Source organism: Silene latifolia, chromosome 11 (assembly GCF_048544455.1).
Source record: "Silene latifolia isolate original U9 population chromosome 11, ASM4854445v1, whole genome shotgun sequence".
In the NCBI taxonomy this organism is placed as follows: Eukaryota; Viridiplantae; Streptophyta; class Magnoliopsida; order Caryophyllales; family Caryophyllaceae; genus Silene; species Silene latifolia.
The window spans coordinates 8,587,001-8,647,948 of record NC_133536.1 but is presented as its reverse complement, the minus strand read 5'-3'; the positions used below and the strand labels follow the sequence as shown (position 1 = coordinate 8,647,948).

Below are 60,948 nucleotides of genomic sequence, written 5' to 3'. Positions count from 1 at the left end.
CGAATTCTCGCAAACCCAAATAACACGAACCCGATCCAATTGACCCGTTTGTCAGATCTAGTTATTCGTACTCCATATGAAGTATAACTTATAAGTGCTACAAAGTACGAAGTATTACATTAGTTAAGCAATCGGTTTATTATCAGAACATCAGATATTGTAAAACCGTTTAATAAGAGATATTCTTCCCGTCCGTAAGATAGTTCACATCACTATTGAAAGAAACATTGTAACACGTTGGGCCTTAGGGAGCTGTTACTTGTAACGCTATATGCTGTCACTATTCACTTATAATTGGTTTGGATTAAACAATAATTCACTCTATAATCTTACTCTACCCATAATTTTCCATGAAAATTTAGACTTTTAGAGTCTATTAGTTAGAATCGGGTTCAATTATAGAAAAATTGGGTCATTTTGATTAGAGTACGTGGTCCACAACAAGTCCGCTAACAAACATATTTGAGTTATTTTCACTTAATAAGACCATTCATTACATGTAAAAATCTTTTGTTTTTTAGTTTGGTTATGTGAGACACTATATTCCGTCAATTATCTTCTATTGTACGAGTACAGAATTACGATTTACTGAAGTCATTGATTCTTGCTAGTTCACATTTTTCAGCAAATCGAATAAACTATTTTTCTTATGATAGATTCGATTTATTGGTTTTTGTCAAATTTAAGTTACATTGCTCATCACTAACTCCATAAATCTCACTATTTTTAGTGAGTTTTTATGTTTTTTTTTATCGGTAATTGTAGGAGGACTCGATAGTTTTTCTCCAGGTAATAGTGTAATACTCGTTGTCATACCTTATAAATAGGGGGTGGAGCCACCTGGTTGCTGATGTGACTCATATTTGAGCACATTTAGTCCCCGAATTAACTTTGTTCATATGTTTTCTAACACTTCGTTGGGTCATTTCTTATCTTTAGTTTCCCATTTTACATATTATTTGAGGTTTTGTGTCCTTGGTAGGAGATGATGACTAACCTTGCATTTATGAGGCGAAATGGAGCTAAATGGATTGCATCTAATGACCAAGAATCAAAGAGAAGACCGACACTAGATGCCTAAGTAGATAAATAAAGTGAAATGGGCAATGATGAAATGATCCTTGCATCCCCAACACGATCCTTGCGGATTGTTGATGAGCCAAACATGGGAACTACTTTGCCCAAGGATCCGAGCGTCCCAGAACACTAGGATCCGAGCGGCTTTATCCCAGGACGAGCGGACTGGAAAGCAATGATCCGGGCGTCCCAAGCCTGATCCGAGCGGATCCTCACACAGAACAACCTGTGCTCCAGCATGAGACGAGCGGATCGAGGCAGGACTAGCAAGGAGGATCCTCGCATTTCCCTTGGGAGTAGCATTTCCTCAAGTTTTCTTAGGGTCTTAATAGTCATTTAAGCCCTTAGTAACCCTAATCCTTGTACCTAATCTTTAGTATAAAAACCCCTTTGTACTACCTAGATTAGCATCACTTCTTAATCCATTCTTAATACTCTCTTAAATTAGTCTTAATTTAGTTGTAATATCATTCTCAATATTAATCACATCTTAATCTTTCCTTATTTCTCTATTGTTCTTCCTTTTATTTGGGTAATTAGAAGATTATTTGGATTTATTTGGAGGATTGACAACCTTCCATCAATCATCAAGTACTTCTATTATTCTTTGCTTTATTGTTTGGATCATCTCCATAGATATAATTCCTTTTTAATCTTGTTTAATTATTGTTAATCATTTTCATCATGTTTTGCTTTGTTAGTATGATTGACAACCATATTAGCATGCTAAACTTGATCATTAGTGAGTAGTTCCTTTAGCTAGGGTTAATGGGGGATCAGGGGAAATAAACATGGGGATTGATCTATGCTTAACCTAATATGTTTTCATAATTAAATTGCTTGCTTGTTGTGAAATTAACCTATGCACATTTTATGTTTGATGAAATGCGAGCCTATGAATCCTTACATTTTTTGATCATCTCTTATCTTTTCAATGAGCATTGTAAGACATAAATCAACTCGAGCCTCATTAGACCATGTATAGAGTTGAATAGGAAAGATTAAGTCGACTTGTAGGTGTTGTACAATCTAATCGATTCGGCTCCGGGACCCAAACCTTCTTAGGGATTGTAAGATATACACTAACTCGATCCCATCACAACAATAAGTGCTTACTATCTAATTGAGAACATGTTTGCATGATCTACTCCCATGAATCCCCTATGAACCCATGACACTCTAGTGCCTTTAATTAATTGTTTACAAACCCCTTTAATTGTTTTACTTTATTTTTATTCATCTTATTGATTAGTTTAGTTTACCTCTCATCTCAACCCAAATTGTGACACCCTTAGACATAGCTACTTGCAATTGAAAATCCTACATCAATATCCGTCCCTTGAGATTTGACCTTTACTTACCTCTTTACTAAGAGTAGTTTGCCCCAAGAAAAAAAAAACAAGTAAAAAAGTCGATTTTCTACTACCCCAAATAAAATTAATGAAGGAGCAATTAAAACTAAATGCTAAGACCATGCCCAAGCAAGGTCACCAACCGAGTCGTGACCTTGTTGGGTCATGCTAATGACGTAATTAACGAGTAAATCAATGTTGTTATTGGTGACCTTGAGTTACTCAAGGCCAATTGGTGCACTTGAGTTGAGAAGAGGTTGAAGGTTGGTGACCTTCCACATGTCGCATTTCTATTGGCTTACACAAAATGAAAGGATAACCCAAAGAAAGAGGACGAAAGATTTAATATTATAAATAAAACCGTCAATTTTAATTCAATTTTTTTTAAATGTACACTTTCCAAAATTAATTTACTTAACATATTTGAGTAGTTTTTATTTTATTAAAATGACAAAAATAACTTAATTATAGTAAATAATAATTGTAAAAGTAAGTGGAAAAACGGTTGTAAAAGTAAGAGAGAAGTTTTGGCGGGGTAGTTTGTGGTAAATGATTGTAAATGTTGAAATGGAAAAATGATTGGGTTGATGATCTAGATTGTGACCTTCTGCTTGGGAAGGTGAAAGTGAGTTAAGATTAATAAGGTGTGATTAAGAGGAAAAAATTTGGTGATCCAGTTAGTGTGACGTTCTGCTTAGAGATAGTCTAAATAAGAGCATGAAAACAGATTTATTCTATTGGTAGGAATTGTTGTTGTTTAATCAATACATCATGGGTTCAATTCTCACCTTTTTTTTTGTGGTTTATTTACCTTTTCAATGGTCTCATTAAATTCAATAAGTTCTCTTATTAATATTTGTGTTTAATAAGTAACATTTCCTTATATTAATTTATTATTCTACTAGAGATTTTTTTTTGCCTTAATAATGATATTTTGTGGTTGACGCCGCATAATGCCCAAATCAAAATTATTTGTCGGAAATAAAACAAAGATAAGTTATTGAGTATAAAATTTTAAGTCATTACATATATAAAAATGGTTAAATTACAAAGAAGAATCAAATAGTTTACGAAGAATAAAATTATGACAAATTGAATATAGGGAAAAATTTCAAGCCATTACATATCGTTTATTTGATTGTCGATCATTAATTTGAAATTTGAGTTATTATACGTTGCATAATACGTTATTTCAATTTTCTATTTTTTTTTTAATTCGACTCAAAACGATATTCACTACCCCAAATATAAATTCCTGGCTTCGCCCCTGCGGAGTTATAAAATAGGAATGAACATCTCGAGAAAATAAACCCGAGTTTTTCTAACATTGCGTAATTTTTATAATAGGCATCTCTATCATATATTTGGCAAAGATATACATTGTTCCTCTAAGTCCTCGTCACAATCTTATTATATGCCACTTCAACGAGGCACTAATAAGCAATATATTAAGAAATTACATTTCACAATTAAACTCAAGACTAAATCAATGGAGAGATAGTGAATTCTATGCCATTAGAAATATCTTCTAGGGAAAGGTCGGCCATAAAACTTGGCATGACTTGAGAGCTTTAACCTGCGGTAAAATTTTATCAACAAGTCTTTTTTTTTGGCGTTTTTTACAGAATACCGTTCAAACCTACTTTTGTTTTAACATTTTTAATTTAGTTGTGACTATCATTCTTAAACAAGCGTTTGAAAATTTTTATATATATTCCGTATAATTAATAAATAGTTTAAAAATACAAAATGAGTCTTACTAGTTACTATTTTGATAAAACTTTTTAGGAGTTTTTGTTTTTCATCTTAAGTATAAGTACCTCCTAAATATAAAAAACTGAGATAAATGTTTTATATATAATAAAACTTACATTTGACCAAACAAACCTGACCTAAAACGGCTAACTCGAGATCAAAGACTGATCTGAATTATAGAACCCGCAATTGGCTCGAAATCTGAATTGACCGACCCCAACTTGACCATAACTTTGTTGACACATAAATGAGTCAATCCGATATGAACTCAATCCGAAACTACCTCACTCGAAATTTAAGTGGTCATAAATAGCTCGTACAAGATGTCCAAACCCAATTAATTCAAAGTTAACCCGAAATTCAAAATGACCTTGACTAAACCTAAAGTGATCCGAGTTAAATCCTTGCCGACTTACCCAATTAACATGCCTAGAAATATCAAGGAAATTGAAAAGAGAAGGCTATATGCACAGATTTTCAAAACACATCGAATAATGTCAGGTAAATAGGTAATGAATGACTGAGTATTCACTATGTTATCTCTGTCGTACAGAAGTCATTTACTATGTCTACATCAAGTAGACCGTTAGGTCACATACACATTCATTTTGTTCGTTACTTTTTCACCAATTTGATATCAAGTAAATAAAGTCTTTACATTTTGTACGTTTTTCTAACCACTAGAACACTTGTATTATTGTACGAAGTATCCCATTATGGGATACTAGAGGTCTAGACCATAGGAATGTCACTTAGCAGCCTTTGGCGGGTCTCGTCCTACGCACCTTCCAGTTGGGGCGGATGCGGGTAATAATTTGATGAGCGGAAGCTGTCGGTAGAGCGGGTGACCGGGTGTGGATACCAAAAGTGTAGCGTATCGTGAAACAGTTCCGGATATCACATGACACATGCCCCGTACCATCTCTCTTGCATCTCTTCGCCCCGCTTATACATCCTCGGCCCATCCATTAATACATTTATACATTCTTATACTCCCTTTGATCCACAACAATGGTAACACTTGTTTTATCACACTTATCAAGACACGTTTTGGAACGTGAATATCTTTAGTTATACATTAAAAATCATAAAAATTTGATATTTTCATCCCCAAGCAAGGTCACGAGGGAGGTCGTGACCTTGTTTGGTCGCCTTAACCAACAATTAAGCACAAGATTAGCGTGACCTCTTTGCAAATTATCGTGACCTTTTGGTGAAAGAGGTCAATTTGTGACCTTTTTGGTTGCTCTTGACCCTATTGGGTCAATTGGTGACCCAATAGGTGTCACATTATCATTGGTTGTAAACAAAACAAAAATGGTTGGAAGGTGGAAAACGATTGGGTTGATGACCTAGGTCGCAACCTTCTGCTTGAGAGGGTGAAAATGAGTCAATGTTAATAAGGTGAGATTAAAAGAAAAATCGGGTCGCGACCTAATTAACGCGACCACGGCTTGGGGATGGTTTTAAACTCCAGTACTCTACCACTTTGCTTTTTCACGTTTGCCAAAGGCTGTTTTACGCGGCAAATATTGTTAACTACGTATTTGCAAAAATTATAAAATATATTTTAAATGTGCTCGTAAAAACAAATCAAACAATATCTCACATGAATATATTTTCACTTGTGTATTGAGAGAAAATTGAAACTGAATGTTCACTAGTGAATAGTGTAGAAAATGGAAAGTGCTAGAGTGAAGTTGAATGGAGGAAGTAGCATTAATGACCCTAAATCAAACAAAATCTCAAATAACTATATTTTGTCTTCACAAAAACTCCGGAGAGGCGGTCTCTCACATGATGGGGTGAGGGACCCACTGAATTTTTTTTCCCTATTATGTCCTCCCACTAAATTAGTGGAAGGCGGTATCTCATGAGACCTACTGGATAGATTAAGAGTATTATCAAAGATTTCATACGAACATGAATAGTATCAAAAAGTAAGTGTTACCATTGATGTGGATCGAAGAGAATATATAACTAATGTTAGCACCCGGTTTCGCTCGAGTTACCTAGCTAAATTCATTACTAGAATTTAGTTGAGGACTGATTTTCATCGTCGAAGTTTTCATTCTAAAAGACGATAATGCCCTTTGCATATTACTCTCATTTATCTCTCTAAAATTTTTTCTCTCTAATTCCACAAAAAACCAACTACATTTCGATCTCCCATATGCATTAAGCCAATAAAATATGTTAAAAATTAACGCACATCGGCTAGAAAACTTAGATAATTTTTAAAAATCGGCAAATAAACGTATTGAACACAGTTTTTTTAAAAATAAAAAATAAACTAGCCACAGACTAAATGTTGAGATTCAACAACCGACCATGGACCAAACATGGAGACTCAACGTTCGACTATGGACAAATGTTGAATCCCAATGTGTGACCATGGTACCACGTTGAGATCCAACGTTTGGCCATGGTCAATTTTTTTTTTCGAAAAATAAAAATAAAAAATACACCATGGCCAAACGTTGAAACTCAACGTGGCACCATGGTTACACGTTGAATTTCGACATTTGCCTATAGTAGCCACGTTGATATTCAACGTTTCACCATGACATCCACATTTAGTTCCAACATTGCTCTATGACGAGCCAACCCAAAAATCCTTCGACAAACACAATCGAAAACGAAATATATCAATTCAATTAAATAACCAAATTCGAGTCATATAATCGATTAACAACAACATTAAGGGAAAAAATACAATTATAAACAATTTAATTTCATAGTTTCACTTCAATTACAATACAAATTTAACAAAAAAAAAAAAACGTAACTTATTCATTTGTCGGCAGTGGCGGCGGCGGTCAGGTGGTGTTGGTGGCGACTAGGTGGTGGCGGTGGCGGCATGACAAGGATGGTGGCGTGCGGCCTTGGCAATGGTGGTGGAAGAAGTGTGGTAATTTTTGGTGTTTTTTTATTAGAGAGAATTGTAGTTTGTTAGTGAGATGGTAGGGATAACGACGTCTTTTTTACTAAAAACGTCGACGATATTTACAAACCCGGATTTAGTTTGTAAGAAACATAATTGTGTTGTTTATCTAATTTATACTTTTATCATTTAAAAATATGATTAATGTAAAATTTATCAACCAAAATATGAAATTTGTATTTAATATCTAAAATTCTACTTTTAAAAACTGGGTCTTTTAAGAAGGGAGGTAATTTGGCGGGTTAACGGGTACCCACAAGCAGAACGGATTTAATACTTGTGGAGTCGTCGTGCACGTCTTGTTGCAGGGTGTGGATATGCATTTTAGTTCGGGGATGTGAGATGAAATACCCTTTTTCCGCAGTCCACACTCACTCTTCCCCTGTGACTAGGGCAGAGTACGGATCGGGTATCCGATCCAAAGTGCTAGTTCGGATCGGATATTCATAGTAAAAATCCTGAAATTAGATATCCAATATCCAAACCAAATGTTTCGGATATCCAATGTTCGTGTATCCAAAATAATCGGATCAGATGCGGATATCCATCGGATATCTATACTTTTGAATTTACTTTAAAATTAAGTTTGAAACACGATTATATTCAGTCTTACATGATGATTTTCTTTAGTATTCATACTCCAATGTTCTCGACATAAAATTTAAGTACCACTTAGTTATTTCTCTAATATTTTAAACTGTTCCGGGTGTAATTCCAGAGCAGTTATTTGTTACCACCCGTGCTTGTAGAATGACGTCTTTGGTTGAATCCTCCTCGCGGTCTCCTGAAACGATGAACAAACTGAGGGCTCGGCTTTGGACCGAGCGAACTCACTCCGACGCTCAAGTCAGTAAACTTAAAGGGATAAGTTGTTGTTACTTGGCGAAGTATATATTGTAGAGAGATAAGGAAGATATTACCAGATGAATAGTGATTCTTAGGTTAAATTGTGGATCCCCTCCTCAATGAGAGTTGAGGAGTATTTATAGACTTTCACCTTTTGTCACGTAGTGGCCAAGTGGCTAGCAGGTGGAAAGACTGATCTACCCTCGGCCGAGGGACCCATGGCAGGCCGGCGGGCCCTGTTGACTCGCCGCCGAGGGGTCTTGGATATGAGTTCGCGGATATGTGCCCCGGCTGGCTAGTTGTCCCAAATAGAGGCACAAGAGACAGCCGACAGTGCGTCGGTTAGGCTGTCTAAGTCGTTGACTTGCTTGTGGATATCTTTGACCTTGCTCAATATGTTGACTCGGTCAGCGGGTGCAGAATATGCCCCATCAATTTGCCCCCAGCGTAGTCTATGCCGTGGTATGGGCTCCGATGTATGTTGAGCGTATATTCTGCGTAAGTAAAAAATTTTCTTTCTCGGCTTCTTCTACCTCGGCTTGGTTCTGCTTAGGCCATACCATATCCCCCCTCCACATGGATGTGTAAAGGGCATCCGATGTGGAAAAGAGAGTGACGCTGGCCGAGACCAGGGTTGAGAGTGCCGGTTGTTTTCGATTGCCCCCGGCCGGTGCTACCTAGCTTGGTTAATCATGTGGCCGGCGGAGAACAGATACTTAGGAATTTGTTGAGGAAGATGAATAGGCAGAGAGATATGAAGGGGCGTGTTGAAGACGCTTGGTCACTGTTGCATTGATTGACGTTCAACTGTTGCAACGATTGACATTCCGTGGCTGCATATCTGACACGTGTTTGTTCGCTGATTGGCTGACGTTTTATGGGCTGTGCCCTGATTGGTCCTTCTTCATGGGCTTTCCCCTATAAATAGGGCAGTTAGTCCCTGAAATTGGCCACCAATTTCATTTTCTCTAAAATTTTCTTCTCTCTGAACTTTCAAGGGCTTCTTTCTCTTCTAATCTTCAAAGTCGTTACTTCGGCTAGTGCTTTTCTTCAAGGTAAACAAACAAATTCTTCTCAATCTCTTATTTTGTTAAGTAATTGTTGCTACCATGTCTTCTGCTGATACCGGACCTAGTAACCGTGCGCCGGGGGGTTCCCAGTTGCGTCTTGATGAGGAGGAGATACTAGACGCCATCCCGATAAGGTCTGGGGGGCCTAGGTCTCCTTCTCCCGAAGTTGATCCAAAAGCTTTGGAGGGTTGGGAGGATGATGATGATGTTGATGATGACGATGATGATGCTGAAAGGGCTCGTCCTAAAGAGGGGAGGCAAGACATCATGGATCACGCGACCCTTGTAAGGTCCGCCCGACCGTGCTTGGACCCATAAGTTCGCCACTGCTTCGGCGTGAAACACTTTTCGAGGGCCACTTCTACTTCGGCAGGGGGTACAAAATTGTTATCCCCGAGGAGGGTCAGGCCGTCTGTTGCCCTCCCCGGTTGCATCGGCGTATACATCCGCACCCGAGTACGGGCTCCGGTTTCCGCTGAATGATTACGTTATGACCATCATTAGAGCCATGAACGTCGCCGTGGCCCAGCTGCACCCGTTGGCTATTAGAACCATAGTCGGCTTTGTCTGGCTCTGTCTCTTCAAGGGGGAGGTCCCAACGGTTAATTTATTCCGTCGGCTTCACCACCTTCGGCCGTCATTTCCTGGCCGCGTCGGATGGTACAGCGTGCAAATAGAGCCGGGTTACGTCTCCGTTGATAAGCTTTCCTCCCGCAAGGACTGGAAAGATCGGTGGGTGTATGTTGAGGTGCGGATGACTATCCGCTGCCCGGTCCTTCCAAAGACTAAGTTAATTTGCGGTGCGAGACTAAGGCGGAGCATGACAAATGGGTCACCCGAGTAAGCTTAAGATGGACGCCAAGAAGGTCCCTCTTAATGCGGATGAGAAGTCGCGATGAGGCTTTTTGAGGCGGACAAGAGTGGGGTGCCGAAAAGATGGATTCCCCCAACGCAGATCATTCTTCAGGATGAGCTGCTCTGTCATGTCGGCCTCATACCGGCCCTAGCACAGGGTGAGTGGGGTCGGTGTGAGGCCCATCTCTGCTCTCAATGTTTCTGTTTTTTTTGAATTTTGATTTATTTCTTCTATTTAACTCTTGCTTTGTTTCCTTTGCAGACCACTTTGGACCGGACCTGTCTGAGGATATCCTCCGGAGAATGGGGCTTGCCAAGGACAAGACCGTTGCTGATTTGCATCCTAAGGCTCTAGCCCGTGATCGCAGAACGTCGCCGAATGATCTCATGGATCGGCGGAACAAAGGCTTGAATGTGGAGGCGGGCCAGGCGAAGGTTGCTAGTAACATGCCGCGCCGAACGCGGAAAACAAAGTCTTCGGCAGCGACGGCGACGACATCAGTTCCACCTCCCATCCCTTCAGTCCAGAAGGAGACGGTGGTGATCGTTGATGTCACCAATGGGGGGGGGGGGACTCCGATGCGGAGGGATCTCCCCTTGTCCGTAAGAGGATGGAGCCTGCCCCTGCCGCTACTGCTTCTACTGCTGCCGGCAAGGAAATGCATCCTCCGACCAAGAAGGCCAAGCATGGTACAGATCTATCCTGTGGCTCAGACTTAGCCGGTTCATTAGGCGTTCCTGATGACAGGCTCTCCGGTATGTCCATGTATGTTGACACGGATGCTTTAATTGAATTTTTTGTAGATCAACCGCTGCCGTCTACCGGTCACACTATTGAACGGCGTGCCGAGAAGAAAACTGCGCAGGCAAGTGGTCAAGATGCCACCGTTGTCACCTCCTACCCTCAGCCTACCCCCTTACAGATTAAGTCGGAGGGCCTAAGTTTGGCCAGGTCGCTGTCGAAGTGGGTTGATACGGCCGGTGCTCTTATTGTGGAGCAAGAGAAGGCCATTGCTGAAGCTGCCCCACAGCTCGAGCGGCTCAGGATCGAACTCGACGCTGCGAACAAGGAAGCCGAGAGGGCCAAGGCTGAGGCTGAGGAGGCAGTCCGTGCTGAGAGAAAACTCAGGGAGGACGCTGAAAAGGAGGTCCTTCTTGCCGAGAGAGCCAAGGCCGAGGCCGCGGCGGCTGAAGCGCTAAGTTGCTTTGGAGGGGTGACCTTGTTCAAGCACGCCGACCTTTACCGTACGCAGAGGGGACGAATGGAGGGGCATGTTTCGAGCCCGGGGAAGGTGGTTCAGAACAAGGATGCTATCATCACCCAAAGGGAGGAGGACATTGAGACGCTCCAAACCGTTATCCTCCCTAACATGTGCGCCCAATACCGGGACCTGGCCGAAGAAGCTGCCAGGGAAGTGATTGGGGAGCTCTTCCCTCTTGATGGCTCCTTTCCGTGGGACAAATTTGACGAGCTGTTTGATGACAAGCTCGAAGCTAAGGAGAAAGCCGCGGAGGAGAAGGCCAAGGAGGAGGTAAGGGTGAAGAAGGAGGAAGAGGCGGCCGCGGAGAAGACAGCCCTTGCTGAGAAGACTAAGGCGGCCAAGGAGGAAGCCGAGAGGATGAAGGCGGCTGAGGCTGCTGAGGCTGAGGCTGCCAAGAAAGCTGAGGCTGAGGCTGCTGAAGCTGAGATTGCCAAGACAGCTTCTGGGTCGCCCATCAAAGATGATGCTGCTAACGCTGCTGATGGCAAGCAGCAACAGGCATAGGGAGACGGGCGGTCGTCACCAGGCTCACCCGGCGTCTCGGATAGCTTCAGCTGTTCGGGAGCCAATTATTAAGCCTTTCCTCCCTGCCATCTTTTGATGCTTTAAACGATATGTCTGTAACCTTTTGCTTTCCTTTTCCTTGCTTTTGTAAAACTTTGGTAGGTTGCGTTTTGGCTTATCCCTATGGGGACGGCCGTCGTCTGTATTCTCCTCACTTGTAACCTGTTTTATCATTTTTAATAAAAGTTTGCTTATTTTGCCTCTGGCTTGGCCGGGGTCTTTTCTTGTCTTCGTCTGAGTTGTCTTCTTACGCTATTAATTGAGCGCTTCTTTTGTTTCTGCCTCGGCCTGGCCGAGGCAGTTTAGAGTGCGTATCTCAACTGTGTTTAACGTTTCTAAGGCATGTTGACCGCTTTCGCGAGTATCAACTACGCTGGTAGTGACTGTCGTGACGTTTGCTTCCTGATAATGACTGACGTGGCGTCTACCTCTTGGAGTGACTGCCGTGGCGTCTACCTCTTGGGGTGACTGTCGTGGCGTCTACTTCTTGGGGTGGCTGCCGTGGCGTCTACTTCTTGATAGCGACTGCCGTGGCGTCTATTTCTTGATAGTGACTGCCGTGGCGTCTACCTCTTGGAGTGACTGCCGTGGCGTCTACCTCTTGGGGTGACTGCCGTGGCGTCTACCTCTTGGGGTGATTGCCGTGGCGTCTACTTCTTGGAGTGACTGCCGTGGCGTCTGCTTCTTGATAGTGACTGCCGTGGCGTCTACCTCTTGGAGTGACTGCCGTGGCGTCTACCTCTTGGGGTGACTGCCGTGGCGTCTACTTCTTGGGGTGATCGCCGTGGCGTCTGCTTCTTGATAGTGACTATGGGGGGGAAATGAACACTTTGATGGAAAACTTGGACGATTCTTCATTAGATATAAACATGCGTCGGGGTGCCCACAGTTGTCTTGGGCACCTCCGCCGCTATACAAAGTATTTCCCGAGATTGTCAGTGTTCCAATGGCTCATCAAAGGCACACCCTCCATGTCTGTCAGCCGGTATGTACCCGGCCTCATTTCTTCAACCACTTTGTAGGGACCTTCCCAGTTAGCCGTCAGTTGCATCCATGAGGTCGCCCTCCTGTTGTAAGGATGGGCTTTTCCCCTTTTCTGACTTCTTTACCACTTTGAAGGATTGCATGTTGCACCCTCTGGCAGATATCTGGATGTTGACCACCTCGTCCTTCTCGTCCTTGGAGACGAGCTTATGCGCCTCCCCCCAGTCCGAGACATACATCAGTGTCAGGGCCCGGATGGACATCACTGCGTCGGCCTCGCTCAGAGTGACTCGGCCTATGAGAACATTGTAGGCGGACGAGCCGTCAATGACCACGAACTCAGCTATGACATTCTTAGCCGCATTCCCCTCGCCGAACATCACTGGCAGTCTGATTGACCCCAGGGGTACCAGGCCGGCCCCGGAAAAGCTGTACAGTGGATTGGTGCAGGGGCTCAAGTCCTTGACTTTCAGACCGAGGTTGAGAAAGCACTCCCTGAACATGATGTTCGTGTAGGCGCCTGTGTCAATCAGGCACCTCTTGACCAGGTGGTTGGATATGTCCAAGTGGACTAAAAGTGGGTCGCTGTGAGGGGCGATGACTCCCTCGTAGTCCTTCTTTCCAATAGTCATGTCGGGGATGTTGGAAACGGGGATCGCTGTTTTGGGCACAAAGTTGATGGCCTGATACAGCTCGTTCAGGTGCCGTTTGTGCCCATGAGCGGACCCACCGTTCTCGTTGCCCCCGATGACAACATGGATTACTCCTATTCGTTCGAAGACAGATTTCTTATTCGAGCCGCCGGCATCAGTCTTTTGGCCTTTGGCGACATATTTGCCGAGGCTCCCCTTCCGGATCAGCTCTTCGATGGCATTCTTCGATGCCGATTTGTCGATTAAGTGGCGGTGTGGCCATGGTACTCACGATCGGCTCGTGTCACCGTCCCCCTTCGGCTTGGGGGCCTTTCCCACTTCGGCCCTCGTTCTTGCTCGGGCGAAGACCTCGGCGGCGATACGACCGGGGGGTGTGATCATTGAACCGTTTCTGGTAGTACGATCCTGAACTCCCCCCGGCGCCCGCCGAGTTCTGTTTCCTGGCAGATCTGTCAGACCGTGACCTATTATTGTCACGGCGTCCTTCGTCCGGGTTGTCCCCGGCGCTCTTTCTCTCTCGAGTGCCCGGCCTCGCTGGGCCTACCCAGTTTTGTGGTAGTCCTCCACCTTAATGGCTTGATCGGCCATCTTCCTGGCGGAGTCTAGGTGCAAGCCGCCGCACTTGATGAGCTCATTTTTTAAGTCTCCTCTCGGAGGCCTTTCATCGCCGAAGGCCGCCGTTCATTGCTCACTCACGAATCTGCCGAACCTTGGCGTCGAACCTCTTCACATAACTCCGGAGAGACTCGCCTCCCTCCCCGTCGATAGTCGGGAGGTCCGATGTCTCAACGGCCCTCCTCTTATTGCAAGAATATCGGGCTAAAAATATGTCCCTTAGGTCGGCGTAACAAAGATACCGACCCATCGGGTAGCCCCTTGTACCAACTTTGTGCCATCCCATGCAGAGTCGTAGGGAAGACTCGGCACCAAACCTCATCAGTCGCTCCCACACCGACATGTGAGACTCGAAAGCCTCGGCGTGGTCGGTTGGGTCGCCTTCTCCTTTGTAAGATATGGGTGGCAATTTTAGCTTGGGCGGCACCGGACCTCTAGGACGTAGGCGCCGAGGGGTTTGTCGACCACGTGTCGAATGACACGCGGCGATCGGCTCCTCATATCCCCGGTCCGCTCCTCTCCCCGTGGCGGGAAGGGCTTCTTCTCCGACTCGGTGAGTCGGGCTTCTTCTCCGACTCGGTGAGTCGGACTTCTTCTCCGACTCGGTGAGTCGGACTTCTTTCACTTCTCAGGGGCGGGCCTCGTCGGTGCTGCGGCGACACGGTCCTCCCGCGAGTGCGGGAAGGACTCAGGTCTACCACTAGCACTCACGGCTCCCCGCGTCTTGACAGGGCCGCCTTCTTCCGGTGCTCGTTCAAGTCTCTTGGAGTCACATTCTGGGCCCTGGTCTCCTGGACGGGTTCCGCCGCTCTTGTCGGTGTGACGGTGTGAGCCGTACTACCAATTAGGTCCGGGAGTAGCTTCGGTTTTCTTTGCATCAACCACATGTCCCATGATGGTGACCTGGTCGGCGAACGTGGCGTATCCGGTATTATTGGCATCCCGTACTCCGGTTGAATTACCCGGCCGGTGGAGGGCTGCGCAACTCCAGAATTGTGGACGGTATCATCTTGGTAGAATTCGGTTTCGTCGATCACGAATACCTCTTGTTGTTTCGACATCTTCTTAGCTTCTTGGGTGGGTTTTTGTTTTTGTGTTTTTTTTTTGTTTGGGAATGAATGTGACTAGCTTCTAGTATCTCTCCCCACAGACGGCGCCAATTGTTCCGGGTGTAATTCCAGAGCAGTTATTTGTTACCAACCGTGCTTGTAGAATGACGTCTTTGGTTGAATCCTCCTCGCGGTCTCCTGAAACGATGAACAAACTGAGGGCTCGGCTTTGGACCGAGCGAATTCACTCCGACGCTCAAGTCAGTAAACTTAAAGGGATAAGTTGTTGTTACTTGGCGAAGTATATATTGTAGAGAGATAAGGAAGATATTACCAGATGAATAGTGATTCTTAGGTTAAATTGTGGATCCCCTCCTCAATGAGAGTTGAGGAGTATTTATAGACTTTCACCTTTTGTCACGTAGTGGCCAAGTGGCCAAGTGGCTAGCAGGTGGAAAGACTGTTCTACCCTCGGCCGAGGGACCCATGGCAGGCCGGCGGGCCCTGTTGACTCGCCGCCGAGAGGTCTTGGATATGAGTTCGCGGATATGTGCCCCTACGGTTGTTGTCCCACCGAGGCACAAGAGACAGGCCGACAGGCTGCGTCGGTTAGGTTGTCTAAGCCGTTGACTTGCTGTGGGTATCTTTGACCTTGCTCAATATGTTGACTCGGTCAGCGGGTGCAGAATATGCCCCATCATAAACATTAATTAAGTTGTGTATCAAATAAAATTTTATTTTCTCAAAATTATACTAGAAAAAAATAGTTTTGGATCGGATCGGATATCCAAATGTTTTAATTCTAATATCCATATCCAAACCAAAACCAAAGATTTCGGATCAGATATCCAAACCAAACTTAACTTTCGGATCAGATATCCAAAAATTCGGATCGGATATCGGATCAATTTGGATAATCGGATTTTTTGCTCAGCCCTACCTGTGACATGAAAAAAAAAGAACACACTTCTGATGTATTACATCGGACTTTTTAAGTAGTAATTGACTGTACGTACATTTTTTATAAGTTTTTAAAATTTATAAGTTATACTTTAGTTTTTCGACGTTAAAACTCAAAATTAGCTGAAATTACATTTATAGTTCTAAATTATATTTTAATTTTTATAGCTTAATATTTACATGAACGAGTTCAAAAAAAATTATATTGAAACTTATAATTTTTAAATAAAATTCACCACCCTTTATTATCAAATTAAGAAACTACTCACAACTAATCGTATAATCTACTTATAATCTAAAGTGACATCCCTACTAGTCTGCTACGGCATATCCTATATATCCTATACTATAAATACAAGGATCCTATAAGGACACGTGTTTAAAGTTATTTAATTTACATGTCCTTTTCATTTTCCTTGATATTAATTTTATGTTCTTTACTTTTGTCCTTTTTTGTGATCTCATGCATGAGCGTCAAGTCCATGAGAAAAAAATGGAAAATGGAAAAAGGAAAATGTCACTTTTTTATTTTATTTTTCTAATATTACCGTTGAAGACTTTAGACTAAATCTAAAACGTGTGCTCAAGTTAATAAGTTGGCAAAAATCAATTGAATTTGTCATGCTTGCTTCAAAACTTTTACTGGCAAAATTCAACCAAAATTTGGTGGAATTTCCTCGTTATTTTACGTTAACTGTGTTTTTTTAACTAATTTAATTTGAACTAATATGATTTGGTGGGAGAAGAACTAATAGACTTGACTTTATTGGTGTACTGTCATGTACGCGTACGTACATGTAAATAATTACCGTGTCCGAAATGCATGCTATTTTTATATAGTACAGTACATATATATTAGACCGTCTCTCATTAAAATAATATGAAATATATGTAAAACATAATAGAAACAAAAAAAAAAAAAAAAATGAAATACTTCATTAAAAAGAAATGCTGGTTATATGGGAGGTCTTACAATAAGTTCATCGTCTCCTATAAAAACTAGTGATTTCTGAAGATGCATCGACTATTGAACTGTAGTACTGTGCACTATAAAGGGAGAGCCGGAGATGGGATTCAAATCGTAGACCTATTTTCACAATATCTCAATCTTAATCACTAGACTCGCAGCCTCTGTCATGTTTATGTGCAACCAATCGGTTTTGTTACACACTTACACCTGATTAATGTTGAACCTATCGAGACCGGTCCCGTAATACCAAGAGAGCGATAGGAAAAGAAGCAAACACTTTCAAATGTGCTGGCAAATGTTTAGGTGCATGGTTGATGCTTCAACCTTGTGACCCTCAACTAAAATCCTTAAATTCAAGTCCTTTTCTAAGGGCTACTGGACTTGGCTTTACTTCAAGTCTTCAATAGCATTCACTTGTCTCTCGCCCCTTCACTAGAGTTCCGTTTTCCCCTAGTTTGGGGCGTAGCCGGTCCCGACCTAGCACCATCAACGGTTAAAAGCGACAGGGAGGACATATGACGAAAGTAATCTGTTTTTATAGTTTAACAAGAAAATTGAAAATACATCTCCCTGAGGTCAGGGGTTCGATCCCTGCCCCATGAGAATGGAGCAAACTCTTTGGTCAGCTGTTTACCTCTTCGTGAGAGCACCCGCGACGAGTGGATTATACACTGTTGTCGATGGTGGACACCCCGGTTTACACCAAAAACACATCTCCTGAATCATGTGTGTTTTTATGGTCTTTCAATAGCTTTTTTAGTATAGCTATAGCAGTACTTTTAGAGAAAACTTTTCGTCTGAGATCACATGTAAATAGTGTACCTCTAACCCGCGTACCTCAGCATTTGCGGGAGCTCTTTCAAAAGGTACTCCATTCAATGTTTGTTCCCGTTATATCAACAAGAACCATATTAATGTCGGGGAAAAGACGATAAAATGACAGCTTAAGATATTTATTCGGTAACCTGAGTCATCACATTCTGTTCCAACTATAGAAGGTATTATCAACGACTGAACAATTTACAAGGCAATATGTGATAAAATTAGCGACTAAAGGAGGCTTGTTCACTATTCGTAGTCCATATCCAGTTTAGTCAGAAAGAAATGACCAAATGCGGTCATGGTGATCTTAGAAACCGTAATCAATCAGGAATCATACTTCATAATACTTCAGAGTAACCTAGATTTTATACCAGTGTGACTATGAATGTCGATAAATTCTTGTATGAGGCCGTCCCACTGAGTTGAGGTCCTAATATGAATGAGTACACCATATAGAGTGGTCTCACATTGAGACGGTCTCGTAGGTATGTGCCTAAGTGGCTGCAGTGACTTCCTCAAGAGGAAGATCCTCGATTTCATCAACCCCCATTTCATTTCGGAAGAGGAGTTTAAGATGAGGAAGAACCTGAGGGAGAACAGGCAAGTCAGCAAGGTTAATGCTCATCATGTCGAATCCTATACAAGTGTTGTGCATGTGTGCATCTCCGAACACAGGAATCTTGGGGTATCTTTGGCTGAAATGTGTAAGAATTATGCGATACACACCCGCCGCCTCTCCCACATCTATCGCCTCCTGTGTCGTGCTATGATTTCTAGCCACTGCTTCATCTGCCAAGCCATCCTCAAAGGTTGCCTGCATAACCAGACTAGTTACTTCCATACACCCGGAAAAAAAAAAAAAGAATTAACAGATGAAAAAGCTAGAATAATTCGGAGTCGGGATAGCAGAGAGGGAACCAGTTTTTTCATTGACTAAGCTGCCCAAAATGATTCACTCACTCAGTGACTGTCCACAAAATCTCATTATAGACGGCAACTATCCGTCTATAACTAAAGACGGGCCAAGTAACATACCACATTACGCATAAGACAAACAACAACTTGCATGGTGGGGCCCAAAAATGTCACCACTTTAAGGGTATTTGACCCGTTTCTTGCTATAGACGGATATATCCGTCTATAGCAAGACTTGCTGCGACTGTCTACTCGATTGAATGAGCACCCAGCCCTACCCAAACTAATTGATACCCAAATGACCTAATAATAACACATCCGTAAAAGATCTAAACCTAAAATGATCCAACCTCTGCACTGTAAGACATGATTGGTCCGTTTACCAAGCCTAACTGAGCAAAATCACACTTTTTTAGTATGATGTCACACATCTGAAATGTACTACAATCGTGGACATGGCACGAGAAGACGAGAAGTAAAATTATGTTAACCAAAATAGACAAGATGAATAAAAAAACTTGTAACAGTTTACCTCATGGATCAGAACAGTGGCTCCTCGAGATTCTTCTATGAGTTGTGGACAGGGCCTTGTGTCCCCAGAGTATACAATCTTCCACCCTGGTATCATCTCACCAGTTTTATTGGATCTCTGAGCTGCCTTTAGAGAAACTCCATATGCTTGTGGACAGTGAACCACAGGAAAGCTAATCAGGATCTCTAAACTCGCTTCCTGCAAAATGTTTTTCAAGCTGCTCAACATCTTAAAGATGACAGCATTACCAACTGGGCTACCCGGCTTTTGCCAGTAGCTTTGCATTGGGGTTCCTTTAGTGAACAGTGTGGAATCAACAGGACTCTTTGAATTTGACGATGAAGGTTCATCAGAAATCGAGTTAGATTTCTCAAAAGAATCCCAAGAAGCACGCGTTGTGAACTTGCAGTCCAGAAATTGCATATCTAGCTCCTCAAGTCTCTGGTATGCATTTAAAAACCTCATTAGCTGCCCTGGCCCAACTACTAACAAAGGTTCATGAGGAACATCCTTCAGTAAATCACGTCGTAGAGCGAGTATTCTAGCTAGACCTGTATGATGGTCAGCATGAATATGAGAAATCCATATACACCTTAAATTTCTCACAGCATCATCGGCACCTTCTACCCCAAATCTGTTCAAGGGAGAAAGACAGCATTAATTAGCCAAATTTACACAATTATGGACCTAGGACTTTGCTATGGCGTCCGATACAGGTAGATATCCAAGTGTCCAGCTTGGCATGACTCAAACTCTTTTGACCTATGTTACTCCGACACTTCACTTAACTGCCGTGTCGCGTGTAAGACGTGTGTCGGTGTCCGACACGACGCGACACTTCGACACTTCAATTTAGACCACAAAACAGAAAAATTCACCCCAAATAGCCGTGTCCGACACGCCGACACGTGTCGGCGTGTCTGAGTAACACAGCTTTTGACACAAGGACTCTGCCCTCAATTTTAAATACCTACAATTTTGAAAGTGAAACGAAGAAATTGTCTAAACATCATACTCAATTCCTCGTACATAGTGTACTTCTCTACTTTTGACATGTAGGCCTCACTTTTTGGCTCTTGTAGCAGTTATAGGAGAAGGGTCGATGGTAACAGTCGGGTAAGCGTTTCATACCCATATTCTTCAGCGTCGTGTTGGACACTAGTATAGCCGAAAAGGTAAAGAAACGAAGTAAGATAGAGTATCATAGGAAAAGGAGCACGAATAACATTACCGTCTTTTTAGTTGACCTAGAGTGCCTTCACCACAATCAAAAAGCAAACTCCCCTTTGAGAAAAGATTGATGAATATAGAGGTCACATTTCTATACTTGGAGGGCTGGGATGAGCCAGTACCTAGCAGGACTATCTCCATATCTTCTCTAGTTACGTTTTCTAAACAACTTGGAAGCCCTAGCTCATCCAACCACGGCTCCTCCATCATATCCTGTGATGACACATCATTTTGAGCTTCTCCAGGATGATCCCATAACTGTCTAACTTGCTGCACAGCTTCTACAATTTCTGGAATTTCCACACGTAACTCATCAACAATTTCCGCAGGTCCAGTTGCAAGGGGAACTGAAGATCTATCCAAACCGAGGTTCGCATGTGGACGCAAATTGAACTGTACCACATTACATTATATAACGTTTAAATGATCTAGAAAACGAAGATAGAACCTCATAGTCAGCACAATACATAAATAGAAATCATGAATCTTGGTAAAATTCTGTAAGCATAAAACCAGAATAAATAAGTGTAACAGAAGGGCAGCACAATAATCCGAGTTAAGTTAATCAAATCATAGAAGATGAAGTTTACGCAGGAGAGTTGACATAGATAACACTCAAAACAGCACAATGATGATTTCATCTATGAACATTTTGCCTATTACAAATGTAAATATCATTTTCATACCTTAAGGAGATTCTCGGCAGAAATGGTAGCTTGAGGTTCCTGAAAGAAAGATAATTCAATGAGTACAGTACCATTTTAAACTCTTCATCATTGCCACCAATCATGTTCACAAGGAAGATAGGAAAATCCAAGTGACGAAAATTGCATAATGTGACACAAACCTCGTTTGAAGACTTGGAGTGTAATGAATTATTCTCAATCTGAGGCGGCCAAAACCCTGAAGCAGGAAAAAATTGAGGACACAAGTAATTTAGCCTCGCTGCAATCCTGGCACTTGATTTTAGAACAGGGATTTCAACATTTTTCCTACAGAAGAAAAGGAAAAATAAATTTTTTAGATGGCTTTTCTAAACAGTTGCTCAGCACACAGTTTTCAGTTTAGATAGGTCAAAGTCTCTATTTGTCAGCTTTTGAATTTGATGGAATAAAGCAGAATAGCTCACTAAACTCGTTATGCTACTTGTTTCGTGAACTTGTGGAGTGTCGATGCATTTTATGACACCATCTTCATTATGGTCAGCTGGAAAAACCATGTGCCTGATTCAACACATGGATATGGTCATATGCTGTTTACCCCGAATCTACCCTTACCCCACCACAGAAAGAAGCCATCGAGGATCTGGGGTAATGCTGTGGTTACTTGCTCATAGCACATGGTAACAGAAAGCAAAAAATCAGGGGAAGGGCCATAGACAAACTGCAACTCACTCTTCATGGCCAGCCATAATGTGCTGCACTTGCCCGAATCTCTTCATCCATTTTTGATAATCAGGGCTATTTGAAACAGATGACGGACTTAAATGTATTACACAATTCACTGCCTTAGCAGTTTCGGACATACTGCCAGAGAAATCTGTGTAGTACACATTGAGTGAATCCGCAGATAACAAACTTTGTAAATGTAAAGTTGTAGGACAGTCGACAAGAAGAACTATAGGCCCTGGAATAGGAGGGTCCATCACATCCCTAGGATGTACCTGCGATAAAATGAATTCTTAAGGGACAACACACAAAAAAAAAAAAAAAAAAAAAAAAAGGAAATTTATCAATTATACCATAATATCACGATCATCCGATTTCACTGATATATTATTTTGCAAATCCCTATACTTCGGACCAGCTCTCAGTCCAAGAGCCTTAGCTTTTTCAGGATGGAACCTCCCTTGAATTTTAGGTAACTCACACACATAGATGACAGAGATATCACCAGGCTTTAGAGGTGGCCCAAGCTCACCATTGCCAGTATCAGATGCTGGTCCAATATTCTCCTTCGGGTTCAAGAGAATGGCTGATATCTTGACTACTTCATCATCAATAAGGTCAAAGGGTCCTGAAAACTTCTTAGAATCAAGTGCAGCTAACCCGTCAAGTTGTAGTGTGGGACCGAAACTTTTTGTGTGAACCATGGCAGCACTTGGAATGAATGCCCTCATTGCATTGACCAAGTAGTTAAGGTCTGAAGGCCCCCACATGTTTACCTATATGTCATCAAAAATATATCCTATATTTAGAGTTTAAAAGAGGCAATTGAACAACAACGCCGAGATGCATGGAAAATACTTACGCACATTCCTTCATCCCCTATTCCAGCCATTGTCAACAACAAACCTGTGTGCAATATAAAGTGAAAACCATCTTTTGAGCCTCTGTACAGTCCTTCATGTAAATGTCTGAATAGTTCGGCTAACATTGATGGATAATGAATAGTAGGAAATGTCAATACCTGGGAGACCTCCTGCGGTTTCTGAGCAGACTCGAGAAAGGAATATGTGATCTATCTGTAAAGAATACACAGAATTAAACACCATAATATTCTGCATGAAACAGATATCCATGGGTCTCATTTTTCCTGAACAACCACCTCCCTCCAAACACTACCCATTCAAAACCATCCTGAAATGGATAGTGTTCCGTAATAGAATAATCGATACTACGTGTATGGTAAAATTTAATTGCAACAATCGTCCAATTTAAGAGTGACCATACACTTTAGCATTCACAACTTCAAAGAATAAAGTGGAAGTGACAAATGTGTGTACCTTTGATAGCTTAATCTTATGCTCTGTGCAATAGCGTTGCAAACCCTGGAACAATACAAATATCAAGAAATATAATTATTTTTACATTTTCGGGATGATCAAATAGCAACAGCCCAACTTACTGCATTTCTAACGCTTCATAACAAGATTAACAACTATATATAAATGATACTGGAAGAGGATGTATTATTTTTAAACTGTGAGGCAGCATTGTATAGTTATGTATATCAAACATATCTTGCATTTTACGAAGTATTATGCACAAGCCATACCTCTCCGGCATTAAAAATGAATCTCTGCTTGTCAAAGAAAAGCAATACAGATGGGCATGTATCTTGAGTATCCATTCCAGTACCCAGAATCTGTAAAGTTACAAACTTTATGAATTAACATTGCCCTTTCATAATCAACATCCAATGTTCGAAAACATAACAATTCAAGTGCTTCATTCAACACTTCAACTCTAACTCAAAGCTATCCTTGATCACTAACCAACCCAATCACTTACCAAATGCAATCTCTCAAGCAGAAACCAAAAAGTTTAAAACTCGTATCTAACTTTTGCGGAGCTAAGGCGACTAGCAAGGGCACTCGCCCCAAACAATCAAAAATTTGGAACTTTTTGTTAAAACTTTCAATCTTCTTTCGAATTTACCTTATTTCATTAAAAAGTTCCCTCAAAAATTCCTGCACCCATAACTAACAAATCCTGATTCCGCTACTAGTATCTAAGCCTAACATCCAAGCCAAAACATATATCAACAACAACAACATCATTACCCTAGTACATCAATGACTCCCGCAAATTGCAGTGTAAGGGGGGTCGGATGTACACGGTCTTGCCCTTTTGTTAGCAACTCAAAGAGACTGTTTCCGAATTACCCAAAACATATATCAAAAGCTCCAAAATTTATAGCCAAATAGTTAGTCTCCACAACCACACAAACTCATAACCACAATCATTTAACGAAACAAGGAAAACTGCGAAATCGGTTACCAAAAATCCGTTTTACACAGATTCTTGTACAAGGCGGCCTTATCCAACACAAAACATTCAAACCAAAACAAACCCAAATGACAAAAAACCAAAAAATTCAGATTATAACTACCTGAACATAAGAAATGGTATTAACAGGATTAAGCTTTCTAGTTTTCAACTGAAGATTCTTAGGTTTATCAGACTTATCTTTACCCTCAGCCCTTCGTTTATTAAACCCACTTTGCTCCATTTCAGACCCTTTTTCTGTATTAATTTTATCAGCTAAAGAACTGTTACCCCTGTTGTTTTTAGTATTAATAAAGGGTTTTGCAGCTGCAGAATGCAAGTTTTTTCTGTTGGGTTTTGACAGGGAAGAGAAAACAGTTGATAGATAGAAATGTTTGATTGGTTTGGAGAAGAAAGGTGTGAATTTTGGAGGAGAATTGTTAATTAGGAGGCGTAGACTTGTTATTTGGGACATTGTTTTTGTGACCAAGCAAGTTATAGTATGCGAGGGTTTAAGGGATGATGCTCAAATAGCTGAAGCTCTTCTTCATGGCCAAATCGTAAAACCCCCAAATTGGCCAATTGTTGATTGATGTTGGTTGTTGTTATGGTGGAACGGGTCAATCGGATCAGGCTTGAGTTGAGTCGGATTAAGTTCGGTCAGTTGAGTATGCAAGATTTCGGCCGAGTTGGACGGGCTTGGGTAAGTTTTTAGTGTATGGATATCAAATTAGTTAAGGATAATGGTTGGTACGAGATAATAAACATTCTGGTCGGATATGGTCAATTCGGACTGGGTAGAACGGCTTGACAAAACAGACCCGACCCGAATCTGACTCGCACCCGAATTTGACCTGAGACCCGAATTGATCTGACCTTATTCACCCGACCCGAATGTTTATTATCTCATAGTGATCATTATTCCAAAATAACCCATTCGAAAATGACCCAGATTCGAAATAATTCGACCCGACCAAAATTATTCCAAACCAGAACAAGCCGAACCCAATTTGACCGTCTCGACCCCGACATGATTGACCCGGTTGCCAAGTCTAGGGTTGGGGTCAAATCCAAGTCATATGTTCGGTGCAGATCAAGTATCCAAATCAGGTCATTTTTTTAGTGTATTGTTAATAAGTGATTTCAAGATAATGATCGATACGCAATAATAAAATCGAATCGGAAATTTGAGTTGCATGTCAAATTCAAATCATCTATTTGGTGAGGATCAAATGAGCACAAATTACTAATCCAGCCTTACTCAAAAAGCTGGATTAGTGATTTGTGTTCACTTGATCCTTACCGATCAGATTACTCGAATTTGACATGCAACCCAAATCACTAGTCCAGCCTTAAAGGTGCAATCCCCTAAAAAAAAGCTAAGGTGCAACCTACCTTACCAACCAATTACAACAACAAAAGATTCCACCCTCAAGAATCCACCAGATACTTGTTTCATCATCAATTCATTTATCTCACACACTTTTTCCAGTTTTTCCCCAATTCTCTGGAACTTTTACAATCAATTTCATGGACTCACAAACCCTAATTCCACCCCCACCACCTTCTCCAGATACCTGGATCAACACTTACCACAAATTACTCCCTCAATGGACCTCCTTCACTCTCTCTCACCAGGTATCGTATCCCGTCCCGGTCAATTCTTTACGTTTTCCTTATTTAGTTGCCTCGGTCATTTCTTTACGTTTCCGTTTCCGTTTTAAATGTGTGTAGGTTTTTTATTCATAATTCAATCTTTATCTTACGTTATGCATTAATTGAATTATTTTTCTGATGCATAGTTAGTTTACTGATGATTTGTTAGATGAATAATTCTAGTATTTGGCGTCGAAATTGTTGCTGTAATGTATGAAATGTATTTACTCCATGAATCAATATTCGAGTTGTAGGCTTTAGTTACGTGTCGAAAAATTGGTTGCTTTATTTAGTTTGTTGGCTAGGTGAAGATTGAATATTACAGCTTTAGTTTCGTGACTTGTTCTCGCTGCGTCATTGCTTAGAAAGGGAAATTCTAGTAATAATGATATAATGTGTGAAGTGTGTATGTGGAATTGTGGATGAATGTAAGCGTGTTTAGGATTTCAATAAGTTTTGAGAATTCAATTGCTTATAAGGTTTGTTTGATAGGTGAAGATTGAATATTTTGCAGCTTTTATGTTTTATTTTCGCTGCTCAATTAGAGAGAGCAGTGAAAATTCTATGTTTACTTGGCTTTTGTATTATGGTTTGCTCTCCTTTTGTTTTTCACTTTTTCTTTTCTATTTTTTCGCATTGCGGTGTGCGTTCGTTCACCCATGGACGGTTCCAAAGGATGATTCATGTCAGCCGACCCCAAATCATTTTGGGATTAAGGCTCTGATGTTGTTGTTGTTGTTGCTCAATTAGAGAGAGCAATTCAAGTGATGTTTGTGTACTCTGACAGCGCAAGGCGCACCAAGGCACCAAAATTTTGGGCAGCAATACTTTTTTTAGGAGTTTTCACGTTGGCTAACTTGTAAAGGAGTAAAAGTTAGGAATAATGGGGAAAAGAAATGGGATAATTAAAGATCTAGATGAAAAAGATAGATCTAAAAGGCGCACTAAAAATGCACCGAGTTGTTTTGGCTAGTGCCTCATCGAAGGCGCGCCTTTTTAAACTAAGATTGTGATGTATCAAAATGAGATGTTTGAGTTGAACTAGATATTGATTTACTGGTGCGTTTTGAGTTCTAAGTGAATGCTGTCGAAACGAATGAAGTAGGAGTACAATGTAGTGTTCCAGACGATTGTACAATGCAATTGTAAGTATTGCAGACAAAACATCTGATCAACATCTTGTGTATATTTTTGATTGGTACTCTCATTTGAACCTCTCTACTAAAATTCAGTTTGATAAAATAAGAAAGAGTAGCTTTGACGGAGTAATAAGCTAGTGCCCAAGAGTGACCACCTCATTGCTTTTAAGAATGTGCAGAGTGCTGTTTAGATAACCTAGGCACGGTATCGGATCTGAACTTGGCCGTTCAACTTGTATAGTAGTATCCACTTTTAGTTTATGAAACCTTGCAAGTTTTTGATGACCTAAACCTTGCAATATGTGATGTCTCGTAACGCTATTGCAGATGATGATCCCAATTACAATATCCCGAGTGAATCAATTTGATGCAGGGAGACTGGATGTTGAAATGTCAGCCATGTTAAAGGAGCAGTTGGTTAAAGTGTTCTCTTTGATGAAGGTATCATCTTGGCATGTAGCTCGTACATTTTGTGTAGGTTGTGTTATTGTCTCTAGGCTGTTGCTTCGGAGGTTTTGTTTGTCTAATTTGCACCATTGTTGGGGTCAGCCAGGAATTCTATTTCAATATGAACCAGAACTTGATGCATTCCTTGAGTTTCTGATTTGGCGTTTCTCGATATGGGTAGATAAGCCTACTCCAGGAAATGCTTTGATGAATTTGAGATACAGAGATGAACGTGTTATGGAAGTGAGAGAAAAAGGTAATGCCTACTCTTTGCTGATAAAAGCTACATGTTTAAGTCGTTTCTTGGCAAGGACTTATGTGACTCTTTTAAATTTACTTTTGATTTGCCCAAGAACATGGAAAAAATGCTACTAGTGAATAATGCGAATTTCCCCTCCCGATTAAATTGCTTATACATGGATGAGTAGATTAGCCTGCTTCGTAAGCTTGCTAATTAATAGTCTAGGTATTGGAAGTGATGCTTATCGTGATGCTACTAATGTGGGTGATGAGAGAAATTATAACGATCCCATTAATATTTATGATGTGGAGTTAAGACTTTTTTTGATACTCCAAATATGACTGAGAGGTTCTTATATATATTTGAGAACAGTGCTCACATAAGGTGAAGTCCATGGCTCCATGCTCGTCTATAATTTTTAATATTCTTATGTATAATATTCTGTGATTTGGCTACTTTACTAGTTACACTTCTTGTTATTATTGTAAGATTTGAGTTTGTGAATTTTGTCAATGACTTTGGTGATTAAGTTAAGGTACTATGGCAAGTTTCACAATTCACATAGCAGAATATTTTCCTAAGGATTTATATGGTGCTCTTAGTATAAGGGCCCCATTACAACATGCATGAAGTGCTTAATGATGAAGCCTCTGAAGGTTTGGGAGTGATTAGGAGATGATTTGGAGGTTTGTTTAAAGTGTGGAGCTACTCTGGAGGTGTGTCAGTATAAAGAGGCGTTTTGAAAGAACTCAGGATGACCCTCTAATATACAAAGCGAAGGTTTGAGATAGTCGGTTAAGTTGGTGAATGATTCTCAGGATGTAAGCTTAATGAAATCCATGTTCATTTTTCTCTTGGTTCGAGTCATTGATCAGTTTCACTGTAGAATGGCCCAAGCATTGGTTTGGCACTATATTTGGTACTGAAGAAGCCTGTTTTGTCCTGATTCATTTTTTTTTTTTTTTTTGTAGAATTACCCACAGAGATTGTGGTAGTGGAGGTAGTTTTGTGAAAGGAAATCTAATCTTAGGGGCCACAAGAGTTGTCTTCTTATTTGTAAATAGAACAGAATGGAAACCCCAAGATAATCTCTGTAACTGATATAATGTTAATAAAGTTACATCTATTGGAACTATTTATGACATTCTTGGAGGACCTTTCCGATGCACATTCCCAGCCATACCCTGATGTGATATTTTTCTCCAGTCCAATAATACCTCAAATAGTCAAATTTGAATCATCTTTGTGCAGTTATACCATCTTTCCTATAATCTACACCCGGTTCTGACTCATATCTGTGTAAACGACGGTGAAGAATTCCTATTTGATTTGCAGGCATCGTAGGCTAAATGTTATTTTCTCTGTGTTTGTATGCAAGCCAGCTAAATGTATTCCACAGTTTTGTCTATATGATAAAACTAAACCAGAATACCAAAAGAATCCTTAGTATTTTTGTTCTTTAATAATGTGCCTTCCATATTGTAGTTTTCTCATGTCTTGCATCTTTCTTGAGTGCGCATTTATCACTATCTATGACTACCTCCAGTAAGAACGGGCTTGGAGGGTCCTGGGCTAACAGTTGCGCAAAAGATGTGGTACTGCATTGCTACAGTGGGTGGTCAGTACATTTGGACACGCCTACAATCTTTCTCTGCTTTTCGAAGATGGGGAGACTCGGAGCAGGTATAACTTTTTTCGGACAACATTTAAATTTGTATTTTCATAATGTTGACGCCAAAGGACTGTGCTTCTTCGAAGTATTGATCTCTATAATTCTTTCTTTTCCCCTCAGAGGACACTTGGACAAAGGGCATGGCTCTTCTTGCAACGTGTAGAAGGATTTTATAGGGCTGCTTCCTTCAGCAACTTGCTTTTATTTCTTTTAACTGGAAAGTAAGTTTCCACAATTCAATTCGTAATGAAAACTCAAGATGTTGTCGAAGGAAATGGAAAACAATCAACAACAACATTACCCCCAGTGCCTTGGGTGGGGGGGGGGGGGGGTGTCGGATGTACGCAATCTTACCCGTGTGTTAGCAACACAAAGAGACTGTTTCCGAATGACCCAAGATGAAAATTGCGTCGAAAACTACATCGAGTGACTGTTACTTCACAATAGGAAGAAGCGCAATCACTTTAGTGAGCCGTTTTGCTTTATTCCATCATAATCTGGAACCAAAGAGTAATGAATCTTTGGCTCCATAGAAAAATGGAGACAAAATTGGTAGAAATGTCAGTATATTTGTGGGAAGAACAATCAATTACAATTACACACGTCATATCTTTGTAGCTGGAGTGCTGGACCTTCTGATGCAACGATTTTTCTGATTTTTGTTACTTTTCATTCAACTCTCTTTCAAATGTGTTTTCTTAATTTGGGGTTTTCTGATTTTTGTTATTTTTCTGATGCAACAATGAGCCGTTTCCTCATACCACATTATAACGACTTTTCTTAATAACACTTCATTTTTTAATCCTCATATTTTGTGGTTTCCTCTTATGCTATTCACACCTTTTTAAAAAATAAAGTTTAGAATGTTTTTATTCTTTCCTTTTGTTTTTCATTGTTCGATCTTTAATTGGCGTGTCCAAATGATGATTCATGTTAGCCAATCCCAAATTAATTTGGGACTATGGTGCTATTGTTGTTATCTCTTTCTTTTCGGATGGGGATGGGATGACAGGGGGCTCATGTCTCACTTATGTTTACCTAAAGATTTCTGCAACCATGATACTTTGCAGGTATAGGAGTCTAATTGAGAGAGCTCTGAGAGCAAGGCTCGTATATGGAAGTCCTAACATGAATCGTTCCGTCAGTTTTGAATACATGAACCGCCAATTAGTATGGAATGAGTTTTCAGTAAGTTTCTGTGATTCAGCTGTGAGGCTTTTGCATTTTGATTTTTGACATAGATTAAAGATGAGATTCTGTCTGTATGTCGTATTGGTGCTGGCAAAGTGGCAATACGTCATTTATGATTACAAGGTTCTTAAGATAGAAAATTTACAGTTTTGTTCATCACTGATGGAGGATAACTTTGTTCAATTCACTGATTTAGAATATCAATCTCTAATGTTATCTAAGGTGCTGCTTGTGGCTCATGGCAATGAGACATACAAGGACATGGCAATGAGACACATTGCCTTTAATGCTGATCTAAGAAAGTCGTTTCTATTTGTATATCCTTGCTTGAATATAATGCTAACAGTCAATAATCTGAGAAAGTGTATACACATGTGGAACGCAAAGTAGAATTGCAGTCATTGTATTGGTTAAATGTACCTGCCTTTTCGGTTATTATTAGCATTAGGATGTTTTGTGGCACATGGCAATGAGACACATAGGGACATGACCTTTAATGTGATCTTAGAAGGTAGTTTTCTATGTATCCTTGCTTGTACAGTAATGCTAAGTGCTAACTGTCAATAGTTCCGAAAAAGTGTATACATTGGGAAAGAAAATTAGTTGAAGTCATTGTGTTGGCTGGTCTCTAGTATTGGAATTGGTTAATTGTACTTGTTGTTAATGGTGTTAACTAGATATTACGGAGTATATGATTTGCTTGTTACTCCTATTTTAGAAGACACCTTATTTGGTTTTACTTCTCCATTCAAATTCGTATATTAAGCATGTCCTGTTATGGTATTGAGAAATTCTGGTTTGCATGCAGGAAATGCTGTTGTTACTCCTACCACTTCTTAACTCCACGACATTCAAGAACTTATTTCGTCCATTCTCAAAGGACAAATCTTCGGATACTGGTGTGGACGAAACTTCTTGCCCCATCTGCCAATCTAGCCCAACAGTTCCATTTGTAGCATTACCTTGTAGACACAGGTGTGTGTTTCGGCATCTGAAATTCATTATACCTATTGTTTATGCAATTCTTTGGTTGCTTGATTTACAAGTACCAGATAGCAGTTAAAAATGCTTAACAGAAAGGGGAAAAACTTGCTTATTTACAAGTAGCTATCATAACTTCCCATGGTTAATTTTGACATGGTCTGTCATGTGCTATTATTCATGATTTCATGTTCACCCTTTGCATTCATCGAGAGTATATTTTGACTTTTAACTACAACATTATCCCGGTTAAAGGCTCCTGCTGATGATAGGGCCTTAGGGGTAAGGGATTGGACGTATGTAGCTTTACCATGTGTTTTCTCTGCAACAAAAATAATAATATTTCCCCAATTTCTGCAAATGGAGAGGTGAAGAGGTCAGATGTGGGCAGTCTCACTCCTATAGTCCTATGTTAACAACACAATTAGGTTATTTTTAGATGATTCATATAATATTAAATCTCGGTTTCGGTCACAGACGCGGTATCGGTTATCGCGGCCTAATTTCACTAAATGCGGTCCATATTGCCCTAAGATGCAGTTAAATGCGGTCATCTGGTATACTCCAATACCTTTACAACTCGGTTACGTATTGGTGTACCGGCCACTATTTTAAACTATGATATTTCCATGGCGAAAATTGCATCAAGAAGTGAATCGAAGGACCCCAACTTCACAATAAAAAAGACGTTATTAATTTAATAAGCCATTTTCCTTTCATGGGTAATTAAATTATGTAGGAGTTACTTTCAGCTTTATCTCAATTATTAACGCACTCTTTCCTGTAGTACTTTGTAATTGCTTGTCGAAAAACAAGCTCAATTTGTGATGTCCGCCCTCTGTTTTTTTTTTCCCTGCAGATACTGTTATTACTGCCTTAGAACACGATGTTCTGCTGCACCATCATTCAGATGTACAAGGTGCAGTGAGCCGGTCACTGCCATGCAACGGCTAGCAGCTCTTAGCTGATAAATCGTCGTAAACTATTTTCCGACTTTTTCAGATCATCAAGTGGAGTATATACTAATTATTCTTTGGCAGCAGTTATTTAATGTGGGCCTGCAGTTAGAGCCGAAGTGGGAAGTAGGTAACTTGTCTATCATTCTCTTCCTTCCCCAGCAGCCAATGTAAGACCAATGTAAGACCAATCTATGATTTATATTGACTGCTGTTGATATTTTTTGTACGAATGTTTGACTTGATTATGCCATACTCCAGTTAAGTCAAGGAATTAATATTAATTTGGTGTACTTATCGCGATACTGTACATGATATCAGTTAGCATCACAGGTCAATTAACTGGGTTTGTTTTTTCTTGGTAATCTTTACTTGGTGCTTTGGGATACGATTATTGTCGGGCCTATATCATCACAAAGTAAACGTCTTTATCATATGTAAACTGAGTCTTTGTTCGCATTTTGAGTCGTGCGTTCACCCATGGACTGTTCGAAAGGATGATTCATGTCAGCCGACCCCAAATCATTTTGGGATTAAGGCTCTGATGTTGTTGTTGAAACTGAGTCTTTGAACTTGTCTGAGGCTGTTTTTTATTTTAAAGAATAGTCGCGAGTTTGGGTATTAAATCTGTGCCGTGATACTATATTATTGATCAAGTTATAGGGGTTAGTAACTAAATTTTGAGGTGACGGGTACTATGGTTGTTTAGGTTAGCAATTATTCCCCTCCGCCCCAGACTCCCAATCATTTGCTTACGCTTGATTAAAATATTAGGTTACCACATTGAAGATTGTTTTTGTTTTAATTGAATGACGCGGAGGAAAAAGAGGGGAAAGAAAGGGTATAATTCTTTTGTTTGGTTAGCAAAATATGTTGAACGGAGGGGTGTGAAAGTGATTCCGTTTATTTTTTCCAAGGTAAATTAAAATCTTTTTGACATAAGATGTGTTTATGGACAATTCACTCACTTCATTTGTTTCTTTCATTATCTTTTCCTTTGCCCCATCTCCTGTCTTTCCCTCATAAGATTTTAGGGATCGTCAAATTGAAATGTTGTAAGTATCACATTATTATTTCGTTTTGAGTTTCCTTATTACTTACGTTGACGGCTTTTCTTTTTCCTTTTTGAAAGGAAAAAAGGTGCAATATTAATAAAATTGAGGCTGACATAAATTTGGCTGACTACTTTTTACCACCTTTAATATTACAAAGTTTCTATCATCATATCCCTATTTGTAAATTGAGTGAAAATTTCCCTGAAAGTCGGGTCTTAAAACGTAAGCAATGAGAGGATCTTAATTTTGCTGGAATGATGTGCTGGAAAATAATGTAAATTTTGCATGAATTCAGATTTTTTTTTTCGCATGAATTGAAATTAGATTTTTGCTTGAAGATCAGAATTCATTGTTGTAATACGTAGTAATTTCTCTCATTCATCAGATTCTTACATATGCTTTCGGTACGGATCTTCAAGACCTTACATGAGTGTGTAACTTTTAAGGTTACTTATATTGTGTTAACTATACATTTTGACCCAAAAAAGGAAAATGTAGAAAATTGAACATTTTGAAAAAAAAAGGTAAAGAATTCGATGAATGAGAGAGAGTACTAATTAAAATTAATAGACTTAAAATTTTCTTTGATCATAATCTAGATTCTAGAGTCCCCTTCCCTTTTCACAAATACGTATACCTCCAGTTGTATAATGAGCATCCCCTTATACTAAAAGAATAAGAGATCTCCAAATTTTTCCGCCTAAATGAAAATTACTCTATAATTGGTCTTCATTATGTAATATCTATAATTGGGTCATGCTGTTTAATTTCATCTACTCCCCCTCATTCAAAGCACAAAATCTCATTGAAGACGGGCGATATCCGTCACAAGCTTGTGACGGATACCGTTTTCTCTCACAAAATACCCATTGAGAGGTGAGTGGGAACTCCTGGGAAGCACATGAGGGGTGCTTCACCTAGGGGTGTTAATGAGACGAGACAGCTCGCGAGCAACTCGAGATCGGCTCGGCAAAAGCTCGGTCAAAGCTCGGCTCGTGCGAGATCGGCTCAAGCTCGAACTCGGCTCGAGAGTTTAACGAGTCAAGCCGAGCAAACGCTGGCTCGGCTCGAAAAGCTCGTGAGCGGCTCGAACTTGTGTGACTATATAAGATATATCTCATATTTTATAAAAATATTTTATCATGATTATATCTTTATATCACGTATATCAAATGTCTCACTAATTTGTCAAATATTTTACATTTAAACTTCGAGCCTTGTTATTGAAAATATCGAAAGAAAAAAGAAATCAAAAAATTAACCATTATATATAGGCTCGATTTAAGCTCGAGTTTGGCTCGAGCTCGCGTTAAAGCTCGCAAGCTTGATATCAAGCACATTTTCTACAAGCTCGGGTAAGCTTGAAATCGGCTCGAGTTCGAGTTTTAGTTCTTGAGCACAAGCCGAGCAAGGCCAAGCTCGCGCTCAGCTCGACAGCACCCCTCTTCACCTTGTCCCCTCTCCCTTTTTGTGGGAGGTCTTCAGCTTGTGACGGGATTAGCCCGTCACAAGCAAGACGCTTTGCATTCAAAGTTCCAAACCAAAGCTTACATTCTCTTTTTCGGAGTCCAACTTCACAAATTTTGACTGTGAATGCTATCAAAAATATAAAATTTTGATAGCCGAAATTTAAATATATATAGATTTGTTATGAAAAAAAGTACATAAAATGTTTTTTTGATAAAAAGCGACAAGTATTAAAAATGTTTAATCTTTTCTTTTCTACCTCTTAATACTAAATATTATTACTAGTAAATTTTACAATTAAATTTCAATTGAAGTTAATACTATTACTAATTGTTAGTTTCTTTAATATATTTAATTATCTAGAAAACCGCGCATTTGCGTGGGATCTATACTAGTTATACAATACAATCACTATACATTTATCTGAGCTTATGAATTTTTGTGAGCTTTTTAAAAGTTTTTTTTTATGGTTAAATGTGTGAGTTCAAAATTTTTCCAACATAGCTCAAATTCTTTAAAACAAAAGTCAAAAACTTTAATACAGAGCACAAATTTTACACCATACAATTATGGTATAGTCAATTAATTGGCCCCTTTTGGGCTAGTTACGTAATACCGTTGGTACGAAAAGCCAAAAGAAGAAAGCAGGATAAAAAAGAAGAGAGGGATTGATTTACCAACTTCATTTTTCTCATAACAAAAAAAAAAAAAAAAAAAAAAAGAATTACAAACTTCATTGGACACATACAATTGTGTAACGCTAGACCTTTGTTCGAAATATTACCTTCAGTTGGTGGATGTGAACCTTTCGGGCTTTATCGACCATTGGGGACAGGTTTACCTTGATAAGTAAATGTTATTAGGAAAAATTGTTGATTATAACCTTTTACATCCATTTGAAACTTGTTACGTTTTATAATTGTTTTTTAAAGTTACTATTGACGTAGTTTTTGACGGGAAATGGCTAACGAAGGTGGATTCCGGTGGCATTTCAGACGAGTTTGGATTTTGTCAACTAAATTATGAGCATTTTTACCATTCTTTTATTACCCTCACTCCCTTGAATTGTCAACACAGAACTGCCACCTCCACTTGCCCGCCTAAACACCACTTACTTCACCTCGCTCGCCCACCCCAACATTATATAACTCCCTCACTCAAGCATGTCTGGTTCTATCCCGTATTTGATCACCTCTAAACTAAACCGCGCCTATTGGTCCCTTTTCCTTTGTTTAGTGTAGTTGCATGTTTTGCAGTGGTCCTCCGGTGGTCCTAGGAGGAGTCGGTTGGTGAATCAAGTGGCTTTAGTGTGTTTTTCACCTTTGAGGTTTTGCATGTCCCTTTGTTTCATACCTTCTCTGTCTGTTTCCATTCTCCTACTTGGTTTTGATTGACTGTTTCGGTTTTGGTGGACTGTTCTTGCATCGGTCTGGTTCTTGACGGATGGTCTTTGCTTCTTTTTTCTTGATCTTAGACATGGTTTTGCAGCTGGGTTTAGATTATTGTCTATAGTTGATTTGGAAGGTGTTGTTTGTCCTTTCTTTGTGTTTGATTTTTTGGTATCGTTGTATTAAGCATTATGGAAGAGGTAGATTGATTGTGTGGATATGGGTGGTATGTGATGTTGGTTGGATTAGTCGGAAGCGGTGGTTCTCTCCAAACATGACGTGGCTTTGTTTCAATTTCCCGTTTTTCCAGTTTCTCCGAATAATCCCGTCACATGGGACTTGTTTTACTTTACGTATTACTATTCGTAGGTTGTTTGTGGTGGTGGTTGTCTATCTGGGTTTTGTGTTTCCTCTCGAGAATGTCCTTGGGTGCTCATGGCTAGGGGTTTGGTTATGAGGCTTCCTCTTTACTTTTTCATCAGTTGGCTCGCCGTCCGTGGTTGTTGGTTCGTTGATTGTTGTGAACATTCACTGTGGTGTAGGAGAGCGATCTCCACCGAAGACAGGACTTCGTGGCTTGTTTTCACCTTCAAATTTCTACGCTCTTGTGGCGTAAGTGCACCTTGTGCTCGTCTCATGATATTTCAATCGGTTCAATGGCCTGTGGGTGATGTTAGTTTTGCTGACGATTTGGCTGAAGATGATCAGGCTCTTTCTACTGTTCCCCATCATCATGTTCCTCATACCCGATGCAGATTTCTCAAGGGTCGCAGTCCTCTAGTCAATATCTATAGTCCTATGTTTTATTGTGTTTTGTTTTATGTTGTAGTTCATCACGGTTTGGCGAACCATGATACTGGAATGTAAAACATTATTTCACCCTTGTCAAAAAAAAAAAAAAAAGTTTTTTAATTTTTTTCTATCATCTCTATCTAAATCACCTCCTCTTAACAGTGACATATCTTAAAATAAAAAAATAAAAAGGGCTAAAATTCGAACTCCCAGTATCGTCTGTAAATACTTACGCTCAACCTCCAAGCCAAGAGGATTGATCGACTTACAAACTTAAACAATCAGTAATGACCGAGCCCCGACCCGATCAATATGGTCCTTTTTTTCAACAAATAAAAAGGCATTTACAGAGATAGAGAAAGTAATTAGCTGAAACTATTAACAAAAAGGAGTAACTATTTTACGATCCCCATGTCGCAAACGAGCACATCATGCTAAACAATAATCAATCATAAGTGCACAACACATACGCCCCCACATACTCCCGTTTTTCATCCTTGAATTACAACACGTAGCTATTTCATTAATTAAAATATAGCATGCTTTACTTCAATTAATTTAAATTAAATATTATTCTCTTACTTTATAATCTTGGCACTTACTGATTGATTAATTATTACTCTATGTAATAATCCACCCACTTGGATGTTCTTTGGCATATCAAACAATTCACATTCAACCAATTTCCACTTTCCCTAAATTATCCTCCCTCTATCCCGGTCAATTGTTATCCTTTGGTTTTGCCACAAAGACCAAGGAAAAAGGAGAGGACCAATAACTAAATGACAAGTGGAATAAATTGAATGAGAATGATCAAATTACTCATCAAGTTCATTCTTAAAATAGAAAAGACAACAAATGACTGAGACACCGACCGGGACAGAGGGAGTAGTATAAACTTCGAGTATGTCTCTCTTAAGACGAGCATATATATATTCGTTTTAAAAGTTCAAAACGAGTAAAATAACACCCTATTTGTATAGACAGGGCAAACTTTTTACTAGTTTCTAAGTATTGTATTTTTGTCTTATTTGTCTTAGGACCTGTTTTAAATTTAAAACAAATATACCCGTCTTAAACATGAGTCTGTGATAAAACTATTGTGTACTCCTAGTGTTATTATGTACGTGGATCACGCCATGGTCTTTATCTTTATACATTCTTATAGTAGCATTAATATTTTGTATCTTTTGCTTTGTTGTTGGAGATAGCTTTCCTTTCAGTTAGTTATATCAATAGAATGCTAAAGATGTTTTAGAAGTTCCATAAAATATGCAGGCTTGTCTTAAAAGTCAAGTTGTATGATCGATGGCCTTAAAAGTTGTGTTTATAGGGTCGACCTTGTTAAATTTTAATATTTTCATTGTTTTAATTGGATAGGGTGTTGTCGAGAGTACTGGTACTGAATCTCGATACCACCATCTCACATATTCTCACATATGTAATGTTACCTTTTATATAATGAAGAGAGAATTGTGAAGAATTCACTATGTGCATGTGAAAAAGTAATACTGAAATTTAGTATTCAGTGATGCATTGACGCTATTTCAGTTTTCTTCTATTAATTATTAGATATAAACAAAATAAGCCTAAAAACTCTTTATATCTTAAAACTCGTCAAGTATCTCAAATGTGTATAATTTAGCCTTCTTTCAAAACTTTCATATAAAATTTTAAAGCTTAGAAGACCTTAAAATTTCTTTAAGTTCGGGTTTTAGCTAAGATAGTTCAAACTTCAAAGTCTTACATGGAGACTTATCCCATCTCCAATGTTAAAAATTGCACAATATAATGTGTAGATGAAAGATTAAAATCTTAATTATCTTGAACAAGCTGGTTAATACGGGTTGTTCCCTCACTTGAGTGCTCGAAAAGTGGTTAGTGCACAAGCCCCCTCATACCATGTGCTGAATTTCAGCTTCGTGAGTTATTGGAGGCTGGATTCGAACCCGTGACCTCTTGGTCATTCTGACTCTGATACCATGATAGATAAACCATCTCAACCAAAACCTTAAGTGATGGTTGAGGACAAACTATATTATATTCTATTATAATTGAAATTAGTTTTAATTTCCAATTATCGTCTAAGACCATACATAATTTAGTGGCATGTTTGTTTTACGATTTCTATGTGTTATGGGCTGAACCCACGAAAAGGGCAATATGTAACTTTGTCTTTCACAGACACATATATAGTACCATACAACTTTTAATAAGGCTGAATAGGAATAATTTCCTTATACAAAAATAAATAATTATCACATCAAAGTTGTTGATTACTTGGATTCTCTACTTTTGTTTGTTTTCACTGAATTATTGAGGATACATAGAAGCATAGACAAGGCTCTATAACATCATGCTACTGTAACCCTAATTTCAGTATATTATAACCTGCTGAAATATTGACAAGGAAATGTTGGAACATATTGTAAGGACTAAGGAGGATCCCATGTTTTCATTTTGCTTAAAGGGAGTAATAAGGGCGATGTTAATGCTGACGGAATTTGAACTCCGGTCATGAGCACCATCTCTCACGACTTTATAAAGTTTAAACTGATGTTTGAAACTAATTCCATGTCTTAATATTTCACATTTAAATAAACAATATTTTATATATGAATTGGGAGAAACATTAGGTTTATCGGGTGTATCACATCATCATATAACCTAGCCATTAAAAATTAGAATTAACACGAATTATCATAAATAATAAAGTAGAATGTGTAATTGCTTAGGGTGTATGAACACTTGGTAATGGGGATGAAAATTCTGAAATTTTTTTTTGTTAATTTTCGAGTTTTTTATAATTTTATTTTATGATAGTATTTATTCATACTAGCTGAAACATTTTACCTCCTAATTGTAAATCATAACTCTGCCACTGCTTGATACATCTAATGTATCCACAATTTTTTACAAATTGGTCTTACAAAACCTGTTAGGAAACTTACTTTTAATAATTTGAAGCAAATATTATTTAAATAAACAATCAATCAAATACCCCAAATTAAGTTAATTAATTAATTAAGAGTAGTCCCAAAAATACCACTAGTTTTTTGTCTGAAAGCATAGGCCTATCACCTTTTCCTTACCCACTTTCTTTTTGCCATAAAGCAAAAGTAAGAATAAAAAAGTTAAAATAAACTAATTGAAAGGAAGGAAGAGAAACTAAGCAAATTAGAAAAAAAAAAAAAAGTTTTTTCTCATAGCCCCACAATTTAGATAAATCAAACTCTCTCTTGCAAATAATTCTTTCAATGATAACATTAATTAATTAAGTAATTTCACATTGGCTTACTTCTTCAATTACTACATCTAAAATAAAGCAACACATACACCAACTAAATAGCTTCAAAACAAAAAGAATGGTGCATAAACAAGGAAAGCTAGCAAAGGTCTAAAACCTAAAAACAAGGAGATTACTTTATAAAATGATTCGAGGTCGACTGACATATTAAAAGAGCGGCGATATTATAATTATTTGGTTATTGTAATTGGAGCTAGGCATATATATGAATATTTGAGGGAGATGTATGTGATTTTTTTAGAGGAGATAGTGGAATAAATTATGATGGCAGGAAACCCTAATGGTTGGTGGAGCATGCAAAGTGAGTTAAGGTCAACAAGTGATCAACATCATCATCATCACCACCATGAACAAGAAGCTCATAATAATTTGTTCATCTCTCAAACACATCCTTCTAACAACAATAATTCTCTATTGCCTGTTCATCAACAGTATCTACATGGATCTTCTTCAACTTCACCTTCTTCTCCATTAGTTCCTTTCATTTCTTTAGTTGATCATCATCATGGACAAGACTTTCCTCATTCATGGAGCCAACTCCTATTGTAAGTTACTCTAATCATAAATTATACTTCCGCCTTCCCATTTGATTGTATACATATATACGCTTTCCAAAATATGTGAGGGGGGATTCTGAAAAACGTATACAATCAAATGGAACAGAGGAAATATAATCTTGTTAATTGAACTTGTAATGATAATCACATTGATTAGTAACAAGTATTTGGAGTACAAAACATGTATGTACCTCTCTTTAAGTACTATCTAACACAATATATAGCTACTCATGAATGAAAATTGATGTCATAGTAGGTCATAGACTTATTGTTCATCATTATTAGATTTCGAGTAGAGTGTCTATACAAAGGTTTTCCCTCCCAGCAGGGTAAGGGGTTATTAACCATCAGCTTAAGCTTTTAGTTGAGGCTCGTTAATGGTTCTGTACCGTTATGTGGACAAGAATTTAGGTGTTTTTTTAATCAAATTATTATGATTATTAATATGAATTGTAGGGGAGGAATGGCTAGTGAACAAGAAGAGGAAAGGTTTAGTACAACACCACCACCAAGTCATTTTCAATCAACAAGGGTGATGAATAGTGATGTGAAACCAGAAGTTAATACTCCAAGTAATAATAGCAACAACAATTTGTATGAAAATCATCAATATCATCATGAAGATCATGATCAACAACAAGAAGGATCATCATCGGTAGGAATTAGTAATAATAATAATAATAGGGCTTGGACTCAACTCATCCCAGCTTCATCACCTAAATCTTGTATTACCAGTTTAAATAATAATAATAATAATAATATTAATACTAATGATAATAATAATAATAAAAACATTAATATTAATATTAATAGTAGTAGTAACAATAATAATAATAATAATAATAATAATGGTATGTTGGATTTCTCCACAAATAGAAGGGCATTACAAGCTGAGACTCATCAACATGCAGATCACTCTAATTCTGAGGTATGTAATTAATATTTCTCTGTTCCAATCATTTATTTATCTTTGATTAAAATATCCTTGTAAAAGGTAAACAGATAATTAAGACCGAGTGAATAGTACTTAATTTGAAATAGTAATTTATGTGATTTTAATTTAAATGGATGTGTCTAATAATGTTATGTTGCCTTATATCTTGACAGTGTAATAGCACTGCTACTGGAGGTTTACCTAAGAAACCTAGACTGCAGTCATCTTCCAATCCACCTCTAAAGGTAATTAATTAACTTGAGCTTCAGCTTAATCTTAATTCTCGACATAATTTTCATTATTATGTTATCCTCAGAACACAAATATGCTTACGTACATCAGACCCCCATTACCCCGAGTATGAAGTATTGAAGACCTTTTGATTACTTAGATAATAATGTTGTTGTTTTTGGATAGCAAAATACTACCTTTCTGATCTTAGGTTGCAGCATATAATATAATGTTTGTACAATATGTTGTATCAATGGTTGAATTAGTTTCATAGTCATACTTAACCTCCTTTTTGACTTTTAGGTTTTTTACCCTCACATTTTTCATCAATAGGGAAAGTTAAAGAGTTGTACACTACTTGTACTCACTTAGCTTTATGAGTAGACTTTATATTTAACCCATTTACTTCACAATCTTTTCTTTAGTAGCCTCTTCTATTACTAAAAGCAGTTAGTCTTCTGTAAGACGTTTGTTTATAAACATTGTATAAAATGGAAATAACAATAATGATTCATAGTTATGGAACTGTCTCGTTTTACAATATGCTTGTGTAAAGCCTTCTTATACAGATATATCCGTATTAAAAGATATCATGTGATTAAGAATTTTGATCAAATGAAGTTTGATAGAATGTTAATAATAATAATTAATTAATTTCTATGGTTTAATTATTCCATATATAGGTTAGGAAGGAGAAGCTAGGAGATAGAATAACATCTTTGCACCAACTTGTTTCTCCATTTGGAAAGGTATGAACATTATTGCACCATTATCAACTTTCTTAATTAATTACATGTAATTAATTAGTTTAACTACAGAATATTCAACAGTTCAGTTGCATCTGATTCTGACCTAAAAAGCAAGTGTGTTCCTGCCATATCAAAATGCCTATATTCTCAATTGCAGGAAGCTTCCCAACTCGAGTCGAACCCGATCCAACTCACTTGATTGTCATTGCCATCTTTATGTACCATATTATAAACTATTTGTCATGTCTTATTAAAAGTAGCCTAACTAATTACTAAAGCCCATCATCATACAGTACTAGCTTAGTCTTGGGTTAGTTTCCCAACAATTAGTTTTGTAAGTACAATACTTACTCCCTCCGTTTTTATCATTTATTTACCTTTAATAAACCTTTCGAACTTTAAGTTACTTCAGTTACATAAGTAGGGACAAAGTTAGGCTAATAAGCACTCATGCTTATTTTTTTTTTTGAAAAAAAAAAGTAATTGTACACATTTCTTTTCTCAAAAAGCTCTTATGAGTCATAACCTAGTCAGCATGTGCTTAGCTCCGTCCCTGTACATAAGACTTCATATGCTCAGTCACCGTAACAAAAAGGGTTAATTCTCTGTGTACACAATTTGTAGGTTATCACATACCAACTCGACTATATATTTATCTAGTACACACCTAAAGTAGTGGCTATATATCTACGGCTTGCGAATTCCGTCATAATAATTTAATTTATTTTTCATATGTAAATTATTTTAAATAAGTTAAAAGGGAGCTGAAAAAGAGAGATGCATGATGGGTGTGGTGTAAATTAAAAAGAATTGTTTTCATCTTTTTATTTGGCAGACTGACACAGCCTCAGTATTGTTAGAAGCAATTGGGTATATCAGATTCCTTCAGGGTCAAATTGAGGTGATGTTTAATTCCTTTCTTTTTCTCCTTTTCTTTATCTTTTTTAGCCTTTAACTTACACAAATTTCAGTGAACTAGCTAGTGAAGCATGCTCTTGTAAAAAGTACTGTAAAAGTCCTACATTTTCTTCTGTGAAATTTAAGTCATCCCTAAACCTTTCTAATTTCGCTGAGACGGTCATATAATATGAGACGGTCCTTTTATTGGTTATGTAAAGTATGAATAAAGTTTGTATTAAGTGAATGAAAGTAACGTACAAGATACATCAGTTTATATAGCAAAAGAGACCTATCTATCCTAAATAACAAGATGCTAGTTTAGAGGAACTACAAGCTAAAGATTAGGAGCTAATATTGACTACTAACAATATTGACAAGCTAAAGACTAGGAACTAACATTGACTATTAACAATATGAGAAAGAATAGGAAAGATTGTATGCAGGAGATTATGTATTCTTAACACACTCCCTCAAGACGGACGGACGGAGTGTAAGACCGATCTTGGATGCAAGCAAATCGAACCGTGGTCTAGACAAGGGCTTAGTTAAGGTGTCAGCGAGTTGATCATCTCCATTAATATGTTGTACTCGTATATGCCCGAGATGCACTTGCTCACGAACGAAATGGAAGGCCAATGCTAAGTGCTTCATACGAGAGTGAAAAATAGGATTGGCAGAATAGTTCGTAGCACTTAGGTTATCACAAAATATAACAGGTAAATTTGGTAAAGGAATATGCAGCTCACTGAAGAGGGATTTTAACCATAGAACTTCCGAAGTTGTGTCGGCTATAGCACGGAATTCCGCCTCTGTGGATGAGCGAGATAGGGCACGCTGCTTCTTTGACGACCACGAGATAGGATGCTTACCAATAAAAACAATAAAACCAGTAGTCGATAAGTAGTCATTATGATCACCGGCTAAGTCGGCATCGCAATATGCATGAAAATTGAATTGATTGCATTTGTCAAACGAGATGCCCTTATGAATTGTACCCTTTAAGAAACGGAGAAGACGCTTAAGCGCCCCCCAATGCGTGGCTGTCGGATGAGTGAGGAATTGAGCCAACTTATTGACCGGAAAAGCAATGTCGTCTCGTTAAAGAAAGATACGCAAGCCGCCAACAGCAACAAACGCTCGGTAGTTCGTAGCATCGAGAATTGGCAAATGATCTTCACGAATCAATTGAGGATGCGAGAGCATGGGAGTTGTCGAGGGACTGCAATCAAGCATATTAAACCGAGCAAGAATGTCAGAAATATACTTGGACTGATTAATATGAATACCACTTCGTGTTGGAGTGACCTCCATGCCCAAAAAGTATGACAAAGGTCCTAAATCCTTCAAGGAGAAACGAGTTGATATAGCTTGAATAAACCGATCAACATCAGTAGAGCTAGGACCTGTAATAACAATATCATCCACATAAACAAGAGCGATTAATCGAACATTAGCGCGATCAAAAATAAACAGGGAGGAGTCCGAAATTGAATTTCGAAAACCATATGAAAGAAAATAATTTTTCGATTCTGTACCAAGCACGCGGTGCTTGTTTCAAACCGTAAATAGCTTTGCTTAGTTTGCAAACGTGATTCGGATTATCAGTATTTGCGAACCCCGGAGGTTGTACCATATATACGGACTCAGTCAAAGTTCCTTGAAGAAAGGCATTATTAATGTCAATTTGACGCAAAGACCAACCACTGGAGACGGCAAGGGAGAGGATAAGTCGGATTGTGACGGGTTTTATAACGGGGTGAAAGTTTCGGTATAGTCTAGGCCAGTCTCGATGGAACCCTTTGGCAACGAGACGGGCTTTGTGTTGCTTAAGGGAACCATCGGGATTATATTTAATACGGAAAACCCATTTACGGACCAATAATGTTATGGGCTTGATCTGGAGGGACAAGAGTCCACGTGCTATTGCGGAGGAGGGCATCGTACTCGGATTGCATAGGCAAGCCGCCGCGAGGGTCAACGAGAGCTTGTTTCACAGTGGTGGGAGTAACATAAGCAGTAGGGACAGAGGATAATTTCGCATATTTCGGGTTTGGTTTAATTATATTATTGGAGAGACGAGTGTTGTGATGGGAGGTAGAGGATGAAGGAATCGACGAGGATGGGGGGGGTCATGAGTATCGGGGTTAGGGTTAGGGATGGCGGGGAGGTGGTGGCGTTTGGAGTGGATTCGGTGTGGGTGGCGAGAGGAGGTGGTAGGTCTGCAGGTTGGGTTCGGTGTGGGTGGCGGTGGAGGGTGTAGGCTGGGAGATTGCGGGTTGAAGGACGGGAACAGAGAAAGAGCACCGGTCGTGGGATTAATCAAGGAAGGAGTTGCAGAGACGTGGAGAAGAGCAGGATAGGGAAATTCAGTATCGAAGAAACGGACATGTCTAGATGTGTAGACCCGGGAGGTAAGCGGGTCGAGACACAAATAGGCACTTTGGGTTTGGGAATACCCAAGAAAGACACATTGAAGAGAGCGGGATTCGAGTTTGTGTCGGGTATACGGCGAAGCCACGGAAAAGCAAAGACAAATAGAAGCTATGGAGCTTATTAATGTTTGGTTCGGATTTAAATAGGATAGAGTATGGGGAATGATTTTGTAGGGTCGGTGTAGGCAATCTATTAATTAAATAAACTGCCGTGGAAAACGCATAAGGCCAGAACGAGGTGGGAAGTCGGGCGTGAGAGAGCAGCGAGAGACCCGTTTCAACAATGTGACGGTGTCGTCGCTCAGCAAAGCCATTGTGTTCAGGAGTGTGCGGAGGAGAAGTGAGGAAATTTATACCATTAGTGAGGAGATGTTGTGTAAGTTTAATGAATTCACCTCCATTGTCGGAGTAAAATTGTCGGATTGATTTGTTGAAAAATTTTTCAACAATGGCTCGAAATTTAATAAAAGTGGATGCGGTGTCGGATTTTTGTTTTAACGGATAAATCCAAATGTAATGTGTAAAGTGATCGACGAAAATGACATAATATTTAAATGACTCGGGAGAAGTGACGGGAGATGTCCATAGGTCAGAGAATATTAAGTCAAGAGGGGCAGAGGATTGTAGTGTAGAAACAGAGAAAGGCAATTTGTGACTTTTATTGAGTTGACATGAAATACAATGATCAAAACTAGAAAGACGTAAATTAAACCTAGAATTAAAAAGCTGCATAATTTTATTGGAGGGATGTCCTAAGCGGTGATGCCACGAGGAGGAGTCGGAAGCTTTAGCCGTGTGTGCGTGAGGCGATGACGGAGTCCAAAAGTACATGCCGTCAATGAGATTGCCGTGAAGGAGGATTGAGCCCGTCTGAATGTCATGGAAAGAAAACGAGTCAGATAAAAATTTAGCATAAGCGTTGTTATCACGGCAGAATTGAGAGACGGAAAATAATTTATGAGATATTTGCGGGACAACTAAAACGTTAGAAAAGGAAAGAGAGCGAGAAGAGCAGGAAAGAGAGAATGAACCAGTATGGGTTATGGAGAGAGGCGAGCCATCACCAATAAGAAGATCATCGGGTCCTTCATATGGGCTATGAAGGGACAGAGTATTGAGGTCATCCGTGATATGGTGAGAGGCGCGCTGTCAACAACCCAAGAGCGAGGAGGCACGATATTGGATTGGGTGGCGGTATTGGCTTGGGGACGGGGTCCTTTGTTTTGGCGGGTGGGAAAGACTACATTAGGGTACGTTTTACAAGAAGCGGGCACGCAGAGGCGACGTGACCGACCTCATCACGAAGTGGCATCCACGCGATAGGGTTTCGGGGTGTAGGAGGTGTTCGAATTGGGAGAGAAGGTACGGTTCGAATTTTGGTAGGTATTGTTGTTGTAGGCAGGTTTCGATGAGGAAGAATAGGAGCGATGTTGATTGTTGTTGGAGTATTGATAGCGAGATTGAGTGGCAGCATGGGCGGATGGTTGAAACGGTGTGGGAACGGATGGGGTCGTGGTGTGTTTGACACGGAGTTCATGTTGGATGAGCTTCTCGTGTAGAGCTTCAAATGAAATCGGGGTATCTCTAGCACGAACCGCTTCAATGACGGATCGATACTTATCTTGATCAAGGCCATTGAGGATTTTGTTGGTAATATCATCAATGTCCATAGGATGTTCGAGCTGAGCAAGGTCATCGGTACATGCTTTGACGGATGTCATGTACTCAGTAATGGACATAGTTTCGGTGTGAGATACGTTATCAAGGCGATCTTTAATTTGTAGTCGGTGACCACGGGATGAATTAGCGAAGGTCCGAGTAAGAGTAGACCAAGCTTCATGGGACGTATTGTCATTAACAATAAGTCCAGCGATAGGAGAAGACAAGGTACCCGTGAGGGCACCAAGAATTAGTTGGTCCTGACGGTACCAAGTGGAATGGGCGGGATTAGGTTCAATAGTGGGTTCGGTGGCAGGGGGGGTTGCAGCTACCGTGATGGTTTTGGGTGGTTCAGGGTTCGTGCCATCAAGATAGGAAAAGAGTTGAAGGCCGTTCATAATGGCGCGGACTTGAAATCGCCATTGTCGAAAGGTCATAGTATCCTTAAGTTGAATACAGTTGGAGAGGGTGACAAGGGTGAGGGGCGAGTTTGGTTGTGCGGCATTGGCGAGTTGGAGATGATGATTGGCCATTGCAGGAGGAAGGAAACTTGGACTGAGTGACGAATATACGAGACAAGGAAAGTCGGGGATTCGGGTTTTATGATCGTGAGGATCGAAGGCTTCGTGATACCATGTAAAGTATGAATAAAGTTTGTATTAAGTGAATGAAAGTAACGTACAAGATACATCAGTTTATATAGCAAAAGAGACCTATCTATCCTAAATAACAAGATGCTAGTTTAGAGGAACTACAAGCTAAAGATTAGGAGCTAATATTGACTACTAACAATATTGACAAGCTAAAGACTAGGAACTAACATTGACTATTAACAATATGAGAAAGAATAGGAAAGATTGTATGCAGGAGATTATGTATTCTTAACAGGTTAAATGGTTGTCTCATACTGATTATTAAGATAATTTACTTTCGATTATTAAGCAAATTTGTTAGTACTTTGTACTTGTAGTAATTATTATGTGATTATTAAATATGCAGGCTCTTAGTTCTCCTTACATGGGAAGTGATACATCATCAGTGAACAACACACATTCTGTAAGTAATAAAAAAGTTTGGAAGAAAGGATTAAGTAAGGATACATGGCCTCCGTTAGGTTTTCATATTACAGTGTAAAATTATTGATCGGCCCCATGACTGAATAATTGAGTCTTTAATATTAGCCCACCCATGCAGCCAATAGTTTAAACTCGGCCGCTTTTATTATTTGTGTCAAGATCCGCCACTGTTCATGGGATTTTAATGGTTAAATATATTTTTTTCCTTTGGTCAATATTTACTTAAACCGACGTTCATTTTATGGTGTTCTTTCAACTTGTCAAAATATACGAGTTAAGATTATTTTATGTTAGAAAATAGAAATAACATGCATATAAGTCTCTTATTAGTTCAAACATGATAAATTTTAAAACATTCTCCTTATAATTTTACTTATTTTTTCTCTTTAATTATAAGCCATTTGTTGTCCTATTCCATTTTAGGATGTAATTTTATTTAATTTCTCCTATTCCATCATACTAATTTTACTTAATTTCTCCTATTCCATCGTAAATTGATTATTGTGATGTTGAGTTGATATCAATTTTCATAATTAATTTTTTAATTATGAAAATTGATATCAACTCAACGTCACAATAATCAATTTACGATGAACGTAATAAGACTAAGCATGCATGCAAGACTAAGTAATATAGTATCAATCAAATTATTACTCCATATGTGGTACTAATTTAGGTTATTGAAACTAACCGTTCTTAAGCTCGGTTCTCACATGTAAGTTCGACTCATTTAGATAAAACCGATTCATAACATGATATTCCTTTCCTGAAACAGGTTCATGGAGAAAGGACTTGTTTATTTCCCGATCATCCAGGACAGGTATATTAGTATATGCTTAATTTCCCCAACATTAAATTATGCAAAGTAATGTAGAATTTATTTTATTTTATTGTGATTTATTTTGAATGGCATCTCTTAAGGAAATATTATAATAGAAAAGATGTACTCAAACTATAAAAGAACAATATATGGTCACAGCTTTTAGGTTAACTTTTGAATTTACAAAAATATGATCAATTAAAACATCTTTTGGCCTAATTTTTGGAATCAAAATAATAAAGAGTTGAAAATTTGGTATTAAAAAAATTCACTAATAAATTTCTTTTTCCCCACCCTTGGTGTAGCTTTTGAACGATTCCTGCCTCAAAAGAAGAGGAGCTGCTAATCAGGAGGTATTGTATATTAATATTGGTATTATTACTTTTACGAAAATGAGATAACGTCACCGAGATATCGAACATGTGAAACAGTAATATCAGGAATTACAATAATAGATGATATAGAGTTATAGACATTTATATAAAGGTTTGTGAAAGGATAAAATCGCATATTGAATCACTTGTTCACTGCAGCAGTGGTGGAGCTAGGGGGTTAACAGAGACGCTTATCCCGTTAGCAGATTAAATTTTAAAGTTTTTAGCTAAAATTTTCAACTTTTTTCGATTTTTTTTTTAGTTCTTTACCCCTTTATTCCTGTTAAAATTTCCCGCCTCTCTAAATTCAAATTCTAACTTCGCCCCTACACTTAGGAACGCTTTATTATTGTCCTGACTAAATGTCTTCTCTAATCTTAGTTGGTCTTTAATTATAGTTATTCCTCTTTAACAAAAATGATGATTAGCTTAATTAGTAACCTAATTATTGTTATAATCATTACCGCGGCGTTGCCGTCATCATTACTCGTGGGTTAACCCCACTAAGCTCCCTACTTTACTTCTTAAACACCATCATTATCTACTCTTTGAGTATTTGACTTCATGTACACGTACTTATCTATTCCTATACCTTTTCGACATCTTAATACTGTAAAATATTTCATAAAATAAATAATATGAATTTAAAATAATATCTAATTAAATTATTTTATGAAAATTAAGTACATTATCTTTAATGGTATGATTAGTCCATGATACTTGATCATATACCGTACGATAATATATAGAGACTGCATACTTACGTTTCTTGTGTGACAATACGTCATACTTTATTGAGTACTTTAGGTTGCTAGCTAGGTTACCATCATGTTAAGTAGACTCGACAAACAGATGACTTTCTGTCACGTATGTGTTCGTATCAACGTTAAATGAGTCCTTATTATCCTCTTAACCTTAACCTGACCTATAAATTTATAAGTTTTTTCAATGTATATATTAATTATGTTAAGTAAACCTGATAGACATATCACTTTATGTTTCATCAGTGTTCGTACAAACGTTAAATTATTACCCTCTCAGTCCGTACCTGATCCATTTATTTACAAATTTATCTATGTATATTAAAAGTGTTGAGTAATTAAACCTGATAAACATATCACTTTATGCTTCATTTGTGTTCATATATCAATATTAAATGAGTCGCTATCACGCTCTCAATCCTAACCTGACCCGTTTAATTGTAAATTATCCCTTTTTTTGTAGGATAAACAAGCACCTAGAAAGGACTTGAAAAGTAGGGGACTATGCTTGGTACCAATATCATGCACACACCTAATTGGAAGTGAAAATGGAGCTGATTATTGGGCACAATCACTTGGTGGAGGATTTTGACCCAATCCAATCCAATTAAATATATATAATCCAAAAGTTTGGTTATTACCTAATGTAATGTAATATATAGAGTACATTTGAAATGAAATTCAAAGCATTTAATGGAAGGGAGTGAGTGGTATAGCATCATCAGCACTCAGTCTGCCTAAAGTTTGGAAGGTTGATTGCTCTTGATTCTATGCTTTTCTAGCTCCCCTATATATAAATGTCAATGAATGTACCTAGTCACATATATTGTATTACAAATCCAAGTAGATGATAGTATATTGTAATACCTATTTTTATCTTACAAACAACGGTTGTATTTTATCAGGTGTTTAGTGAGTAACCGCTAAATATGTTTTGATAACTTGCAAATTATGTATCGTTTGTCAAATTTGCAAAGGGTTGTCGATCTGAATAATATCTAAGCAAAAGAAGACAAAGGGTTGAGACTAGGATGGAAGGAAAGAGAATAGAGGGAAACAAAAGTGACGAGGAGAAAGATGTAATGTAACGTTCACTTTAAATACCGAAGATGTCTTAGTTTAGTGGTTAAAACGGAGGTATTCTGGACAATAGGTCTCAGGTTCGATTCCCCCTCCCCCTATTATAATGCGACTAAGTGCGCGCTTCGTTGAACAAAAAAAAAAAAATATTCACTTAAAATAATCTATTCGTGTTTGAGAATCTAAAATCGTAATTGGATTTTGTAATCGAGACACCTCACACATTTTAAATACTTCAAAAATAAATATGTACCAATTTCATTTCAGTTCGAACATAGTAATAAAATTTAAGGTTCTAAGGAGCTCGTGATACTCCATGTGCTGTTTTGTTAATATATGAGGGGGAGACTATCCCCAACTTGTTCTTTCATTGTGATTACGGCTGGATTCACTAGCTAGAAGAGGAGTAGATGTGTTTGGCCATGGAAATGCTCTATGGCTGTTATAGTTAGTTATGGCTTGTTATTGTTAGTTAATTAACCTATTTGTATATATTTGTATATTTGATTTATTGATTAAATTACATCTCACATTTTAACCAAAAAAAAAAAAAAATTCAAATTTGTGACTCTCAAGTCTCAATCATAGATCAAGCTCAACCTCCCATCTTGTGTTACACCCACATTAGCTAACCAATCCGCACATCCACCTCACGGTATACATGGACCATCCGTACTCGCCAATTCGAGTCATTAATGAAAGCCTTGCAAATACGAATCATGTGAGAGTAAGCCGTCGGCAAACTAGCTTCCGTCTTCATAAAACCCTCCACAACTCAAGAATCCGTCTGAATTATAAGTCTTGGAAATTGTCTTTCCATAGCTAACATCAAACCTCGCTTTAGAGCCATCAATTCTGCTCGTGTAACCTTGGCAATTCCCACTTTCTCCGCAAAAGCTAATAACAGCCTTCCTGAAGAATCACGAAAAACCCCTCCCGCACCTGACAAACCCGGATTCCCCTTGGACGCCCCATCAATATTCAAAGTGACCCAATCAAATGGTGGTGCCACCCATCTTACCATAATCTCCTGGCGCCTGTCTGCCGTCCCAATACTCACAAAATCCAAATAATTTTTCGCATTTATCACATCTTCAATTCTTTGTACGATAACCGAGTGAAGGTTTGACGGAATCGCATCAGCTCTATCAAACACTCTGCAATTTCTCCACCGCCACAACCACCACACCACAACCGAAAAGGCAGATGGCCAGTTCTCCAGTCCTACCTGTTTCTCCACCGAAAGATTAAAAACCACCCAATCCTTAACATTTGCCTCATTCATAAATCTCTCAGTTCTAGCAAACGCAAACGGAAACCATTGCCTCATTCATAAATCTCTCAGTTCTCAGTTCTAGCAAACGGAAACCCTTTCAAACTGAACCTGACCCCTTTATTTATAAATTTATTCAATGTATATTAGTTATGGTAAGTAGACCTGAGAAACAGATTACTTAATATCATGTTAATGTTCGTATTAACATTATATGAGTCATTAATTATTACGCTCTCAATCCTAACCTGACCCATTTAATTGTAAATTATCCCTTTTTTTTGTAGGATAAACAAGCACCTAGAAAGGACTTGAAAAGTAGGGGACTATGCTTGGTACCAATATCATGCACACACCTAATTGGAAGTGAAAATGGAGCTGATTATTGGGCACAATCACTTGGTGGAGGATTTTGACCCAATCCAATCCAATTAAATATATATAATCCAAAAGTTTGGTTATTACCTAATGTAATGTAATATATAGAGTACATTTGAAATGAAATTCAAAGCATTTTATGGAAGGGAGTGAGTGGTATAGCATCATCAGCACTCAGTCTGCCTAAAGTTTGGAAGGTTGATTGCTCTTGATTCTATGCTTTTCTAGCTCCCCTATATATAAATGTCAATGAATGTACCTAGTCACATATATTGTATTACAAATCCAAGTAGATGATAGTATATTGTAATACCTATTTTTATCTTACAAACAACGGTTGTATTTTATCAGGTGTTTAGTGAGTAACCGCTAAATATGTTTTGATAACTTGCAAATTATGTATCATTTCTCAAATTTACAAAGGGTTGTCTGAATAATATCTAAGGAAGAATACAAAGGGGTTGAGAGTTGAGACTAGGATGTAAGGAAGGAGAATAGAGGGAAACAAAAGTGACGAGGAGAACATGTAATATAATGTTCTCCTCGTCACTTTTGTGTATATGGAGGCTAAACTGGAAGTGCGTGCCTAATCTTGTGTTTAGGAGGATAGGAAGGAGATTGGCATGTGAAGTAGGAATTTGATTCAGCACCCATTGAAGGATATGAACAGAAGATGGATTCATTAGCTAGAAGAGGAGTAGATGTGTTTGGCCATGGAAATGCTCTATGGTTGTTATAGTTAGTTATGGCTTGTTATTGTTAGTTAATTATATAACCTCTTTGTATATTTGTATATTTGATTTATTGATTAAAATACGTCTCGCATTTTAACCAAAAAAAAAAATCAAATTTGTGACTCTCAATCATAGATTTGACTTTTTCAAATAGGGTGAAATGGCAGCATTTATATGTACGTGACCCATCCCAACCATTCCCTATTACAATTCTATGGTTCTCACACCATTGAGAAACTAAAAGTCGGGCCAGAATTCAACTTATCTCTAAATATGTTTATAACAGATTTAGATTTAAATTAGAAGTTTTACAATAATTGAAATCAAGAAGACATAAATCAATTCTATGTTTTCTCACTCTTTCTATCAAAATAAGAGAGATTCTATTTCTCCCTCTTCTTTTTTTTCCATTTCATCCTAAATCAATCTATCGAAACACACCATATGTATAGTGCAAAGTCATAAAATCGTACTTGTTGGGAAAGCAACCTCAACATTGACGCACCTTAAGTTATTCTATTAAGCATTAAGAGTCATATGTTAGTTTTTGTATGGTGTAATGACTCTTGATGTTACTAGATGAGTTAGGACTTAGAGCTTATATAAATAAGGGTCATAAGTCATGTTAGAAAAGAGTGAGCATACTTAATCTCCCGAGTTAAGTATAGATTGAAATATTAGCTAGTTGCTAAGTGTTAGAGGATTGATATTGTATTATTATTAGTGTTCCGGGTGTAATTCCAGAGCAGTTACTTGTTACCACCCGTGCTTGTAGAATGACGTCTTTGATTGAATCCTCCTTTCGGTCTCCTGAAACAATGAACAAACTGAGGGCTCGGCTTTGTACCGAGCGAACTCACTCCGACGCTCAAGTCAGTAAACTTAAAAGGATTAAGTTATGTGTTACTTGGCGAAGTATGTATTGTAGAGAGATAAGGAAGATATTACCATATTATGAGGTGTTTAGGTTATTTTTCGGATCCTTTCCTCAATGAGGGTTGAGGAGTATTTATAAACTTTCACCTTTTGTCACGTAGTGGCCAAGTGGCTAGCAGGTGGAAAGACTGATCTACCCTCGGCCGAGGGACCCATGGCAGGCCGACGGGCCCTGTTGACTCGCCGCCGATGGGTCTTGGATATGAGTTCGCGGATATGTGCCCCTACCGCCGCCGCTTGTCCCAAAGACCCAAGAGACAGTAGCCGACGGGTTGCGTCGGTTAGGGCTGTCTAAGTCGTTGACTTGCTGTGGATATCTTTGACCTTGCTCAATATCTTGACTCGGTCGGCGGGTGCGAGAATATGCCCCATCAATTAGCCCCAGGCGTAGTCATGCCGTGGTATGGACCTTCGATGAGTGTTGAGCGTATTCTGCGCAAATTGAAATTTTCTCGCCCGCTTCTTCTACCTCGGCTTGGTTCTCGCTTTAGGCCGTACTGTATCATATCCCCCCTCCACATGGATGTGTAATGGACATCGGATGTGGAAAAGAAAGTGGCGCCCGGCCGAGACCAAGGTTGTGAGTGCCGTGTGCTTTTGATTGCCCCCAGGTCTTTGCGCAAGCTTGGTTGAATCAGCGGGCCGTTTGGCAAGTAGATACCAAGGGGTGTGTTGAAGAAGATATGTCGATTGGCATTCGTCAAGGGAGCGTGTTGAAAAGTTTTGTAACTGTTTGTCGATTGACCTTCCATGGCTGCATGCTTGACATGTGTCCCGTTGCTGATTGGTTGACGCTTCATGGGCTTTGCCCTGATTGGTCGGATTGAGTGGGCTTTGCCCTATAAATAGGAGAGTTAGCCCTTGAATTTGGCCTTCCAAATTCATTTTCTCAAAAAAATTTCTTCTTTCTAGCCCTCTTTGACGAAAACTTGTCTCTAGTTATCAGAATTGTTACTTCGGCGCAGCACTTTTCTTCAAGGTAAACAAACAAATTTTTCAACTTTTAACTTTTAAGTTTTTGTTGTGAACATGTCTTCTGCTGATGCCGGTCCTAGTAACTGTGCGCCGAGGGGTTCCCCGTCGCGTCTTGATGAGGAGGAGATACTAGACGCCATCCCGATAAGGTCTGGGGGCCCTAGGTCTCCTTCTCCCGAAGTTGATCCAAAAGCTTTGAAGGATTGGGAGGATGATGATGATGATGATGATGATGACGATGATGATGCTGAAAGGGCTCATCCTAATGAGGAGAGGCCGTACGTCATAGATCCCGGCGACGCCTGTAAGGTCTGCCCTGACCGCGCTTGGACCCACAAATTTGCCACCATTACCGGTCCCGACGTTTTCGAACGTCACTTCTCCTTCGGCAGGAGTATAGTATTGTAATTCCCGAGGAAGGTCAGCGGTCTCTGTTGCCCTCCTCCGGGCCGCATCGGCGTATACATCGGACATCCGGAGTATGGGCTCCGGTTTCCTCCGAATGAACACGTTATGGCCATAATTAAAGCCATGAACGTCGCCGTGGCCCAACTGCACCCGTTGGCCATTAGGACTATAGTCGGCTTTGTGTGGCTCGCCTTTTCAAGGGGAGGTCCCGACGGTGAACTTATTCCGCCGGATTCATTGTCTTCGGCTGTCGGCCGTTCCCTGGTCGCGTTGGGTGGTACAGCGTGCGACGGAGCGGGTTACGTCTCCGTTGATAAGCTTTCTTCCTGCAAGGACTGGAAAGATCGGTGGGTGTACGTTGAGGTTCCGGAGGGTTACCCACTGCCCCGGTCCTTCCAGAACCAAGTCAATTTGCGGTGCGAGACTAAGGCGGAGCATGACAAATGGGTCTCCCGGAGTAAGCTTAAGATGGACGCCAGCAAGGTCCTTCTTAATGCGGATGAGAAGCGGGCGATGAGGCTGTTTGAGGCGGAGAAGAATGGGATGCCGAAGGGATGGATTCCCCCGACGCAGATCATTCTCCAGGATGAGCTGCTCTGCCACGTCGGCCTCATACCGGCCCTCGAACGGGGTGAGTGGGGTCGGTGTGAGGCCCATCTCTCTTTTAATGTTTCGTTATTTGAACTTTGATTTATTTCTTTCACTTGATTTGCTTCGTTTCCTTTGCGATCATTTTGGCCCGGACTGTCGAGGATATCCTTAGGAGAATGGGGCTTGCCAAGGACAAGTCGATTGTTGATATGCATCCTAAGGCCCTGGCTCATGATCGCAGAACGCCGCCGAATGATCTCATGGATCGGCGGTGAAGGGCTTAAATGTGGCGGCGCCCGAGCAAAGGTTCTTTGTAACATGCCGCGCCGAACGCGAAAACAAAGTCTTCGGCGGCGACGGCGTCGACATCGGGCCCACCTCCCATCCCTTCAGTCCAGAAAGAGACAGTGGATGTCGTTGATATTACCGCCGAGGAGGTGGTCACCTTGGCACCGAAACCCTCTCTTCCGTAAGAGGAAAGAGCCTACCGCTGCCGCCGATGCTTGCCTGCTGCTGCCGGCGAAGAAATGCGACCTCCGACCAAGAAGGCCAAGCATGGTACAGATCTATCCTGTGGCTCGAGACTTAGCCGGTTCATTAGGCGTTCCCGATGACAAGCTCTCGATATATCCATGTATGTTGACACGGATGCTTTAATTGAATTTTTGTAGATCAATCGCCGTCGTCTACCGGCACGCTTTTGAACGGCGTCTTTGAGAAGAAAATCGCAGCAAGTGGTCAAGATGCCCCCGTTGTCACCTCCTTCCCGAAGCCTACCCCCTTCCGGATTAAGTCGGAGGGCCTAAGTTTGGCCAGGTTCTTTGTCGAAGTGGGGATACGGCGGTGCTCTTATTGTGGAGCAAGAGAAGGCCATTGCTTGAAGCTGCCCCACAGCTCGAGCGGCTCAGGCTTGAACTCGACGCTGCGAACAAGGAAGCTGAGAGGGCCAAGGCTGAGGCTGAAGAGGCAGTCCGTGCTGAGAGAAAACTCAGGGAGGACGCTGAACAGGCAGTCCTCGCTGAGAGAGCCAAGGCTGAGGCTGCGGCGGCTGAAGCTGCTAAGCTGCTGGAGGGGCGTGACCACCTTCAGAAAGTCGCCGACTTTAATGCTAAGCAGAGGAAGGAATGGAGGTCCAGGTTTCAGGCCCAGGGGAAGGTGGTTCGGAATAAGGATGCTATCATCGCCCAAAGGGAGGAGGACATTGAGATGCTCCAACGCGAGATTCTTCCTAACATGTGTGCCCAATACCGGGACCTGGCCGAGGAAGCCGCCAGGGAAGTGATTGGGGAGCTCTTTCCTCTTGATGGCTCCTTTCCGTGGCCAAAAGTTGACGAGATGCTTGATGACAAGCTTGAAGCTAAGGATAAGGCCGCGGAGGAGAAGGCCAAGGAGGAGGCAAGGGTGAAGAAGGAGGAAGAGGTGGCCGCGGAGAAGGCAGCCCTTGCTGAGAAGGCTAAGGCGACCAAGGAGGAAGCCGAGAGGATGAAGGCAGCTGAGGCTGCTGAGGCTGAGGATGCCAAGAAAGCTGAGGCTGAGGCTGCCAAGAAAGCTGAGGCTGCCAAGACAGCTTCTGGGTCGCCCACCAAAGACGATGCTGCTAACGTTGCTGATGGCAAGCAGCAACAGGCATAGGGAGACGGGCGGTCGTCACCAGGCTCACCCGGCATCTCGGATATCTTCAGCTGTTCGGGGGCCAATTATTAAGCCTTTCCTCCCTGCCATCTTTTGGCGCTTCAAATGATATGTCTGTAACCTTTTGCTTTTCTTTTCCTTGTATTTTGTAAAACTTTGGTAGGTTGTGTTTTGGCTTATCCTTATGGGGACGGCCGTCGTCTGTATTCTCCTCACTTGTAATCATTTTTAATAAAACTTGTTATCTTTTTGGGCCCTCGGCTTTGGCCGGGGCTTTGATCACAATCCTTCACTTGTCTTCTTGCGTTATTAATTGAGCGCTTTTTCGTTTTTACCTTCGGCCTAGCCGAGGCAGTTAGAATGCATAACTCAACTGTGTTTAACGTCTTTTTAAACATGTTGGCATGTTGGCCGCTTCCTCTTTCACTCTCGGTCTAGCCGAGGCATCGGAATTGCGCTTCCCAACCGCCGCTGTGAACATGTTAGCGTATCGACCGTTGTGTCCTCTGCCAGGCCTTCGGTTGGCCGAGGCGGCTAGAGGTTACGGCGCGACAGCGTTCGTATCTGTAGACATATTGATCGCTTCCTCTGCCAGGCCTTCGGTTGGCCGAGGCGGCTAGATTTGCGTCTCAACTGTACTTATACGTTCCTATGGCATGTTGGTCGCTTTCGCGAGTACCAACTGCGCTGGTAGTGACTGCCGTGGCGTCTACTTCTTGGGGTGACTGCCCGGTTTGGGCCGTGGCGTCTACCTCGATATGACTATGAAGGGGGATACACACTTTGATGGAAAACTTGGATAATTCTTCATTAGATATAAACATGCGTTGGGGTGCCAACAATTGTTTTGGACACCTCCGCCGCTACACAAAGTATTTCCTGAGGTTGTCAGTGTTCCAATGGCTCATCAAAGGCACACCCTCCATGTCGGTCAGCCGGTATGTACCCGACCTCATTTCTTCAACCACTTTGTAGGGACCCTCCCAGTTGGCCGTTAGTTTACCATGAATGTTTCCTTTGTTGGTGGCGGCCGACTTTCTTAGGACTAGATCCCCTACTTTTAAATCCCTCTTGTGGACTCTCCGGTTGTAGGCTCTTCTCATTCGATTTTGATATACTGCTAAGTTGAGGCGTGTTGTATCTCGGCTTTATTCGACCAGGTCTAGGGAGGTTCTTAAACCTTCCTCATTTTCAACCGGGTTAAAGGTGGCTGTTCTGAATGTCGGCACCGTTGCTTCAATTGGTAGGACTGCTTCGGACCCGTAGACTAAGTGGAATGGACTGTACTCCATTGCTTCTTTCTCCGTGGTTCGCAGGGACCACAGGACGCCGGGTAGTTCATCGGCCCATCTTCCCTTTAGGTCTTCAACTGTCTTCTTCAAACCGTTGAGGATTGTTTTATTCGCCGCCCGCCGCTTTGTCCGTTGCTCGTGGGTGGCAGACGGAGGAGTATGCAAATTTGATACCAAGTTCTTCCAACCAGTTCATTATTGTGTCACTCCAAAACTCTCGGCCGTGGTCAAATACCATGACTTGGGGTTACCCAAAACGAGTTATGACATTTTCCCAGATCACCTTTCTTACTTACCGTTCTTTGTCGTCTTCGCCGGCATCGCTGCTACGACTTCAACCCATTTGGTGAAGTAGTCAACGGCGACAATCAAGTACTTTCTTCCTCCGGATGCCGTTGGAAATGGCCCTAGTAGATCCATCCCCCACTGTGCAAAAGGAAGGGGACTAAGTACTGGCTGCAGGTCTCGGGAAGGTGCATGTATCACTGGAGCATGCATTTGACAGTTGTTGCACTTTTTGGTTTTGGCTCTGGAATCCGCAAGCATTGTGGGCCAGAAGTAGCCGGCTCGGAGAGCTTTGTGGGCTAGTGTTCTTGCCCCCATGTGATGGCCGCAGATGCCTTCGTGAATTTCAAGATATTAGCTCCGTCGGTGGGCCGACACATTTCAAGAGTGGCCTTATCACGGACCTCCTGTACA

General features: G+C 39.9%; 3 protein-coding genes across 4 annotated transcripts; 2 read left to right on the top strand and 1 right to left on the bottom strand.

Annotated features, from left to right (window-relative positions):
• Window positions 1-17,893: 17,893 nt before the first annotated feature.
• LOC141610928 (tRNase Z TRZ3, mitochondrial) lies at window positions 17,894-24,786 on the bottom strand. Its single transcript, XM_074429241.1, has 12 exons — window positions 24,290-24,786; window positions 23,453-23,542; window positions 23,181-23,225; window positions 22,865-22,919; window positions 22,706-22,749; window positions 22,197-22,619; window positions 21,850-22,118; window positions 21,303-21,447; window positions 21,142-21,180; window positions 20,457-20,848; window positions 19,226-19,859; window positions 17,894-18,592 (listed from the first exon to the last, which is right to left on the bottom strand). The coding sequence occupies exons 1-12, from the start codon at window positions 24,638-24,640 to the stop codon at window positions 18,272-18,274; spliced, it is 2,808 nt and encodes a 935-aa protein (XP_074285342.1). The 5' UTR covers window positions 24,641-24,786; the 3' UTR covers window positions 17,894-18,271.
• A 707-nt stretch (window positions 24,787-25,493) lies between these two features.
• LOC141610927 (peroxisome biogenesis protein 2) lies at window positions 25,494-32,747 on the top strand. The gene is made up of 8 exons (XM_074429240.1): window positions 25,494-25,803; window positions 27,288-27,401; window positions 27,510-27,663; window positions 29,195-29,331; window positions 29,441-29,541; window positions 30,391-30,508; window positions 31,320-31,486; window positions 32,352-32,747. The coding sequence occupies exons 1-8, from the start codon at window positions 25,696-25,698 to the stop codon at window positions 32,458-32,460; spliced, it is 1,008 nt and encodes a 335-aa protein (XP_074285341.1). The 5' UTR covers window positions 25,494-25,695; the 3' UTR covers window positions 32,461-32,747.
• A 7,756-nt stretch (window positions 32,748-40,503) lies between these two features.
• On the top strand, window positions 40,504-51,899 carry LOC141610926 (uncharacterized). Of its 2 annotated transcripts, XM_074429238.1 has the most exons (9): window positions 40,504-41,002; window positions 41,471-41,942; window positions 42,122-42,193; window positions 42,863-42,928; window positions 43,764-43,829; window positions 48,919-48,975; window positions 49,771-49,815; window positions 50,121-50,168; window positions 51,414-51,899. In XM_074429238.1, exons 1-9 carry the CDS (start codon window positions 40,719-40,721, stop codon window positions 51,540-51,542), a joined length of 1,239 nt encoding a protein of 412 aa, XP_074285339.1. In that variant the 5' UTR covers window positions 40,504-40,718; the 3' UTR covers window positions 51,543-51,899. The 2 variants fall into 2 exon arrangements, with proteins under 2 accessions (XP_074285339.1, XP_074285340.1); XM_074429239.1 differs by lacking the exon at window positions 50,121-50,168 and having other exon boundaries at window positions 40,614-41,002; window positions 51,414-51,754.
• Window positions 51,900-60,948: the final 9,049 nt, after the last annotated feature.

Bases quoted from the DNA above. Each gene is read 5' to 3' on its own strand.
- LOC141610928 (XM_074429241.1), bottom strand. From the start codon at position 24,640: ATGTCCCAAATAACAAGTCTACGCCTCCTAATTAACAATTCTCCTCCA. The intron at 22,620-22,705 runs GTAAGTATTTTC...GATGACATATAG, and splicing joins TAGGGGATGAAGGAATGTGC to GTAAACATGTGGGGGCCTTC. The intron at 19,860-20,456 runs GTAATGTTATTC...TCCCTTGAACAG, and splicing joins CTAGGTCAACTAAAAAGACG to ATTTGGGGTAGAAGGTGCCG.
- LOC141610927 (XM_074429240.1), top strand. From the start codon at position 25,696: ATGGACTCACAAACCCTAATTCCACCCCCACCACCTTCTCCAGATACC. The intron at 25,804-27,287 runs GTATCGTATCCC...ACGCTATTGCAG, and splicing joins CCTTCACTCTCTCTCACCAG to ATGATGATCCCAATTACAAT. The intron at 29,332-29,440 runs GTATAACTTTTT...TTTTCCCCTCAG, and splicing joins GATGGGGAGACTCGGAGCAG to AGGACACTTGGACAAAGGGC.
- LOC141610926 (XM_074429238.1), top strand. From the start codon at position 40,719: ATGATGGCAGGAAACCCTAATGGTTGGTGGAGCATGCAAAGTGAGTTA. The intron at 41,003-41,470 runs GTAAGTTACTCT...TATGAATTGTAG, and splicing joins TCATGGAGCCAACTCCTATT to GGGAGGAATGGCTAGTGAAC. The intron at 43,830-48,918 runs GTGATGTTTAAT...TTAAATATGCAG, and splicing joins TCCTTCAGGGTCAAATTGAG to GCTCTTAGTTCTCCTTACAT.